A 60948-nucleotide genomic window follows, 5' to 3' on the forward strand; every position below is an offset into this window, starting at 1 on the left:
TGTGTGTGTGTGGTGTGAGAGGCACTGTAACCCAGCGTCCTTACCTCATGTTATTTATAATTTTTCGAGACTTGTGCCATAAGAAGAGCCTCAGGTGGCCTATGAAATTGTCTCTGTTCATATAAGACAGTTGGCTTTTCAGTTTTTTCAGCAATGAATTGCTTTGTTCGGCCAACTGAGAATTTATATCCTGGTGCTGGGGGTAAACATCCAGCTGGTATCCAGCGTTGCAGCCTGTAATAACATTAAAAACAAAAAGGAATTATTTTATGTAGGTTACATAGTTTTAAAAATAGTGTGTAGAATAGTGTGAGTGCTGTGTCATCCAATACCTGAATGATTCCTCCAATGGAAGCGATCTACCAAAAACCAGGTTTTATTAAAAAATTGGGGGTCCCTCCTAATGGCGTAAGTGTGGAGCTGACAGGCATTATCATAAATGACTACCTCCGGACCTACAACACAACAGAAGTGAAATGTGATTTTTTGATGATAACAGTATTTCTGAACCTATAAAACCAACCAAAGCTATGCAGAATCCTTACATTTGGTGAATCTGCTCCGTAAAATGGAGAATGGCACGTTCACCGACTCCACCTGCTCCATGATGGAGAAGCCAAGACATACTCCTGTACAGAAACCACACAGACACAATAGATAGACAGGTCACATGCCAAGTTTATGATTGTTAATACAACATTGCTTATTACCATGTGTAAAGACAATGCTTTCACAAAGCAGATAGACAATCAGGACAAATGAAAATGAAAAATGAACGTACCATGTTTGCAGAACAGTGTGAATATGCCAGGAATTAGGCTTGGGTGCCTGTCAAACGGCCCTGCTCCCTCTCGCCATCTGCTTCAAATAAACCCCGGTCCCGGACAAGGGGAAGACAGGGGAAAAAATCTCCATCCCTCTCCATAGTTGTGAGAGGAGTGTCCAGGGCTGGCTTCATCAGAGCGCCCCTTGCCTTCTGGTGGAGCGCCCGGAAAATGGGCACAGCTACCTCGGGGAATGCTGCCTCCGCCCCAACCAGTTGAAAGAACAAGGGTCTTTAGAAGTTGTGGGTGCCCCTCCACTCCTGTGTAGCCCATGGCTTCAAGGTCCTGAACCATAGCTTCCACCCGTTCACTAGGGTGGAGGAGAGCGCAGGCAGGGGAGTTCTTGGCCACCTCCTGGACTATGCGGCGACATGGTCCAACACAGGTCCTCTCCACCTCCAAGCAGGCCTGGAGCAGAGGCAGCAAGAATGCAGTGCCGCTCTGCTAGCCCTCCATTTCAATAGCCTCTGCAGGTGTCAGGCCGTCATCTACAAATTTGGTGAGCAGCTTGCGGAGGGGTGCACTGCTCACCAGCACCCTTTCAGGATGACTGGTGAATAAAGGATGACTGGTGAATAAAGGATGACTGGTGAATAAAGACAAAAATGTTACTCTACATGGAGAAGATAAATTAAAACCCATAAACTAAACATAAAAATATTGTAACACTGATTAACAGGTCATGAAGAGAATGGGTAATGACCAAACTCTTAAAGAATACTCATCTTCCAGAATTTGCCACTCGGGTACCATACTGCCCATCCCTTTTCAGGGCATATTTCTGCTGGTAGCCCAGGGATGTGCCATCCATGACCACAGCTCTGAGAAGACAAAATCTAATTTGTATATTGAGTTGTAAAGACCATGTAAGGTATAACCACTGTGTGTGTGTGTGTGTGTGTGTGTGTGTGTGTGTGTGTGTAAGATTGAACATACGTGTACTTGTCTTTGCAGACAGGGCATTTAAACCCATCTGCAAAGTCTGCCGTCATCAGATCCATGAAGGACAGGACAGCATCTCGGAACTTCCTGTATGTTATTAGGATGCTCTCGGGAACTGCCCTGTCCAACATCTTGGTGTTGTACACTTCCAAGTAGTTGTACATTGTGGAGCTGGAGATGAAAGAGAGGTGTACCATAAGTGCTTTGAACATTGCTGGTCGGCATGTCCAGATAATGATTGCATGTAATGTCATACCAACCTTGAATTCAGGAAGTGGTAAAAATAGTCCCTAAGGACTTCATGGTGCACTACATATGTGCCCATGTTCAAGAGGAACTCGTCTCCCCCATCAAAATGCTGTTGGTGTCCACATGACTCACATGCCTGTTGATAAACTTTGTGAGAGGGAAGTAGTTTTAATAAGTAAAATAACAAGTGGTTCCCCCCAATGCAATATCAAATACCAAAGTGCCACTTCAAAAGACTACTGCCAAAGTTATTTCAGTTTTACTATTATTTTTACTATTATATTTGTTTTTTGCTTTCTCCCAGTATTTCCATGCACTTCACTGATCTATTATCTATCTGATCTATTATCCATATTTCTAGTAACATTACATGCCCTTTTCATTGTGTAAACAAAAATGCAGTGGTCATAATGAGAGGCCATTTTGTATTGAATTTGGAGAAAACACCTTTTAATTGTGTTGAGGAACATGAATGCATGTGATGCATTTTCAGTGCAGCTGAAAATAAGATAAAAAGGAAATGATACTGCTATACATACGTATCGCTTTTGCCACTGTGGACTGACTGTAAATATACACGTCTTTAGGTGTGGCAGACATGGCATGGCCACAATCACACCTCCCAACATTGCTTTGGAGGAGTATCACCCCCTCTGAGTTCCTCTCCAGCATAACAAAAGAACGGCTGTAATGTATCTGTATTAAACATAATTAGATATGAATACAAGAAAAGGTAAAATTTTCCTGGGTCAGTAGTTTCTTGTAGTCAGTAGTAGAATTGATGCACTCCTGTGTGACATCAAAACGGCTGTAGTCATTAAGAAGTCTTAAGTTTGTTCATGCATCTTGTCATTCATCGACCTCTCTCGATACCTTTTGTGCACTCTGTATTTGTCTGACATGCCATGATAACTTTTATTTGAGTTTTTTTTACATTTATTTCATAGAGGTGACTCGTTTATTTTCTATATGAAGGTAAATGTTTTCATTATGTCATTAATGCAGATACCCTCTTGTCGATGGGGAGGTCAAAGGGGATGGGCTTTGTGGACATTGCCAGCTTCCGGACATCCTGATAGGGCCCTCCTCCTCTCAGAGCTGCTCTCACGGCACTCCCCTCAGCACCTGTTGCTTTTAAACAGTCCTGCAGGACTCGCACATGGCCACATTGTGTGCTGCTTCTGTTGCACGTCTGGCACTTCATAGTGCCAGCATGTGCCTTTACTATACCATGCGCTTTGGTCTTAAGCACCACAAAGTGTGAAGGTGCAAAAGGGATCTGCAGAATCATTGACTGAATGGATTGGGGAAATCATAATAAAAAAATAAACTTAAGGTATATTTATAGATGATAATATAATAGCTATTTGTTGTGTGTACAATTTACTTCCTACCTCATTGTAAAGAGAGCATGCATAATTGTGATCTGTAGACAAGGTAAAATTTGTGTTTTATTACCTTTCAAATGTATTGACAACAAAAATAATAGTCATCTTCTTACTAGCCTGTTATGGATGTTGTGTAGGCATTTAGACACACCAAGTTATAAAGATTTAAGTATTAAGTATTAAATTGTTTGACAACAACTTTAAGTATTAAAGTTGTTGTCAAAGCACATATTTCAATACTTCAATAATTACACTATTAATTTAGCAAAGCAACTGTTATTCACTTTTGAAGTTCAGAGATAGAAGTGCGCATTCAGTAGAGACACTGTAAAGACACGTACAAGTCTACCAAGCTCTGAATGGTTTATTTTATGCAAGTTCACTTGAAAACAATAAACAATGTGAAAATAAACATAACATGACGAAGATCAACACCTGTGACAGTTTATTGGATGCAGTTAAGGTATTTAATCTGATTTCTGCACAAAACATTGTACACAATTACCATTGTTTTGCTCTTAATGCGAAAAGATATTTTAAATGTATTTCAATTAATTTTCAATGTAATCATAAACATTTAAGTAATAAATTGTACTAAACATAATTGCTAGACAAATGCAACTAGTAGAAGGAAGAGAGACAGGAAATGATAGGGCAGCAGTAAACACAGGATAATGATGACAGTTCCTAAGTAAATCTTTTCAAGGTCAACTTCAATGTTGTTCCATATGGAAATTTGGTATGCAGCAATAATACATTGTCAGAAAAAACACAGTACACAACACTGGCAGAGTGTGGCTTACAGTATCTTGGCTACATTTCACACGGTAAACTCTGAGAATTATATTGATGATTCTTTTTGGCATGCAGCAACATAGAATACTGTTACATAGAATACATCAACATACTGATGTACAACGTACATACTGACTGATCCATGATATAGTAAATATAGTCCAAGTACCCTGACTTGAAAAACATTCCCATACAAAGAATTCTTACACTGCCATGCTTCTGTCTTCAAATTGTACTATGGCCTAAATTTGGTAGTGAGGCTTCACCTGACTTAATGTTAATCACCATTAGCCCCAGAAAAAAAGAACATTCCCATAAAGTTTGCAATGCAATTTGCAAGCAAGTGACATCTTCGTTGAAAACAAAAATGTTTGAGGCTATGGCCAGCTTAATCTTCTAACCTCAACTCCCTTGAAAATGGTAGGGGTGACATTGAAAATGCTGTAAATAAAGCAAAACCCCAAGAAAACCCACAGGAAAGTGGTATGAATATGGTTCATCTTGGGCTAAAACACTTGTTTACAAGTGCCAGAAGTTAGTTGGGCTACTTACTACACAGGTACGCAGCAGTTCTCAAAAACAATGGTTTAATACTGATTCAGTAATATAAAAGCCTCCATGCATTGGAAATGTGCAAATATGCTTTCCACCTTATATGCAGAGTGTGTGGCTCAGTGGTCTAAGGGGTTAGGCTGGCAATCGTAAGATGGCTGGTTCGAGTCGCAGATGATAAATTAAAAGTACTAATTAAAAAGGTATATATTGTGTGTGTGGGGGGATTTGGTGTGTGTGTGTGTGTGTGTGGAGGTTATGGGGTCAAAGGGGTGGGGGTCCTTCTAAAGTATATAAAGGAAGAAATTCATGATTATACATACACACAGAATAACAATCACACAGCAGTCCTCTGAACACCCTGGAAAACATCTTGGACACAAAAGCGAGGCGGTTAAGTCCTGAAATCTTGTTAATATTAGGACAGTATAAAGATAAAGGGAACTAAGAAGTCAAGCAATGATCATGTCTTGTTTAGTTCCAACCCTACAGGAAAAAAAATCCTACTACCACCACCAACAACAACACCACCACCACCACCACCGACACCGACACCAACACTGAAACACCGACACCAACAACAACAACAATACCAACACTAACACCAACAAACACTACCACAACAACAACATATGGAACTCGAACAGTGGCCATTCTGTATATCCAAGGTTGCTTAGTGAAGGACTAGGCCTGAAGAAAAGGAACGTTTCTTGTAAATACCACAGGAGGCAGGATGACAGAATTGATATTGAAACAAAGAATATCAAGAAAGAAATTGATGAATTAACATACACACAGACAAACAGTCACAAACCCATTCTCTCACACACCCAAAAGAGTCCTTTGAGAACTTGGAAACAGCCTGGAAAATATCTTGGACAAAGGGGACAGTAAAAAAGCAGCAAGTAGCAGTTAACATGATGTAAGTTGTATTTCAAGGAAGGAAGAACAAAACAAGAGTAAAGTAAAATTAATTGGAAATAATTGGTTGTAATTGAAATTACTTAAAATTATTTAAAATGACATGCATTTAGTTTAAATTAATAAGAATTATATCATGCATTTCTATTGTGTTACTTGCTTTGTTATTTTACTTTACTGTTAGAGATTTATCATGCGGGATAGACAAGGCTTAATGCAAACATAGTTGTGCCTGTTGAGTAATGGCGTAATCATTTATTTTCTAATCTAAGCACCAGCAAAGCACCTATAAACTTTAAGCGATTCTATCAGTTATATTGTATATCAATACTTCTGAAGTAAGGCGTGATAGTAAGTCTGTCTCCCATTTAAAGGAAACAGATTCAGTACAGCTTCATTTTTTTAACTGAGGAGCAGTTACTGGAGTTGAATGAATTAGATTATAAATGGAATTGCATGCTCACCATTAAAAAGCAGTCTTATTTTTTCTCTGTCATAGTTAGTTATACTATATGAAGGGTGTATAAAATAACACCTCCTGTTCTGACCTCTTTCTGTGATACTTGTCCTAAACAAGATCATTAAAATAATCAATTAAATTGTACATATCTATTATCTGAACAACAGACCATCACATCACCATAACTTATTGTACAAGGGATGTACTGATCCAGTATGTTCACCAATATTGTAACACATATTTCTGTAAATAGAATATAAGACACTTACAGATTGCTTGCGCTTTAGCTTTGGGAAGGCATTGAGGTTGTAGTACGACCTTCCAGACCCCTGGCTGAGTGCCACTGAGGCACGTCGTTTTGGAGGACACTCTGTAATATAATCGCATTATGCAAAGGCACATAAAGTCACATCTACACAGGGTCAATACAAATAGCTCTTAAAAGAGAGCTGTTTTTGCTTCTTTCTTTCAGTGTGTGTGTGGAGGGGATTGGTGGATAAGTGTTGTATAAAGATGACGCTAGGCAGTGATCAATCAGGCAAATCTGGAGGGGGGAAAGCAAAATGTAAAGAATCAATGTAAAAATGCATGTAAAAGTTAACCAAGACTGCGTAATAACTCGATAAACCGACAAAAAGGTTCAGTCCCCCGGCTCCCAGACTATGCATGCTTCATGGTAGTCTGCTGAAGAACTTTAAAACAAGACCTCGTTGCTGTCAAACTATTCGTTTTATGACTGACATAAACATGCAACCTTAAGAGTGCACTGTGTTCACACAACGGAAAATGAGTACTTGCCGGTCAATGTGGTATTTTCTCTTAATATTACAGTTTCTAAATTGCAATGACAAAAGGCTGCGACTTACCTCGGCGATTGAAAGGCGTGCAATAAATTACGTAGCCGTAGATTGCGATTCCTTGACCTATTACATTGCATCCCACACACACAGGCACGTAAAATCCACGTTGCTTCCGTGTTCTGAGTGTGGTTGTGGCCCAGTAACCAGGACTGCGTTATACCTTCTAATAAGGGGAGAACCTTCACTCTCGGAACTCTTTCGGTGTGGTACTGCATCTAGGGGCGCTCACGGGCGAGTCCAGAATGAATGGAGGTCTATGGAGCTGTACCGGACGAATGGCACGCCCACCTGACGTCATCTTCGCGACCAACTTACACCGGTACTGACCGGACGTTTTAAAGTTGGAACGGTGTCTCTGTCTCAAAGGGCCTAGGCGCTAGGGCTGACAAAAAATTAGGGAGACGGGAAAATTAATAATAATAAAACTTAAGAAGAACAAATATAACCGCAAGCGGTGATTTACGGGGTCCGAGCAAAACGAACATGAGGTAGCATAGCTTTTTAGTTTTACATATGCTTTGATTGTTTGGGCCCAATTGTTCAAAAGAAAACGGATCGGATTTGGGTTATCGGATTTCAGTTACCGGATTTCGCCATCGGATTGATCAAATCTTGAAAATGGCTTGTTCAAAGGGAAACAAGGATCCTGAAATTGGATTAGATCACATAATCTATTCTTGGTTTTGATCTGGATAAAAACTTCACTTTGTGTTGTTCAAAACTTTTGAGTTGGATTGGAATAAATTTGATGCATACAATTAGGATTACCCTGTGCTGTAACGTTATAGTGTGCTAACCAGGGTGCGATTTGTGTAAAAACCAGAGTGGGGGATGATTTTGAATAAGTTTGTAACCCCCCAAAAAAAAAAAAAAAAAAATGAACTAAGCGATTCATAGCCTAGTAATGTCATGGCTAATAATAGCCTATATTAATTTTGCCACCTTTGTAACATTTTAGTTTTAGTTTACCGTGGTGTATGACTTTAAACAGCGAGTGTGTTTGGTATGATGATCAGCTCCTCTAATGCAGGGTAGGACTACGTTTTGACAAGCATACAAATTCACCTTGTTCTTGCCCCATCTGAAATCACTCCTCTACTTTTGCTGCCTCCATCCTTTCTGTATTTGTTGCAAAAAAAAACGTTGTATATGATGGCACTGAAGTCTTAAGTTAGTGAATTGGCTAACAGTGTTAGTTGGCGAGGGCTACGTGCATTCTCTCTCCTGCTGATTTGCGTTCAGTAGCCAAGTGCGTAATATTGCAAAAGTTGAAAAAATAAATGTGTTTATTGTAGCCTACAGAAAATAAATAGCCTACTATCATACTGTCAGTTAATTGGCTACAGTGCAGTGAAGAGTTTGGAGAGTAAAGTTATAGGGCAACTTGAAGTTTTATGAAAATAATTTACGAACCAGAACATAAAGACCATGAAGCTTCTATTTCTTGTAGCTGTTAAAACACCCGCTAGATAGTTTAAATACCCACCAACATTCGTTTTTGCAGTACAGATTATTTCTGAAAGTTATTTGTCTACTAGGCCTAGCCTAGGCTACTGGCTGATTTATCAAACGAGTGCTTTCTCGTTCGTCCTCTGCAAACTACAGGTGTTTCGATAGAGAGCCATTGAATAAGCGATGCCAAGCAATTTCTGTAACACTTTTTGTGACATTAAGCAAATATCTCCTCATTTAATGTAAGTTCCTTCGGACAATAGGCCTATACGTTCTACTCTACGTACAGTTGTCCTCCATCTCAGTTGCATCGGTTTTCTAATTTTGAAGGTTCTAAAATATGACTATATGCTTCACTGAATCCTTCTCGTATTTTCAACTTTTCCATTGAAACTAGCCATTTATGATGGATTACACACTCGACATTCTGAAATGTCCTGCACGATCAAGGCCAAATTAAGTTATCACGCAGCCACTGTGTCAGCACAGCAGCATGAGTGCTGACGGTGACGGTGCGTTTCTGATGTCAGATTATTATGTAGGCTAGCCTACTAGACTGTTCTCACGTTGCAGCGCTTTACTTATATGAAGTAGCATTAATCAATATGCAGGCCAGAGGGGGATAAATGCTGTCCCCACTGGGGATAAAAATAATTTAGCAGAGGTAAGGATAGGAAAACCAGAGGGGGGGAAATCCTCACCATCCCCCCCTACAAATCGCACCCTGGTGCTAACCTCCACAACCTAATAGTATTTTAACAATACCCTATTCTAGTGTGCTAACCTCCACAACCCAACAGTATTCTAACAGTAGTATTCTAGTGCACTAATCTCCACAACTCAATAGTATTCTAACAATACTCTATTCTACAGGACTATGCATTTGTCATGCATAAGATGAAGGGTCTGATAATGGAAGGCAGTGTTTCCCACAGAATGGAATTGTATTTGTGGTGGTAGGTGAAGGGGGGTGGGGGTGGGTTCTGTGTTGGAGTCAATAAGATGAACAGCCTATAATTATGCAGTTATACTTGCCTTGCACGACAAGTCCTGACAAGTAGCTGTAACGTTATAGTGTGCTAACCTCCACAACCCAACAGTATTCTTAACAGTATTCTATTCTAGTATGCTAACCTCCACAACCCAACTGAAGGAACTGTAGGGGGCGATGTGGGTCGAGGTAGTGTGAGTGTGTGGCGAGCAGGCAGAGCCTCGGTCAGAAGGCTCAATGGTATGGAGTGATAACATGGAGATGGCAGGTTTCGGTGCAACACAAGTGAACTTTATTTCAGTTTCAATTCATCTGTTCTTTTGTTCTTTACTTGTATGTGTGCTGCATCAAAGAGTAAAAATACTTGACATCCCAAGTCAACCAACATCACCTAATCATCTCTCACATGGGACTCCAACACACCAAACCAGACCTTAACTTTACACATGATGGCAGAGCTACTCTACAAACTGATAAACATGACAAAAGTCATAGTGAGGGTCATTAAAGTGATGACTTACGTTAACTCAAAGACGCACACAGAGCAGGACACACTGGAGTGCTGGGTTGAGATGAACAAAAGAGTGAACTGAGGGCGAGCAAACAATTTATCCTGGTCTGAGCCCCTGCTCCGGAGCTACAGGGTTTCCCAGCAGGTAAACTGGGTGTGGTTAGGTGGCAGAGCCAAACAATCCTGCAATTTCTCCACAGCACTTTCACCTCAAGCCCTCCTTACACTGACAGACTTTGGAAAGATTTGCAAAGATTTGGAAAAGATTTTTGAAAGACTACAGTCTCAGACCCTCTCACATCTAAAGACAAGTTTTAAGTCACAGACTATGATTTTGCAATGACTAGGGATCTTGCAGGGTCACTATTTACAAGACTGCAACACGATTCCTTTAATTCATTACCCATCGTGCAATAGATAAACAGAAACTGAAAATTATAGCCTACTAAACTCAAAGTCGTATTTTCGTGTTTCTGCAGCATTGTTTCATGCGTGACATCCTTAACCGATACAGAGTTGTTCTGTCAAGTGGAAGAGCCGACTAAATATGTATAAGAAATGACAAATATTATAAGAATAACAAATAATTATAGGCTACAGCTGTGTCGGAGTCAATAAGATAAACAGCCTATAATTAATGATGGTTTTCTAAACAAAGTTCGGGAGGAGCCTTGGGGATGATTGACAGCAATTAAACTCACCCACTGCCGCCGCAGGGTAGGCCTATTTAAGCCGACCTCCTTTCCTCCTTTCACACGCTCCGACGTTCGCGAAATCAACCAGTCCGCGTATCGTTTGCCAAAGACAAACATGGAACTGGAAATCCACGCCTCTTCCAGCGATCTGGAGGACAACTTCGTCCCGCCAACACCCGACACCCAGGGCCCTCCGCCGGGCGAAAATAATCCTTATCGTTCCCCCAGCCAGCCAGGGAACCCAGGACCAGGGTCGCAGAAGGTGCTCCTCTCCTGCCCCCGTGCGGGGCAGTATTTCCCGCTCAGCAGCCTCAACTCGCGGCAGCACCGATAGCAATGCCGATAGCGACAGCGTCGCTATTCCCCCCCAACCCTCTCTCCCTCCCCGTCCCACATCCCGCGACCCTGTCACAGGTTGCTCCACTTCCGGTCGCGTCAGCGACTGCTCCCTCCCTCCCTCCTTTTCTACCTTCCCATTTCTTCCCCGCCCGCCAGACCAGCCCCAAGAGGTCATCATCAGCACTCAGCGAGTGCAGCCGGACCACGACGTCCCGTTCCGGCTGCATAACTATTCTTTAGCCACAGCACAGGCCCTGCCACCGCCTCCTCAAGCTGCAGCATTCGAACCACCACCCGTCACAGCGTCCACCAGGAACCTCATCTTGTCAGGTGCAGACGTAAACCTTTCTACCATTCTTCCCTGCCTTCCTATTCCCTCTCCTTCCCTCTCATAATCTAGTTTGCGGCGAACTGTTTTTTCTAAAAAAAATTCTGGCCCAGCATCAAAACCCTGTCATTTTCCGAGTTCACCGTAGCTTTTACTAACTACACGGAAGTCATCTGTTTCACGTTCCCCAGCCGACGCAAAGAGCTGAACGACTACCTGGCCATCATCGCCGGTCTAGCCGTATCCTACGGGGGAGCTCATTTCTACACGTATCACCGGCTGTTTTCAGCTAACGCGCTGCCAGAGTCAGCCTCTGGAACCAAAACCCCTACCATGGCTTCGATATGGAGCTCCATAACCGCGTTTTTCTAGGACTTAAGCCATCTTGTCCCTCTGCAATAGCCCCAGTCACGGCGGCCGAAGTGTCCACTAGTCAACCCGACCATCAACTCCCCAGCACCAGCTCCACAGCCCCTAAATCCTCATCCTATGTTCCCCGCATCCCCGATGCTACGGCAGGAGAAGCCAGGGAAGAGGACGAGCGTTCCTGGAAAGGTCGAGAAATCTGCCGAAAATTTAACTTTGCTCAGTGTCGCCAATCCTCCTGCCGTTACCTCCACGTTTGCAGCTACTGCGCAGGCGCCCATGCCAAGTCAGTCTGTTCTGCACTCAAGAACATAAATAAAAAGTTTAAAAAGTACCTCTCTACTCCAATCATTGTTTCTGCTCGCCATTCAGAACTTCAGTCAAATCCAAATAGGGAATTTTGTGACTATTTGACTTTGGGGTTGACGCATGGGTTCCATCCAGGTGTTTTAGCAAGACCTACAGAGTCTTTCGTTTGTAAAAACCTACAATCTGCCGTCAAAGATCCGGAGGTAGTCACCTCACTCCTAAGCAAAGAGGTTGAATCTGGTTTTATGATCGGTCCGTTCACCAAGCCTCCATTCCCAGTCTACAGGATCAACCCCATAGGCATAGCTACGCGCAAATACTCAGGGAAAAAGAGACTTATCATCGACCTCTCAGCTCCGCACAATAGTACCACTCCCAGCATTAACAGTCTGATTCCACTAGAAGAGTTCTCGCTGCACTACCACTCCGTCGACGACGCTATCGCTCTGATCAAAAAGGCAGGTAGACGTTGCTGGCTAGCTAAAGCGGACATCACCTCAGCCTTCAAAGTCATGCCCATTGATCTCGAATTCTGGCACCTCTTCGGAGTCAAATGGCATAGGAGATACTATTTTGCAGTTCGCCTCACCTTCGGCTGCCGCAGCAGTCCCAAAATTTTTGATACGCTATCAGAAGCCCTGTGCTGGATTCTCCTAAATAACTATAAGCTCCCATTTCTCGTTCATCTTCTGGATGACTTTCTAGTAGTTATCCCCCATTCCTACCCACCGGCCCTAGGCATCTCTACGCTAATTGACGTATTCAACAAACTGGGAGTCCCACTCTCAGAAGAGAAGTCGCGGTCCCTTTATCAGACTTCGAATTCCTCGGCATCATTTTAGATACCGAAGAATTCTCTTCATCTCTCCCCAAAGAGAAAAAAGACAGAATCTCTTTACTGTTGAACGAGTTTATAACCTCACCATCTCACACCAAACAAGAAGTTCTCTCCCTTCTAGGCCACCTCAATTTCGCCATGCGAATCATTCCCCAGGGCCGCCCTTTCATCTCGCATCTCCTAAACTGCGCCTCAGCAACCCCATCTCTCGAAGACGTAGTATATCTAGATGCCCAGTGCCTGGCCGATCTCAAACTCTGGAGGATGTTTTTAGACGAATGGAATGGTCTGTGCATGTTCTACGACGACTGCCAATCATCTCCAGAAGACCTCCAGTTGTACACAGACGCAGCCCCCTCAATAGGCTTCGGAGGCTTTTTCAAAGGGCGCTGGTTTGCATCCCCTTGGCCACTAGAGTTCAGAGAGCTAATAACGAAAAACGAATCATCAGCCGTGTTCGAACTCTACCCCGTAGTCATTGCGGCCCTACTCTGGGGGAAGGAGTGGACCTCCAAGAGCGTGCTAATCCACAGTGACAACGAAGCCGTAGTGCACGTCATAAATAACTGGGCTCTCAAAATCGCCTCGCGCTTTCCCCTCTTAGGCGTCTAATCTGGATAGCAGCCAGCTACCAGTTCATTATAAGAGCCGCGCACGTCCCCGGTTGCCACAATGAAATTGCTGACTCTCTTTCTCGTCTTAATTTCCAGAGATTCAGAAGCTTGGCTCCAGAGGCGGACCCGTACCCTACTCCACTCCCCAGCTTTTCGGAGACCATCTTCCTATAAACCACCCCCTCAGCTATCTTCAGCCCATCACGGCCGACCTAGCCCTCCAAGCCCTCGCACCCAGGACCATGCAGTCCTACTGGACTGCTTGGTCGTGCTTCAAACAGTTCCATGCAAAGCACTCACTACCATTTCCCAGTTTCGATGCAGTCACCATATCATCATTTATCACCTCGCCCACACTTCACTTTCGGGATCAAAGTCTCTTCCATTAGAGTCTACCTAGCTGGCATTCATTTAGATCTACAAACTCCTCCACGGCTCGAATGCCCTTCCTTCTCTGACACCAGGATAGGCTTGTTAATCAAAGGTATCCGTAGGCAACAGCCAGTCCCCCAAGACTCCCGCCTTACCATTACCTCAAGCATTCTCGCCACCTGCCTTGCTACCCTTCGCAAAGGGTTCACATCACCACATTCCGATTTCACCATCTCCGTTATGTTTATACTGGCCTTTTTTGGGCTGCTGAGATGTAGCGAGTTTACATGCCCTTCGTCTCTCTTCATTCCCGATGTCCACCCGTGCATTGCAGATCTAGAGCAGCTAGACCAAGACACCATTCGATTTACCATCAAACAGAGTAAAACCGATCAGTTCCGAAAAGGACACTCCATATTCATTTTTAACTCCGCCTCAGATCTTCAGCCTTTCCAATACCTATCTCACTACATCTCATACCGGTCAGCTCAAGCTTCGTCTACTAGCCCGCTCTTCGTGTCAGACGAAGGGCTACCCATCACTCGCCACTGATTCCAGACACTCTTAAAAAACATTCTAGTCGAATCTGGTTTTCCCGCGGATCGCTACTCCGCACACTCCTTCAGGATAGGAGCTGCCACAACAGCTGCGCTCAACGGCTTAGCAACAAATTAAAATACTGGGCCGTTGGCGGCCCGGATGCCTACCAGTCTTACATCTGCTCCAATCTAGCGGATTTGCCAAACACGACTTCGCTCAGCAAGTCACTTATGTAGTTGGTAGCGGCCTTTCTCTGTGATCTTTTAGCCTTGGGGTGCAAGCGGTCATCACGCCCGACGCTCTATCGCGATGTCCTGCTCCAGGCACTCAGGACCACGGACAGCTACCTTGCCAAAACGCACTTCTCCCATACATTCTAGTCTAGCTGAAGCAATCATATAGAAGGGCGAACTAGTGAAATGATGTTTTTCTAAACAAAGTTCGGGAGGAGCCTTGGGGATGATTGACAGCAATTAAACTCACCCACTGCCGCCTTAGAGGGTAGGCCTATTTGCCGACCTCCTTTCCATCGTCAATCCACGCTCCGGCGTTGCCAGCGCGAAATCATCCCCCCTCCTCCCCCTACTCCTCCATTTCACCAACTGCCCTGTTACTCCTTACTCCTCCTTACACGGGGGGTGCAAGCGGTCATCGCTCTATCGCGATGTCCGCTCCAGGCACTCCAGGACCACGGACAGCTACCTTGCCAAACACGCACTTCTCCCATACATTCTAGTCTAGCTGAAGCAATCATATAGAAGGGCGAACTAGTGAATACTTGCCTTGCACTACAAGTCCATATTGACAAGTAGCTGTAATGTTATAGTGTGATAACCTCCACAACCGTACAGCATTCTATTGTAGTATGCTAACATCCACAACCCAACAGTATTCTAACACTAATGCTTCAAGTGGGATTTGAACTCTCGACCTAAGGATCACCAGTACAAGGCATTCCCAGTAAACAAAGTAAAGTCCTGGCGACGTCCCCTAAAGGTCCCCTGGCGAACGTCACCTCCTCGACATTGTGTAGGGTTCCCTTTACGTCCCGCGGACCTCTGTTCGGGAGGTCTAAAAGACGTCCACGAGACTTTGAGAGGACGTCCTGTAATGGTCACCGCGACGTTATGCGCGCGACGTTTATATTTCCGCGCATGGTAAAAAAAAAAAACATTTGTATTGTAACGCGATTTAGTATGGTAGGCTATTACATCCTGTAAGTCAGCGTTGCTAGGAAAGAGGTAGACGGAATATGAACATGCATTAATGACTTGTTCTACAACTACACAATCAACTTCACTCACCTCATATTTTCACGCATGTATGAAATCACGTCCTCCGAATGCATTACACTAATGATGAGTAGACATGGACATTTATACCGGGCTAGGATGTGCTGCTTTCACATCTACGGTGTCATCTTAATAAACTTTCTTAATAAAGTAATACGACGTTTTAATGGGCATATCCCAAAGCATATTGTTCAAAACATCATCAGAGTAGAGATTATTAAAAACTAATAATAGCCAAAAATACTAAATGAATCGCAATGCATGCTGGGAAGCAAAACTCAACATGAAATAAAGTACATGAAACATAACTAGAATGCATTGACATTATATCCACTCGTTTTCTTGGACCTGTCATCAAACAGGGACAGCCTATAAATGTAAGCCTATTTTCCTGGAACATTGCAGATAAAGAAAAATGTATTGTTTTCTCTAGGCTATGAATGCTCTTTGTAGCCAACTTTAAGATGAAATAAATAGATTCCAGATGGTTCTATTCTATATCATTGTTTTATTAATAAACAGTAAGGCTCTGGTGAGGCAGAGAGCTTGCTCCTTGTCAGAAATCTCATCGGATATGGGCACTCTGCTGTTTCCACAAGGAGCTGCTGTAACATCGGGGACAGCTATGCATGACACTTTTAAACGCGAGCATGTGTCAAATAAATTACAATGACATTTAAACAAGTCATGAAGAAGCAGTATCCTTAATTCTTCTGCAATGTAGAGCTAGATCGTTTTGCTTTACAAATTAAGTAGTCACTTCTGTAGACAACCCTAAACAAATGCTAAGAGGTCTGTTTTTAACATTTCTCTAGTTTTATTGCATCGTATTCAGCTCCAAAAGTCGGTTCAGTCCCAATTCGGCCGTGTGTGTGTGTTTCTGAAAATAAAACAGATAATAAGTACGGGACTACGTTAAATAAACCACTGCCTATTTAGAGCATGTTACATGCATCACGTAATGACAGTTATCTGAAGAAATGCGCATTGTAAGCTAAGCTAGAAGCTAAGAACAGCGACTTTGCTAACGTTACACCAAGCATCACATCAGCTAACATGAATTTGATAAAATCCCTTCCCTAGTTTGTAACGTTATGCATTAACGTTAAACTCAAAATGTATGTGCTACATAATTCAGCATGTCTGACATGTTGAATTATGTAGCACATACATTTTGAGTTAAACGTTAACAACCCTTTTCCCAGTTTATGAAGTTGTGCGTCCATGAGCAAAGTAGACGCACAACTTCATAAACTGTATGATATGTTGCCTTAGACTACGGTAGGCTAATGCAGCTACTGCTAGAGACTAGATAGATAGATACTTTAGTCATCCCCAGACGTGTAACGTGAAGTCGTGCATGGATGTGATGTCTCCGTCCTGCAGGCGGTAGCCAGAGCGCTCTCAACTCCGCTGCCATGTGTGAATAAACAAATGTCCCCCCCCATGTCCCCGGTATAACGTTATTGTCGGGTCCTTGGGAGGTATTTGAAATGACCAAATGCAAATGTCATCCGAGGGACCTGACGGTGACGTCCCCAGAAAGTCCTGCACCGGACGTCACGCAATAGCCAAACGATAACTTGCTCCGGACGTCAATAAGGTCACCAGAACGTCCGCTAGAGAACATGACGTTCGGGACCAATCGGGGACGTCGTAAATGTCGGCATAAGGTCCGGGGGACGTCCCGTGTTTGTCGGGTTATCCCACTGAGCCACTTTCAACCCTACATGTTGGCCAGTCACATTCACATAGTAATAATGTGTATTGGTAAACACACAACAAGAAAAACTCCAAGCATACATTTGACAATAAATTGAAGGGCTTCCCTAAAAGAGTACACCTGAAAACTTTTTGAAATTCTGGGGCAATTAGACATTTGTAGAGATGAACACTAATGGATGAAATATAAATATGATAAACGTAATGTTGAAGGAAAAATAGTAAACAAAGAAGTTCCCCTAAATGTAATAGATAGTCCTGGCATTCTGATTCTTGGCAACTGATGAGTGCGAATGTTGATTGGCTGATGTCATTCAGGTGCTGTTCAGTGGTGTGAATCTTAAATGACAAATCCTAAAGCTCTAGCAGGGATTCGAACACTCAACCTAAGAAACACCAGTACAAGGCATTATCCCACTGAGCCACTAACAATCATACACATTGGGCAGTCACATTCACATGGTGAAAATGTGTGTTGGTAAACACACAAGAAAAACTCCAAGCATACATTTGACAATAAAATGAAGGGCTTTCCTGAAAGAGTACACCTGAAATCTTTTTGAAATTCTGGGGCAATTAGACATTTGTAGAGAAGAACACTAATGGATGAAATATAAATATGATAGACTTAATGATGAAGAAAAAATAGTAAACAAAGAAGTTCCCCTAAATGTCAGAGTGTCTCGGCATTCTGATTCTTGGCAACTAATGACTGTGTATGTTGATTGCCTGATGTCATTCAGGTGCTGTTCAATGGTATGAATCTTCAATAACCAATAGTATTTGAGCTAGAGCCTAAAGCACTACCGGGGATTCAAACACTCAACCTAACAAACACCAGCACTAGGCATTATCCCACTGAGCCACTGACAATCCTACATATTTGGCAGTCACATTCACATGGTGAAAATGTGTGTTGGCAAACACACAACATCAAGAAAATTCCTAGCATACATTTGACAATAGAATTAAGGGCTTTATAAAAAAAGAGTACAGATCTGAAAATGTGCACTGTTAATGGTATCCACATAATGATGGTTGTATGGTTGTTCTCCAAGGAAAAAAAATTACTCATATAGGAATATAGGTGATATAGGAGAAATGGGCAGAGTGGTCGAACTTTATTGGTCTATATCTCTGAAATGGAACAACATATCCAAATTCTTTTGATTATTTTGTGAGGCTTTGTCTAAACATTGTCTGTGAGAATTTTGGTGAAGATTTGATCATTTTTGAAGCCTGTGAAACTTTTTATGATGTTTGGCTTTTCTCTGAAATTGTGGCAAAAGTAAACATTTTTAGAGCATAAGACCAGGGTGAAAAAGATGCATCTAAATTTAGAGATTAATATTATGAAAGAATTTTGAGTCTAGGTCAATCTGGTAAGGAGAAATTAGCATAATTAATTTTTTTTTCCAATAGCGCCACCTTTGGGTGCAGTACCCCAAATTTTGGGTTATGGGTAAAGGGGGGTACTGGTAACCATACCTGAAAATTTGAAGAGTTTTGGAGTTACGGTTTAGGCTGCAGTATGACAGAATTTTGGCCAAAAATGAACGGTACAGAAACAATAGGGGTCCGAGCAGCTACCCCTAAATAATAACTAAATAACTTTGCAAGCACACTTACTAAAACTTAAGAAGAATAATAAGTGTGCTGCTTTGCAAGCACACTTAATAAGACGTTCTAAATGGAACGCGATGTAATTAAGCTGTTCAGTTCTTTTCCAAACGTCTTGGAGACGTATGTGTGCTGACTAGGCTATTTCACCAAATGAATAAGTATTTCTGATTGGGGAAACTTTTAGCCTAGTTTTTTTTCCCGTCCGCGGTCCCATACCATCTTGCTGCAAATTATCAGACGTGTGAAGCACCGGGCATAACTTCATTTCGCGGCTGTGTTAATTGTTGAGGAGGCCCATAGTTTGAGAAAAGCTGCAGATCATAGACAGAAAAAGCATAATGCTCTGAGAACAGTAGCAAAAGGTATTTTTACAGAAACAACAAGTGCCTTGGTGCGCGCACCCCCGCTTCCACTTTGACTCCCTGCATTTCTACATTGTGTTTAGTAAACCAATTTTGGTTTACTAAATTAGCATAATGCGGTAACAATTATCATTTCAATTCAACCTGAAATCTGCTCACTGCAGACATTATAATGCAGACCCAAGCAGCAGCACAGCCTTGAAAGACGCACACTTTGAATTTGATCAGAGCGGCTCTGGTTCTTCACTGGCTAACTTGATGTGATTGGCTGGATGACCGTTCAATCAAATCAACAGACCTATTTGTGTCTCTCCCTGTGTGCGTTATGGTAGATACGGTTCCAACTCTTTACGGAAGCGTTTATTTCCATATTTTACTTTCATTTTAATCTGTCAAAAAGTGTGGGGGATAGAATCGTGTTCCAGCAAAAGTGTGTACGTTATAACACCCACATCCCCCACGCTTGCTACGTGCTGACGCGGGGTCATCTCACAGTTTGCGACCTGGAGCAGGTGCAATGGTCTTATCCTCAATACATCCAAAACCAAGGAGATGATAGTGGACTTTGGGAGGCGTAAGACACATCATCTACCTGTGGTAATTGAGGGGGAGGGCATTGAGGTGGTCCAGACCAGTCTATGGTCCAGACGTACAAATACCTGGGAGTCCACCTGGACCATAAACTGGACTGGTCAGTGCATGTAAATGCAGCATACAGGAAAGGTCAGAGCAGGCTCTTTTTTCTCAGGAAGCTAAAATCCTTCCAAGTCTGTAATGAGATGCTGTACCTTTTTTATCAGTCGGTTGTGGCCAGTGCAGTGTTCTTTGCTGTGGTGTGCTGGGGCAGCTGTATGACAGCCAGGGAGGGGAACCGACTTGGTCAGGAAGTGTGTGTTAGGAGATTTGGTGGATGAAAGAATGAGGAGCATGATGAAATCCATCCTCAGTAACAGGAGCCACCCGCTGCATGACACTGTGGTTGTCCAGCAAAGCAGCCGCAGTGACCAACTCCTCTCCATGAGCTGCAGGACTGAGAGGTTCAGGAGGTCATTTGTACCGGCCGCCATAAGACTACATAACGGACCTGTTTGAAGTGCATTAATTATTTACTACTAATGACAGCTTGTTTTGGGACTCTTTTTATGTTATTTTATTATCTGTTGTTGTCAGGGTTTTTATGAGTGTATTGCAGTGAGAATGCTTGTTGGTAGACAACAAGGCTGCTGGACATCTGAATTTCCCCTGCGGGGATGAATAAAAGTATCTATCTATCAAAGGGAACTTTGTCAGGATGTATAGTAGGTCTAACCTGACTCTCGCCAGATGAATTTCGTTCCGCTTAGCTCCGCCTAGCTCCACTCACATCCATCTGGGATCGCTTCCGTTGAGAGTGATTTCTGCACCAGATTTTATGGTAGAGCCAATTTAGGACGCAGGGCGGGAGTTTCATAGATGTGACGTAGCGTAGAAGCGACTGTGAGACTGTTCTCAGTGTCACGAGTTGGCTTTGATGTGAGTGGTTGAAGTAGCACGTCAATGACGGACAAGTGGCTTATCCAATCATATGTAAGGATTTTTGATAAGGCCCAGCCTTCTGAAGCACCACTCCAATGGATCGATCCCAGATGGATGAGTGGAGCTAGGGGGAACGAAATTCTGGCGAGAGTCGGGTTATAGTAGGCCTACCCTGGATCCATGAAATAACTGGCTTTTAAAAATAAAAATCTGCCAGCCTCTATGGGAATTCAACATACAGTGGGTTTAACATAGGGGTATGAATACTTATGCACCCTGTATTTTAAGAAAGGACATTTATTTATTTACGATACATTATCCATTCACAAAGAAAATTGGTGTCCTAGCAGTGGTTCTCAAAGAGGGTCCAGGGGTCCGCAAAATAATTTGCTTGAAATGATATAGTTGAGTTTTATCATTTTAAAAATGTATATCTATAGATGATGCCCCTTTTCACCCATAAAACTTAGGTAATGAAGAACAATTCCTACTACTGCTTAGCTTGGCTTATTTGTTAGCCAGCTAGCTGATGAATGTGTAGAAATGTTTAAGTCAGTCCATGTTGTCAAGTGATACAAAATCCAAAACTGACAAAAGACGAAGTTGCACATCTGCCAAATAAACATGGGATAGTGGACCTGTCCACAACTTCAGAGAATTCAAATGACATGCTTAATTGCTATGGTTATGAGGGGTTCCTCTGAATATTTTCTCCCCCAAAAAGGGGTCCTTGGAACCAAAAACATTGAGAACCCCTCATTTTTTGAATTAAGGCATTAAGATCCATTTCCAAAAGATGATTTGTTTTAGTCCTCTTTTTAGTCAACTTTAGCATGGGGCTGAAGACTTTTTAGGCACTGTAATTACTGCTCTGGCAACATTGTAAAACTTAGTCATGCCATGTAGACGGGCTCTGGTCATGCCAATAAAGCTAAATCTGCATTGATGCTCCACACCCCAAACACTTGATGGCGGTATTGCACCAAGTCGATATGCCAACCGCCAGCCAAATTTAAAGAAGAAGAAGACATTGCCTGATTCAGCAACGCTCATTCTCATTGGAAGCGAGTCATCACCTCATAACCACTCCAGAGACCGTTTACGTTTATTAGACATTCTCTCAGCCACTCCTTCCAATAGAGGACAGGGTCAACATGGCGTCTCTGAGGTGCTTTCTTCGCTCTGGGAAGGTAAGTACTAAGAATATATTTTATAGCAACAAACAACTGTCCGTTGACAAAGAACCGACCTATATATAATGTTATATTTTGTTATATTTTTTATGTGATTCAGAATGCTGTGTCGCTGGTCTTACGAAGAGAGATCCACAGGACGGCGCCGGCCTCTTTGCAGGTTTGGCAATGCGATGCTCTAACCTTCAGCAGAGCAGCTGATGAAGCTGTTTCAAATGACGTTAACGTCACTGCTTTAGTTAATGTTTGGATGAAAATCGTACTTGTTCTGATCACGCTTTTGTCATCTTGTCTTTCTGTTTTTCCTTGATTTTGAAACTGAAAATGAGTTATCGTTACCCTCCCAAAGCTACTTAACTTGTATGCTAACGTATGAGCTCCCTGTTAATTTACACCAGAGAGGGTTAAAGCGGGTCAGTAATCAGTCTTTGTTTACACTGTGACGTGTTGTCTTTCCCAAATAATTACTGAAGCCAACTTGAATCAGACTGTTTGTTTTAACAGCTTCCGAAAATAAAGCTAAGCTTCCCTGGGTTGGTCCTGTGCTGATGTGCAGGCTAGCTCTCTATTTAATTAGAAAATCCAATGACATAGTTTATGTCTTAACCATTATGTCATTATACTTTACTCCAGCTAACGTAAAGTGATATTCCTTAGGTAACTGTCCGAGATGCTCTCAATCAAGCCATGGATGAGGAGCTTGAGAGAGATGAAAAGGTGTTCTTGCTGGGTGAAGAAGTGGCACAGTATGATGGTGCTTACAAGGTCAGTGAACTCTGCATAATTGAGAGGCTATAATTCATCATGTCACCTATTGCACCCCTCTCATTCTCTGTACTTATAATGGAAGAATTTTAATTAGTGATGTCCAATTGTTTATTAAACTTTTGGCTCCCAGCTGAAAGGGAACACCAGTTATTTTAAGTGATTTCTAATCTCTAACACTTTGTTACATTCAGTGAATTCATATCTCCTCACAATCTGCTATCGCACCATTCTGTGAGTACACCGTAGGGTACTAACAATGAAAAAAAGGTCTTCGTACACATCCCTGGCTCCATAAATTGGAAACAAAGTAGAGCAATCCTGTCCCCCAAACTATAGCAAAACTGCTCCATCCAATCACCAAAGGGGTGGGGGAATGGTTTTGTGTTTGGTTTAAATATCAACAAATGTGTCATTATCCAGAATTACTTGCAACATCTTAAAGAAGCGATTTGTAGGATTGTTACTGAACGTTCTGTAGGCCAAAATCAAAACACTGGTGAACGTTCTCAAGACTACCAGACGCGAGCCTCTTCTGGGTTGCCAGATGTAGTGAAGACTTAGCTAACGTTAGTTGACCTGCAGCTGCTTTAACGTTTTTCCAACCATGACCCAGCTACACATTACGGAAACAGTGAAAACAAAAAAATACCTCTCTAACCAATGTAACATATTTAGCTGAAGTAGGGCTGGGCGATAAAACGATAGCGATATGTATCGCAATAGACATGTAATCGATATCAATAAAAATGTGTTCGATAGAACATTCGATAATTAAAAGCAACACACACCTCCCGCCTTACGTTGTCCATAAATAAATAGGCTAAATATATCTTGCATTGTAGCTAGTATGTGCAACTCTACCAGCGTAGACGATAGAAGTAGGCCTACCTCAACACAGACTCTAAATGAGTCCTTGCCCCGTTCTCTCTCTCTCTCTCTCTCTCTCTCTCTCTCTCTCTCTCTCTCTCTCTCTCTCTCTCTCTCTCTCTCTCTCTCTCTCTCTCTCAGGCGCATCCCTCCTCAGCATGCACATGTAATCCAAACATTCACAATCGTGCAAGACGACTGGCTAAATTGCTATTAAATCCGGTTAGCATCATTAGCACGCTGCACGAATTTGTTCAAAACTGTTGCATTCAAATTGACTGCTAAATTCTAATCATCTCAATCCCAATGCAAATGGAAAAGTATTTTCCAAGACTCAAACGGGCCTGTCCCAAGGAGAAAAAGTATTCATTTGAAACTTAAACACACGTGGGGAAACTGAACAGTCTAACCCAGTGGTCCCCAAACTTTTTCTTCCGAGGGCCAGCTCACTATGCCTGGCTCTAAGAGGGGGCCAGAGACTCGGAGTATATCAGTAACCATAAATAGCTTAGTGCTGTGAACAACAACCTTAGTTGAATATTCCATTACATTTAATCATTGGCTACTGCAATATTGCAACTAAGGTAGACTGTTGTAATACCATTGTTAGCTGTGTTTATATTGCCATTATACCATGTAAAATGTTCCTCTATAATCACTACTGTTCAAAACACACTCAATTAAAATTGATAAAAAATATAACTTTATAGATCATAGATTTTCATGCTGCCTCAAACATTCAAAATTCTGAGCAGCTGTGGATGCTGTGGATGATCTTGCTAGGCCATCTGAAACAAAGTTTGTAGCTGGTACCTTGATGCCTGCTAAGGCAAGTGACTCGTTAGATAGATAAGCCGCTGCTTTCCCTTTCGAACAGACCCATAGTGTAGACATTGTTATTGTTGCAACTGACTTACAATTACAGCTGGAAACAGCTGATTTTGGATGGAATATCTACATAGGTGTAAAAGGCCCATTTAAGTACCCTTAAGTTTAGGCTCAATGTTTTGTATTTTATACAGTGAATAATGAATGAACTTATTGTATTGTTTTATTTCATTTGTTGGGCTATTTTAGGTAAGTAGAGGTCTTTGGAAGAAATATGGCGATAAACGCATCATTGACACACCTATTACTGAGGTAAGGTTTCTCTCTTTTAGATATATTAGTGATTATCAAGAATTTATTAGATGTAACTGTAACATTTATTATATGTAACAACTAAGTACAATATCTATGCTATTTACACAGATGGGATTTGCCGGTATTGCTGTTGGTGCCGCAATGGTGAGTCCTTTTTGTTCTGTGTGGGAGTGCGCGGACTGAATAACAATAATGAAAACAATAATGACTTTCAGCATTCTGTTTGGGTTTTAGACACAAGACACTTTAAAGAGTTGGGAGAATATAAAGATAGTTTTTTTCTGAGAATTGTTTTGGTTATGTGAATACCAACTTAAATCTAACTATTTATCCAGGCTGGTCTCAGACCCATCTGCGAGTTCATGACCTTCAATTTCTCCATGCAAGCCATCGACCAAGTAATCAACTCTGCTGCCAAAACCTACTACATGTCTGCAGGACTGCAGCCTGTCCCAATTGTGTTCAGAGGCCCCAACGGTGCCTCAGCAGGTGTGGCAGCTCAGCACTCCCAGTGCTTTGCAGCCTGGTACGGTCATTGCCCTGGGTTGAAGGTGGTTAGCCCATGGAACTCGGAAGACGCCAAAGGCCTTCTCAAAGCAGCTATCCGAGATGATAACCCAGGTTGGAGGCTTGTATAACTGATGATACCATTTCTGTGAATCTCCCATGTTCTGTGAATCTCCCTAGCTGTGCTTGAACCTTTTAATGGTAGAAGCAGCTATGGTGGTAACAAACAAGCAGTAGCCATAGTATTTTTGCTCTTTTTTAATCAGCATTGGAAATAGCCTCTGTTTAATAGACATTATTTTATCTTGTAGTGGTGTTCCTTGAGAATGAGCTCATGTACGGTGTGGCTTTTGAAATGTCAGAAGATACCCTGTCCAAGGATTTCACTGTACCTATTGGAAAGGCCAAAGTTGAAAGACAAGGTAGGTGCCCTAAACAGAATCCAGAAATAAGACGTAATGCACCACTCGGATAGCCTGACGAGCCAGACCCACATTAAAATGTAGGGTCTGGGCACTCACCGTTCGCAGTTCTCAGTCCGAGTGGTGGGGTAATCAGTTGTCTTTCAAATTCCCTCTGCACTCAATAGGACAGCGGCAGCGCTATGAGTCCCATGCGTTTCCCACCAGCGGAGCTAGTTGGCTAGTTCAAACGTTTGCCAACTTAATAAAAGCTTAACTCGTGTCACACTGTTCGCCAACGGCAACATCCATCTTATTTGTTTTCAAGTAGCAGGGAATTCAAGCCAAACCGTTGCAACTCTGCCATCAATCATTATGTTAAGCCCACCTAACTACTCTATACACGATTTCATTGGCCTGATTGAGTTTCGATTTCTGGAGCTCACAAGCCAACGGAGAGTTGCTAGACTAGCCCTGCCAGCAAATGTAATTTGCTGCCGCTAGATTTCTAGGCTACCACTCGGACATGTGCGTTAGAAAACATTGACAGGCACCAGACATTACAATTTGTGGTTGAATATGTAATTGCATAGAATTTGGAGAATTAGTTAAACTCAAAATGCAGTGTATTAATGTGACAACACTTACTACTTTTTCTGATCTGAAAATCCTCTCCTCAAACATAAAATCCACTTGCAAAGCCGCTGCTGTAAAAAACATCTGCAAAAAATCTGAACTCTGCTTATACAAAGCAGATCTGACATTGACATCTGACATCATAACCTGAACAGAAAAAGCCCCCAATTTAGAGGGATGTAATGCTCGAAACTAACGTTTTGAAGCGGTATCAAGCTTTCAGAGCGCAAATGTTTCAGAACACTGCTCCGAAATGCAGTTCAAAATACCCATGTGCAGTCATAGTCATGGTGGTGTACTGGTTAGCGCAACTGTGTGATTTTAGTGACAGTCTTTGCCCCCTTGTAATATGTTCATATGTTGTTTTGCACAGGTAATCACATCACTCTTGTGTCACATTCCCGTATGGTTGGCCATTGTCTTGATGCTGCAGCAGTCTTGGCAAAAGAGGGTGTTGAGTGCGAGGTGAGCCTTTTGTATGTAATTAGTAACATTATGAGATAAGGAACATTTGCACCAAGTTACATGTCAGAAACTATATATATTTTTGCTGTGTATAACAAAGTTGAGTATGAAAAGAAATGCAGCTAGAAAAAGGAATCTGAACTTGCTCAATGCACTGTTGTATGTTGACATGACACCAAAATTATGACTTCAATACAATACCATGCCTAAATATCTCAATACCAACACTAAAACAATGCCACAGAAAAAACTGTAAAGGCAATACGGCAAGTTTTTGCGGTCTACTCCAGTCGGATAAGAGGATACTTACAACCAGGGCTTGAAATTAGCACCCGCCAAGCGCCAATGGCGAGTATATTTTTGTGTTGGCAGCTGAATTATGGCAGGTACTGTGCCACTTTGGCGTGTGGAAAATGGCTGCTTATCAACTGCAAGAATAGGCTAAATTGGTTTGCCATATCAACTCCGCTTTGCATCTGTGTTCTGTTCGCCCAATGTTGACATGGTCAAAGTTTTATTGGTTTTTGCCTGCGTAATTTTATTGGTTTGCATCTGCATCTGCTGAGAAAACAATAGAATAATTGAAGATGTTGCATAGAAATGTAGCATATTACTTGCTTACTTTCACTTTCAATGATGGCGAAAGAACTACTTACGAATGATACGAAAGACTGACCAAGATAGAGCAATACATAATTTGTTTGCTTCGCTTCAATTAATGCATCTAATTATAGGCTACAAAATGATTGGACCCCCGAACATTGGGAAGGCCTGTTCATTTAAATGGAACTTGCAGCGGAAAAGTCTATTTTGTCACTTTTGGGAGCCACAGACTAACTGGTGTAACCCACTTACAGTGAATGATGCTAAGCTAGGCTAACAGTGGGGGTGTCGGAATGGGTTATTGCATGCACAGAGAAGAGAAGGGTGTGTATCTGCTTATCTAACTCTGGGATAGATGGAAAATGAGCCAATTTTCTAAAAAGTAAAAATAAATTCACCCTAGATGTCAATTTTTCAAAAAGCTCTGCGATTCATTTCAGTGACTTTGTTTTCTGTGCTTTACCGGTCATGAATCATGCCCCCAGGTCATAAATCTGCGTACCATCAGACCCCTGGATGTGGAGACCATTGAAGCCAGTGTGATGAAAACAAATCACCTTGTGACTGTTGAGGGTGGCTGGCCCCAATTTGGTGTTGGTGCGGAGATTTGTGCCAGAGTCATGGAGGGTGAGTATTTTGTGCTGCCTGGTTTTTCGAGAGGAAAAACATGCTTGGCACAAAATGTTATGACACCCCTCTGAATTATAGTAATTTGTATCGCTTTTCTCATGGCTTCCAGGTCCAGCTTTCAACTATTTGGATGCCCCAGCTGTGAGAGTAACAGGGGTTGATATCCCCATGCCCTATGCCAAAATTTTGGAAGACAATAGTGTACCTCAGATTAAGGACATCATTTTTTCTGTCAAGAAGACATTAAATGTTTAATTTCTCAGATGTCATTCACACTCTGTAGCTCACCTGGACCCTAATCCCTTGTCTACAAACTTACATTTGAATACATGAGTAGCAGCCGTGAACATCCCAGAGAGACTCCTAGTCTAGTGCTCCACAGTTCCAGCCTGTTACATTATTCAGTCTTTCTATGGGTATGTTTTTCCTTTATCAACTGATAAGAATCTGGGAATCAATTTCTGGGAAGAGGGAATATTTATTATGGTTGTCAAAAAAGTAAATTGTGTACTATGATGCTGTAAATTCCATTGTAATCAATAATAAACAAAATTAAATGAGATCCTTTCATTATCTAAGGTCTGTTTGTCTTGACAGCTGAATGATATTTAACCATTTGGACATGCATTGATGTATTGGCGCAGTGGTTCTCAACCTTTTTTGAGCAAATGCCCCCTGACCTTATTTTGATCCCACACACACACACACACAATTTTAAAAAAAATCACCCCTGGGTGGGCTATAGGCCACTCACACTCATGCTATATTGCTTAAATAAAAAAACGAGCCCATTTCTGTGCTGTTTTGGTTTCTTCTGGAATTATAAGAAAATGTCCCTAAGCAGATTTGGCCCACTGTTAGAAGCAATAGGAGACTGGTTGGGTAAAAAAAAAAAAAACACTACCACATCAGCATTGGAATCAATAGGAACATTAAATGTAGGCAACAAGACGTGTCCTTTTATCATGGACAAAAATCAAGTGCACATCACGTGAACAACATATGCACCGTAACAATCCCAGGGTACCCGCAGAGTCTTAGAAGTATTAAAAAGTATTACATTTAATTTTCCTAAATTAAGGCCTTAAAGGTGCCATGTGTAAGAATTGAGGTAAAAATATCCAAAAAATGAGCTACACGCATCAAAAGAATGAGAAGAAATAAGGGTGATGTCATTAAAAAAATGGCAAGGTATAGTGCTGCAGAGATATCAACCAGAATTAGCATGCTAAATTACTAGCCACAGCCCGACAGGTGTCATAATACCAGCCGCCATGGGAGGCGGTATCACGGGCAACATAACCGCCAGCCAAACTGCAATACACGTTTCTCGGTTGTTACTCTAGGGTAGACCAACTCACTTTCTGGAGGTATACTGTCTCTATCTTTTATGGAATGTGGAGTATGAATTAATTTTTTGGCGGATATTACACATGGCACCTTTAAAAAGTATTGAATTTCACCTCAAAGTCTGGATTTTTTTCACGGAGGTCTTAATTTTTCAAATGATCAATAGATTTAGTCTAATATCCTCACGTAGCGTAAATCAGACTCAAGGATTAAAGGTCTCCGTCGTACCACGGATTCCCGTCAATTTGATTTTAGAAATGTCATATTTGAGATCGATGCAGATCCGGTGAAAAAAAAAATAGGAGGTGGGGGTCTATCACCTTTTCTTTTCCTTTTTTTAAGGCAACTACAAATATTAGGTCCGATGAATGAATGTGTGTGATGGTAAATGTTTAAAGACCTATATGTGTTCTTGAGATCTTTGTGTCTCAATCAGAGACCGCTCAAGAAGATGCGTCAGCCATGAGTTTCGCTTTATTTATGTTGTAGCTACACGCTTGTCTCATGGGCCTGGGGCGGTTGCTTAAAAAAAAGAACACGTCTGGAGGACGGTCTAAAAATTGGATTATAGTGACACAATCGAGACAGCTGATGAGGTTGCCCAATCAGTTTAACTTTTTTGGATATGATATTGTGAGCTCTATGTGCGAATTCGGAGGCTGTGTTCTTTCCGTGCATCATGTAGACAATTTTCTACTATCGCGAACTCTTGTCAGGGGAGGTCATTCATTTTGGGTGTCACCTATGACTTGAACAGATAGCCTGCTATGCCACCCGATGAACTATTATTGTTACAGTTTTTAATCAATGCAACATTATGTGCAAAGCGACGCAATATAAACCGTAGCCTAATATGCCTATCCCGTCTGACATGTACAACAATGTTGTTCACAATTTGCGACGGAAGGTGAGCGTGTTAACATAAGTAAGGGATAATCTATAGAACGCCGGTCATTGTCGGGAGAAAGGTCCCGACAGGGCGAACCGGACCCCGACGCGCAGCGGAGGGGTCTTGTTCCGCCCTGAAGGGACCTATCTCCCGACAATGACCGGCGTTCTATACATTATCCCGCTTATTACTAGCCTGGTTAGCGCCACCACTTCTCAATGAGACGTGGTCTGGGAACCAAACGTTCATTTTCTTATTTGAAAAAATGCCCAGATCCGTTTATTGGGTGCCACGGATGTCTATCAAATGCGTCTGTGCATAGCTCATCATCGTCTTGCTTTCCCACCTGTTCTGTGATTGGTTCCCTATCTCAGGTGAAAATTTGCTCCATGGTCTCCAGGCTGCCTTAGCAGCGTGAATCAAATCGCGCGCAAGGCAGCATGGGAACACCCAGGCTAGCTTATTACACGGCTACTTACCAAAACGACACAATAAACTCCCCACGATATGACTCTTTAGCCTACATAGCCTAGGCTATAGCCTATTTGTTACCGTTTCATCATGGCTTTTGCTGATAAACAAATAGTTCGCAACAACACACGCTGAACTTGAATCAAACATTCTTTAGAACATAGCTGATCAACCGTCTGCTTTCACTTTTGAATGAAGTTACAATCCTTGCGTAGTGATATGAAAGAATTGACTTAGAAGCACAAAGCCCATTTTCCTTGACAGCGGTCTGTTATACTTAGCAACGGTCTGTTATTCAGAATTATTACACGGCTCTTCAGAGTGCTGCAGAACGTTCCATTCACATGAATGGGCCTTCCCAACGTTCGGGCCTATGTTAAATCTACATAAATCACCGGCAAAGCATTTAATCACCGCTGTCAATGGCAACGGGTTTTGTGCTTCTGATTAATGTCTTTCATATCACTACGCAAGGACTGGAACTTCATTCAAACGTGAAAGCAGACGGTTGATCAGCAGCTGTGTTCTAAAGAATGTTTGATTCAAGTTCAGCAGCGTGTGTTGCGAACTAGGCCTATTTGTTTCTCAGCAAATGCCACGATGAACGGTAACAAATAGGCTAGGTTATGTAGGCTAAAGTCATATCCTGGGGAGTTTATTATTTCGTTTTGGCAAGTAGCCGTATAATAAGCGGGATAATGTATAGAACGCCGGTCCCTCCGCTGCGCGTCGGGGTCCGGTTCGCCCTGTCGGGACTTATTTTCCCAGTAATGACCGGCGTTCTATACATTATCCCTTACTTAGCAGACCGCCGAACGTTGACAAGGCCCATTCAAGTGAATGGAGCATTCTGCAGCACTATGAAGAGCCGTGTAATAAAATAATAATATCGCGAACTGTTGAGTAAGGGGGTCAGTCGTGTTTGTGACGCACAGACAGCCTTGTAGCCAGTGTTCGAATTATACCGTGAGCTTTGGGGGGTACCGCTATTTCAACTGGTGACGTCACTCTACATTTTATATAGGCTTACTGTGACGGCCTGTTGCACTTCTTTGAAGGGGGGCGAGAGGTTGGTTGGATAATTTGGATTTGTTTTGCTCGGTTATTGGCTGAATTTGTCGGAGGTAAATGGCCTTTTGGCTTATGTTGGTCCTAGCCTTCGTAGTTTTGTCTTGTGCCGTTGCTTAAAAACCATTGTTTGCCACTTTAATTTGCAATGCTCTGTTTTCCCTGTTAGGCTTTAGTGGCGTTTCCCCTTTGGGTTGCGTCAGGGGGGGTAGTGTTGTGGCAATGCGGTTCGTGTCAAATCATCTTTGGTTGCCTATTGGGTTGGGTTGCCTATTGCAGGTCGCTTTGCAAACCCGCTGGTTTAAGGTGCACAACAACCCGCCGCAAATCCTCATGAAGACCATAGGTAAGTTTAGCTAGCTTTGGGGCAACATAGTTAGTGGGAAAACTTCTGGGGTTAGTTTTGCCTCATGCCAGCTAAAGTGGTAAACGCCTGCCTACTTTCTTTTTATAATTTGTTAGTTTTGTCTTGGATTTGCTCTACATTTGAACTGTCCGTGTGTTTTTTGATTTGTTGAGCAAGGGCACATAATTCAATTCGGACCAAGAGTTTGAATTTGCAGAGCATTAGAATGCCACTGATTGTCTGCTTGTTCTTGACATCTCCCTTTTACTTTTTCCCAGGGTAAGCTGGAGTGCCGAGATACATTTTAATAATTGCATATTGTAATTTAATGTAAATTTTCCATATTGGATGTTTTTTGGACCCGATTGATTTAAAATTCAGAAACCTATGGTTTCTGTTTTATGGGGGAGGGTGTGACGGCCTGTTAGGCCTTCTGCTCGTTAGGCTGTTTTCTTTCTACTTGTTTTCAGGTGTGTTCAGGACCTAACAAGCTGATGAGCTGTACCTGTGTGCAGGTGTGCAGATAAGAGGACCGCTTCCTCTCCCCTTGAGAGGGGCCATTCTTACTTTGGGTTTTGGACATGCAACACTGCACTCAGACACATTGCAAACACACAACACCCTTGCATTACTGATGACTGACTTTGACCCGCCTCACACTGTTTGTTTGTTATTTGGTTAGTTTGGTTAATAAATCCATATTTTAGATAAAGGTCCAACCTCTCGACTCCCTCTTTTGTTGTGGCCTTAACCCTAGGTCATAACATTACACACAGGATTTCACACTTGTGCTTCACAGTCAAATTTCCTTCGAAATATAGGCCATATGACCGTGGCTGGCTGGCCGACAAGTTAAAAGAAACTAATCATACTAGCAAGCACAATTTACCTTACACGTTATGGGAAGGGTTGGATTTGGGTAAACACTGTTTCAAGGTGTTTGTGCAGCAATACGCTTTTAAGAAAGGCTGATCTCTAATAATGGCAACGATGAAAGACATTTCACGTCCAATTGATTATTATCTGTTCACGTAGCGTTTCAAACAAACTGCAGGTAACGCTGCAATTATGGGTGTATGGGCATTTACGTAAAAAAGGTTGAGAACCACTAATTTACATGCGAAATACCCTGAATATTAGTACAAATTCCCTCTTGTTAAGACATTAAGAATGAAATTGCACAAAATGATAAATCGCCCCTCTCCCCGTGTCAGTATATCTATGGAACTTCTCCTATGGTGTGTGATTGTAGGCCTGATTTTTAAGCTAAGCAGCAGCGATGGTCGTGTCCGCTGAGTGGAAGGGAGACCTACGGTTAAACCATAGCGATCTTGCTACTCAATGTTTTTCTAAGGTTGGCTATCACTATGTTACAAAGGCAGTGAAATATTAGACAAATGTATGGCCAGTTGGCCACCGTTTGTTAACCCAAGTATGAGGCTTTTGCAGCCTACATTGTGCAGTTGTTTTAATTCGTCAGTATTATATCATAGCAAACAACACAGTCTGAACGTACCAGAGAAATGGTACAGCCCAATAGGGGTGAGGGTTTGAAAATCGTATTTCATTAGATTATATCCTGAATTGTTGGTATGTGATGGTAATACATTTAATTACATGCAATGTTGGATAACATTAAATTGTATTACATTTTGTCAGTACCCCCCAAACTATTATTTTCATCCCTTTTGGGGGGGTCCAAGTCTCATCTAGGGGGGTCGGGCCCCCCCAATACCCCCCGTAATTCGAACCATGGTTGACAAGAGGTTGCGATATGGTGAGGGATACAAGGAAGTTTATTGTCACATGCATATAGTTACTGGAAGTAAGAAATGCAGTGAAATTATGTCTGGTGTCAGCCTATTTGTGCATTTATGGGGGGGAGGTAAAAAGTGCAGTAGAAGGGTTTAGTAGATTAAGTGGCAAGAGCTGCATAAGAAAGGTGGGGGAGGATTGGGATTGGGCGGGGGGCACCAACAAGGAGCACCCAAGAGCAACAGGGGCAAGGAAAAACTCTCGGCTCAAGGGGCTAACCCAACTGCCAGGGGTCTTGGTGTGTGTGTTGGGGGGATGACAGGGGAGATGGCAGTGTGCAATATGTGTGTTGGAGAAGCTTCCTCATGAAATAATGTGCTGTGTATGTAGGGGAGAGGTCGTGTTGCACTATGAAAGAACATGCGTAGCCTACTTTCTGAGCGCAAAAACGGTCAACCATAGATAAACGTATACCTACCTCATACCTGTCAACACTCCCGTTTTTCCCGGGTTTCTCCCGTATTTCAAGGTCATCTCCCAGCACCCTCCCATTTTGTTATTTCTCCCGGAAAACTCCCGTAATTTGCATGGCCATCAAACTTCATTTTAAAATCATTGTTCCATTCAGGTTGCCAGGTTGTGTATGAAATACACCCTACACTTACACGATCACTTAGTTTCAACTGGTTTGTCATAGGCTAAACCCTGGCGACCCAAAACCCAAATAAGGAAGCGGGTGCCAACTGCTGAGTCTCGTCGTAAGCAAGCAGGCTAGTTGAATGGCCTACTCCAGAACTAGCTGTTGTGAAATTGTTGGGAATTTAATTGATTAACACATCACATAAACTGTTATTGAGTGTTGTTGATACACTGAACTGACAGCAAGCAGCTTTGGAGTTTTAGAAGTAGGCTGCAGGCAGGCAGCTGGTGGATACATAACTGGCATGCGTAAGGTAATGGTAAGGTAAAAGCAACGACCGAAATGCAGTGTTGAAACACGCGGTATGAAACGTATTAAATATGCAAACACAGATCCGGTATAAACACTGACACTGGCATGGGTTTATCATAAACTTTATTGTTAATTAGGCCATGACCCATCACTGAATTATGCTAATATTTTGCTGGTGCTAGCTAAACTCAAAATGACTTTCACAGTGACAGCCATACAATTTTTTTTATGCCAGAGAGGCAGCTAAGTCAGTCATGACAAACGGGAGGATGCTAACGTTAAATATATTACACTTTCATGTTTTTATTTTGTCATTTTCTTACATCGTCACTTACATCAAAACATGGTGGATGCACATCAATACTATCTCATCTAATGAGAAAAGACGCCGACGCTTGTTAGAAGCCATAACTCCAGAGGCACCGTAAGTCCTCAGCCGGTCAGTTAACAGGCTAAACTCAAAAATACCGGAGAAATGTCAATAGCGACCTAGCCATTTAAGTGTGTCAAAATAAAAATGTTTATGTATCCACTAACGCTGTATTATTTCATGTATGAAGGTTATAGCAGATGTCTCTTTAAGAATTGCGGCCGGCCGCGGCCGTTACAGGAGAATATAGAACGGTCGTCGACTGCCGCTATGGGGTATTAAGGTTTTGCACCTACGTCATAATGTCATGTGACCGTTTGTTTACAACTAGAGTGGTAGGCAAGAATGGTAGGCAAGGCACTGCAGAGAGTGGTAGGCAAGCCTACAACAGTCGGGTTGCATAGGCTACACATAGTTACAAATAGCTTCAAATATTGACTGGGATGCCGACCACTTGTGTAGGCCCTAACAGTTGGTTTTACAATAAGAAGCAAAAAGGCGACGAACGACCGTTTAGCCTACCTATCCTCGTGGTTGTGGAGGATAATCGTTAGCAGCTGTGAAGTCTTTTATTCTCAAGATGGCCTAATGGTGTAGCCTACCCAGACAGCAAAATATATTTTTATTAGCATTTGGCGCAGATCCTCTAAACGGACCTGCCCCGGGGTCATTTCTTCCAACGGGCCAATACCGGAACAGGTTGGAATTACGGATCAGAGACAGATCTGGGCCAGAACTGGCCCAGTACAGTTAATATTGCCATGGCATTTGGTGCGGATCTGGCCCAGACTCATGCCCTGGTCTGTGATTCATAAGCTATCAGAGAATTAAGACCCACACAATTTGTAATTTTCAAAATAGTTTTTTTATTTTAGAAAAGGCAAAAGAGAACACTGTGTCCGCTAGCCTAAGCTTAGGCCTAGGCCTACAACATAACACAAATATGTGAAATATAAGGCTTATGTTGATAAACAAACTCCGCTAAACGCACTGAAAGAAAATGTCATGTTAACATAGTCCGTTGCATCTAACCGGCTGATGTCCCGATGATGATGACGACTAGGCCTGTCAAACTCGATTCCTTTTAAGGATCCGGGTTATTCTGAGTCACTTGAGTCACTTGAGTCAGTATTGCTAAATCGCAAAGAAATTCAGTCCTATGTTCAAGCAACGCTTCATTTCGTTAAGTGCCTTCTCATGTTGGATGTGGATCCTCCATGATTTGAAACCAGGTTTTTGCAGCACTTGCATTTAGCCTTTAGAGTTTTGCTCTCCTGGTCAAAGTGCATCCACACATTGTTCATCTTTTTGGTGCTCATGTTCAGAAACTTTGATGTTATTGACAGAGAGGGTAGCCTATATTATAATAATTAATTATTTGTTGTTGTTTTGTTAACAATAGAAAAGTTTGCCTAGGTCTAATGCTACTCTGCTACAATGTTTATTACCACTACTACTAATAGTAGGCTACTAGGAATCTATTCTAATAAGTATTATAGGCTGCTAATAGTAGGCTATTATTAATTAATATTACTATTAATCATGGCTATACTGTTAGGTAGCCTAATATAATATAATATAATATAAAATAGCCTAATATAATAGCATCAAAACCTCCACCCACTCACGGGAAAGAAAGCAGTTTGAGCCAGACTGTTTATTTACTGTCTTAACCTAGCCTAAGCAATTGACTTTCAATGTAGACATAGATACAGGAACGTAGAAATGCCCTGCAGTGAATAAATTATTATTATTGTTATTATTATTATTATTATTACTACTACTACTACTATTCTCATTAGGCCTATTATTATTATCACCTTGACACGAGTAGAAACTAGGCTACTCGCTCATCTACAGATCCACTCATGTAGCCGGCTGATTCGACTGACTCGCACTCATAACAACATAACGTAACCGGTCCGCCCGGCTGATCCAAATGACCCAGGTAGGCTAGCCTACTCAAGCAACTCCATACAGAGCTTGCAATGTTTCGGACTGTCTTCGCGACCTAATTGCATTTTAAAGTAGGCTATGCGTGCAGAATATATGTTATTTCAGAAGTGAACGCATGGCTTTTGTTGTGGATTTTCTTTTAACCTTGACGAGGAGTTACTCGCTCCTCTAAAGATCCACTCATGACAATGTAGCCGGCTGATTCGGCTGACTCGCACTCATAACAACAACGTAACCGGCCCGCCTGGCTGATCCGACTGACCCAGGTAGGCTAGCCTACTCTCCATACAAAGCTTGCAATGTTTCGGACTGTCTTCGCGACCTAATTGCATTTTAAAGTAGGCTATCGTGCAGAACATATGTTATTTCAGAAGTGAAAGCATGGCTTTTTGTTGTGGATTTGCTTTTTCACCTTGACGAGGAGTTACTCGCCCCTCTAAAGATCCACTCATGACAACGAAATGTGGGCTAATTCGCTGACTCGCACTCATAACAAGATAACGTAACCTAGGGCTGGGGTGATCCGACTGACTCAGGTAGCCTACTCAAGCAACTCCATACAGAGCTTGCAATGTTTCGGACTGTCTTTGCGACCTAATTGCATTTTATAGTAGGCTATGCGTGCAGAACATATGTTATTTCAGAAGTGAAAGCATGGCTTTTGTTGTGGATTTGTTTTTCACCTTGACGAGGAGTTAGGCTACTCGCTGTTCCAAAGATCCACTCATGACAACGTAGCCGGCTGATTCGGCTGACTCGCACTCATAACAACGTAACCGACCGCCCGGCTGATTCGACTGACCCAGGTAGATACTCAAGCAGCTCCATGAGCGTGCAGTTCGGACTGTCTGCACGACCTAATTGCATTTTAATATGCTACATCTATACACCAAATCTAATTATGTCTAGGCTACATGCAGAACATTGAATGTTATTTCAGAAGTGGAAAAAAATGGCTTTTGTTGTGGAATTGCTTTTTTCACCTCGAGGAGGAGCTACTCGCTCTCGCAGATCCACTCATGACAACGTAGCCGGCTGATTCGACTGACTCGTACTCAACGTAGCCTAACCGGCCGGCTGATCCGACTAGCCCGGATTGCTACTCAGCCGCTCCAATCTGAGTCTCATGGTCTGTGAGTCTGCAATGTTTCCGGCTCTGCGGGAAGTTAACCAGTTATCTCGGACTGCCTGCTCACTCAGTCACTTGAGTTAATTTGTGGAGTTGTGGTTGCCTACGAAATTGTTAAATTTTTGGCAGCTACGATGGCTAGGGCTAGGAGGCTAGTTAATGTTGCAAGAGGTTTGTGTATGGCGCTGTTTATCGTTTTAGATTGAATTGTAGTAGGACTCAACTGATCCGAGTTAATGATACTAGAGACTCGCGACTCATGGGTTAATTTAAAGACACGGGTGAAAGATCCGAGTGAATCATGACTTAAACACCTTTAATGACGACAGCGCTCAGCTGTGTCGGAGGAAGATTACTGGCAGTCTGGAGCACTGAAAGCACAGAACAGTTGGGCGATCCTGCAGATCAGCAGGTCGGTGGACTTTGACAGCGACAGTTTGTTGTTTCGTGAGAGTTCTTCGACGTTAGCTAGACTACTCAATCCAGACTGCAGGGCAGGCTGCTATCATGGCAGCTCGCAGGTCAGCAGCAGTTCCTTGGTCGCGGCAGCGGCAGATCTCTCGCAGAGGCTAGTAGCGGTCCTGAGAAACATTTTCGAGCAGACGGTGAATAGCAGCGCCGTTCACGGATGGATGTCAGAGGACCAGGGCAAAAACTAGCCCAATGGACTAACGTTAAAGTTAGGCATCAACCTGCGATTCTTCCTCACTGCTCCTGTGAGACGTACAAAAAGCACACAAAGCAAAGAAACAAAGAGTAAATATTAGATTCAACATCCAAAGATTATTTATTTTATAACAGTATAGTATGCCAGCAACGCATTGCATCCCAAACCGGATAAACTGGAGGACAGCGACAATTCTTGTGGATCTTCGATAAAAAGCCTAGTGTTTACAGCCAAGTTTTTCCACTCTAAATCCATTTTAAACAGGCTTAAAAAACGCTGGCCGTCTATGCAATACCTGCAGTGCTACTAGCAGCAAGGCTAGCTACAGACAAAGTGGGTAACGTTAGCGCTAATGGCTATGAATTTGCAGCTAACACACAATGGACACGATATTAAGCGATTATGGTGAATAATAAGCAAAGCTCACCAATTTAGCCTTAAAGCTCATGTTCACATAGTTGTGGATGCATGTTTAAAAGAACCTAGACTACAAGCTAACCGTAGCTACTACCCAGCTTGTCTGGCACGTTTCAGGTTGTCAGAATTTCAGAGTAAACTAAGTTTGTAAACTTTCATGTTTAATACAGGCCTAAATATTTAGCAGACTAAAATGACATCAACACCAGTTTACATTTAAAATGATACTTGTATAATGTACCTACCAATAATTACAAAGACGTGCAGCCTGTAGTCTTCCACTCTGCATAATCACATAACGCAGAGTTGCAGGTTTATGTGGGGGGAAAGTGTTCCGTTAGTTGTGGCGCGTCAGGTCTGCACAGCTCCTGCGGATCTGGCCCACACCGGCCGGGCGGACTCAATTCAGTTGTGGCGCATCTGGTCTCTGGCTGCCCCGGATAGGCGCCGCACCGCCCTGGATGGACTGTCACAGTCAGAAGCTACAGACAAGTCTGGCGCAAAGTTGGTGCAGATCTGCATAGTGAGTGCGACTGCTGCGCGAATCTGCTGATTCAAAAACGGATCTGGCACAGATGTAAATGCTGTCTGGGTATTGTCTACGAAGACGTAGGCTAAAATACAACTATCTACAGTCATCCAAAAATTAATTGCCAGAGATAGGCTATGAAGGGAAAAAGTGCAGCATTTTAAACATGGCAAGATTATTTTTACCGGAACAGTTTGTTCTAATTTGTCTCGTCAAATTCGTGCTTGTGGACATCAATCACCTACAGCAGGGGTCTCAAACACCCGGCCCGCGGGCCTAATCCGGCCCGCGACGTATGACAAAATAATAATGTAATCCGGCCCTTGAGGCTATTAATTGCGACAAACAACGATACTGATTAAAATAGACGATAGATCCAGGTACGGTGACAAATCTCATTTGTAGGCCTACTCTGCTCCACTATGTGCAAGACATCCAGAGCTTGATTCAAACCCAAAATCGCTGCAAAGTTTTCGGGAAATACTTGTATTACACGAGAAACACAAAGGCGTGCATATGTAATGACGCCGGAAGCGATGCAGGCCATAGTGTTGCAGAAATTGAAGCAGAAATAGGCCTACACCAAATGTTGAAAAACGTTCACGTGTGATGAAGTCTTAGGTAAGCTTTGTTATTCACCTATTCTAATTCTGAAGGAGAATATCCTTTTGGAGATTATGATCGATCGTCTATGACAGTGATAGTGACGGTGCGTCTGTGAATGGTGCGTGTATAGGCTACAACGGTGTCCACTAAGCATACCATGCTTGTTTCGACCCTCAGCCCAACATAGCTTGGAGGTTGCAGTGGTAATCGTGATGATGGTGTCCGTAATGGATGTGGTACAGACAGCAGGGCTAGTAGAAATAGGGCTTTAAAGAACTACAAAGTCACCCGTAATATGATCGCGAACTTCTGGGTACTGCAGATTACCCCGATAGGAACTGTTTGACCAGAATGTTTTTTATTGTAGGCCTATATTGTAGTAATCTATTACTAAACCACAACATCTTAGGTGTTTTCCTGTTAATTTGTTATGTGGGTAATATGAAAAAAGGAAAGTAAACCTGCTTAAATATGTTCATCCAGTATAAAGGTGCATAATTTGAGGTGCTTGCCATCCAGTGACAAATTACATGGGTAAATTTACCCCCTTCATAAACTTTTGTTTTACTCAAAGATTTTTACATTTACAGTAGGACTTTATCTCTGACCACTTTCAAGCCATGGCCTTTTGACATTTTGATATAAAAATCCAATGGTGTTGGCAATGGCTTTCTTAACCCTGATGCCTAGTTTGCCAGGTTTAAAAAAGTTATGAGAGGAAATATTTTTATTTGGTGTGAAAAACACACACATACCTGTTTTATGTTTTCATTTATTTTATAATTTGTATTAATATTTATTTTATCATTATTTTATTTATAAGCTAAGGTTGCTAGCACAGGTGTCTAAAACTAGATAAAAACACTTGCACTTTCTGTTTGCAGTTTTGTGTGGTATTTGAAAAAAAGAACATTGCATTTTCAGAAATAGCCGGCCCTCCAATCAGATGACATTGGCAGAATTGGCCCCCAGCTCATTTGAGTTTGAGACCCCTGACCTACAGTATCTTCTGTCCTTCTATTTCAAGTTATCATGAGTGTCATTTGATTATATAATCACAAAATAAATTAAAACAGAATATGTGCTATAGCCTACAGCTCAGTTAGGCTAACTCCCGTATGTCAAAATAAACTGATTTTTGAGCTGAACTTAACACAGCAACCTCAAACACCACTGTTGAACCTAGGCTACTGCTTCAGTCATGTAAGAAATAAGCAGTTTATGAATTATCTTTACCCGTTTAATCAAGTCCACATGACTAAAATAACAGCATATTTAAAGGCTGAGCTAGCGTAACAGCCTAATATAGCCGGTGCTGCAATGAACTACTAAAAAAAGTTTCATACAATAATGAACTTTATCACTCACATTCAGCTCACCGAGTTTTTCTGGGTGGTTATATATCCATGCAGATCGTCTTCGAATGAGTCATCGCTGTTACATGTTATAATATGTTACAGGATTCATGACTTTAACGACATTAATGTTACATGATGCTGACTGACGCTATGTAGGCTACCATTTTAACGTCTGCTGAGTCTACTGCCTACCAAAACCTGTCGCTGTTCAGTTCAAGTTAAATGATCAAATATTGTTTGATTTTGTGTCAACTTTCAGAGGGAAGACATGTTCCTCTCTGGCCAAATTTCACAGCTTCTAAGAAAGTCTATTGTCTTCATGTAAACCGAGTTTTGAACAGAGAAAAAAAGTTAGGCTACCATAGGCTACATGCAGGTTCTCCCATAACGTTATCGATAAAGATCAATGCACCAAATCAGGGCGATTTTAGCGAAATGACGTTCCTGTGACAGGCTATCAAATATTGAACAATGGGATAACGTTTCATCATCACCTTTATTGATGCCTGAAATGTTGACATTGCTGAAATACAGAGATGTAGCCTACTGAGAGGCAACTGCAGACAACGATGTTCAATGGGTTCAACTTGTCCCTTGCCTACCAGGTGTATGTAAACAAAGCTATAGAACCTAGAATACGTCACATGAAAAACGTTAATAGAGGGTTAATTTGAGAAAAAATAATTGATAAAAAAAAATAACGCAGATTAATCAATGCAAAGAAAGTGTTGACATTGAGGGGAGTGTTAATTTATTTTTATTGTGTCCCCTAGGTTATATCTGTGGCCTGAAATGCCTTGTATGTGAAAAAAAAACTTCTTCCCGAACCAATTTTGAATTTATTTCCTCAGCATATTAGGTCATATCATAGATTATTATGGCCATTATTTGAACAGTGAAAATAATAATAAAAGAGTTTTTGAACTTTAATGTCACTAATGCTGATTATTCAATGATTCATTTGAGTTTAAATATTTAAAATACTTTCACAGCAAAAATTATATATGTGATTAATTTAGATTAATTAATCACAGAGTATGTAATTAATTTGATTATTTTTTTAAATCGATTGACAGCCCTAATATATTTATATATTTAAACAAACACATGCACTTACGTAGCCCCCCTGCCCCTGCTGAAGTTCAGACAATTTCCCTATCCAGCCCTGTCGTTCTTTGCCGTCCATTTCCTGTCAATCTTCACTGTTCTACTGAAATAAAATATATATAAAAAAAAACATGCACTTACTTAGCCCCCCTGCTGAAGTTCAGTTTAAAGGGACACCAGGCAACGTTTTCGTGTTAATTAATCATCTTCGTAAGTCGGTATATGGTTAAATGACTCATTACAGGCCGAATGAAGACTCTCTCGCCCGCCCCTATTGCCTGTAGGCAGAATATCCCGCTTGCAAGTATCGTACCCGGCGACCGAAGCAGGATCAGTTTACAGCACAGAGGCAGGCTAACGAAACGCTAGCATTTGTTGCAAACGTGTGTATAATGGCAGAGCCGGCGAAGAAGCAGCGAAAACCCTTGATGGAAGATGCAAAGAAAAGGAAAAGAGCTTCAGACCGAGCGAGGGGGAGTTTTGTAGAGAAAAAGCATCAGGCTTGCCTGGTGTCTCTTTTAACTGACGGGATCCAGCCCTGTCTGTCTTTCCTATACACTATTGCATTGAAATTATATATATATATATATAATCATTTCAACATGCACTTACTGCACTTACTTAGCCCCCCTGCCTCCGCTGAAGTAACCTAACCAACATATGTTTTATTAACAAAAAAAACATTTAATTATGCTAAAATTAGTATTGAAATGTGCTATTTTCCCTATTAATTGCGTCTACCTTCACAATTTAACACATTCTTCAAATTTTATTGTAGAATTGGAAAGTCCAGACCCTTTTACCTATATTTAGATATCAAGATCATCAAAATGTGATTATCCAATCCCAATCCCAGTCAAAACCAAGTATAATGGCGGCCATCTTGGAAAAAATGGCGTATTGGATTTTTTACGTGGCTAATGTGGTTTTTGGATAAAGTGGGTCCCAAAGAATATTTGTGCCAAGTTTGATGCTTGTATCACAAATTGAACGAATGTTTCACTAATCTGCCGCACTACAGAGGGGGCATTGGCTCACCTCTGGGCCACTTATTGGCTCATTGAGCTATTAAAGCGGCTTAGGTGGGTAATGGCAGGTAGCGCTTAGGGTTGCAAAGGGGCGGAAAATTTCCGGAAACTTTTCGGAAACTTACCATGGGAAGTTAAGATGGGGGAATTTTGGAAATATTCCAAATTGGAAACTTTCATGGAATTAAAGGAAATTATGGGAATTAATGGGAATTTACGGGAATTAACTGGGAATTTTGGGTAATTCATACAAACTGTTTCATATACAAACATTAACGTTTTGTTTCGTAATAAGCAATATGAATTGTGTGTTCGTATTTCGCTTAGCTTAGCATGCAAAGCTAGTTAGCATGCTAGCGGGAATCCCATTCTCTGCCTATGGTTTACTAGCGTGCTAAACTAGCCACACTGAACTGCCCAAGATACACAACACCACTCAACAACAAAATCTGATTGGTTGGAACATTTTTTCCTCATGCATATGAACACACCATAGGTTTCTAGCAGCCTATGCCGATTGCTGTGTGCATGTGATTGACATATGTGCAGGGTAGAAATTCGACTGAAATTGCATTAAATCAGGTTGTTTTAATGAATATTAGACTGCAAGATGGGGTTTTGTCCACTACATTTAAGTTCCCTGTTATAGACTAACTTGCCATATTAAAAATTCCCAGTTTATTCCCATTAATTCCCGTTTATTCCTGTTATTTCCCATATATTCCTGTTAATTCCCATGGAAAGTTTCAAACTTTGAAAATTCCCGGAATTTTGCAACCCTAGTAGCGCTATTGTTTTTTGCAACCCTAGTAGAGCTATTGTTTGAATGGAGTGTTTGTCGTCGCTGGAAGAGGAGTGAGTCTCTGGGATTTTCGCCTTTGGACTTTGCCACGACAAGGACTCTTTTAGGACATTTGGGATTGTAGGACTGGGCTACATCGACTGACCCTCTTCTGTAAACTCCGACATACGGAGCACCCTCGCGATTAGTCTCCTACACACTGACTAACACAACCTTACACTTAGGTTAGGGACCCATGGCAGGTAGTATTGTAATTATTTAGTTTCCCCTAGACAGTGCATTGTTGTGTTCGGAATCTGCTGCCGCAGTGGGCATCCCCCAACAATTAGGAGGCTCGACCGGGTTTGGATTGTTCGTTTGTGTAGCTTTGGTTGTTTTTGCAAACTAAGTGATTTGGGTTTAGCGGTTTGGCTAGTAGTGGTGGATAAAGCCATAATGGGTAGTCATGGGTGTTGAGTTGTGAAAACAGTGATGTGGTGACCATATTCAGCCAGGGCCTGTATTAACGGTGTTCTGTTAGTCAAACTGAAGGCTGATATTGGGATTCGCGTAGTATTCGCCTTATTCACCCAGCGGCCAGAGTGAGGCTACAGGGTACACTTGCCATTACACCTAAGTCCAGCAGATGGTGGAGATAATGCACTCCGTTTGCAAACTGCCAAAAAAACTCATTGAAGAAGAACAGGCCAGCGAACCGTTCTTCTTTTTCAGTGAGCTTTTTTTTTTTGGCAGTTTGCAAACGTAGTGCATTACCACCATCTGCTGCACTGAGGTGTAATGGCAAGTGTACCCTGTAGCCGACATTAAATATATACCTCAGGTGGCTTTTTACTCTGATTAAGTGGCCAGTAGCTGCTAGCCGCTAGAACTTTAAAGCTGCAGTTGGCAAGTCTGACATATTGAGGGGATGTTTTGAATGTTTACAACTCTCATGCCCCTCTCCCACTACCACCAAGCGCCCTCTCATCAAGTTTGTGCTCATCAGTGCGCACCAGACTGTGATTGACAGTCAGATCTCACACAGCCCTGCTCTGATTGGACCAGAAGGACCGGGAGCTGTGGATTTTTGCAATACAAATAACAGGCTCTAGGTGGAGATAGAAGTGCAGGTTTTTTTTCTAAAACCGGCTGATTTATGTTGTTCTGTCGGAGCATTGAGAAAACACTGTGAGAATAGTAGGGATTTGTGTCACTCTTAATGTAAGCATGTTAACTAAACTAGACTTCAGCTTAATTAACGTTAGCACTACTGGTTACACTAGTGTCACTACATGGTTGCTACATTCTTCCGATCAGTGGCCACTTTTTGATTCATTTGCTTCAGTCTTCTGTAGATTACAAGAGAACAAAATAAGCAATGCAGCGCTGTAGGCCACACAATCCTAGACAAATTAACACTTTTGTTTATTGTTAGTTATGTTTTTACATTGTAAAACATGTATTTGTCATTAGTCTACAGCCTTGATGTTTTGATGTGTCTAAAACAAAATGTATTTAGGAGAGAGAAAATCAGTATGAATGCATCAATACACCACTGACTGAAGTCTCCAGTCATCGTATCCAACTGACCTAATATTTAATATCAAATCCGTTAAATAGGATGACTAGAGACTCCAGCCAGTGGTGCATCAACAATGGGACTGTGGTGATGGCACACTGCACGTGCATGGCCGGACTGGGAGAGGTGTGCGCTCATGCAGCAGCACTAATGGACACACTATTAGCTGCTGTTGAGCACAAAGGACAGGCATGTACAAGTGAACCATGTTCATGGGCAGAACAAAGCCAATCGGATATAAAATACAATGAATTAGCAAACACGAAGACATGGGCCCCCCATGAACGAAAGTTCACAAAACTTGGCATGCATTCGGAGGGTGTCATAATGATCCTACACTTTCAATTTCGTGCAGTTTTGACCATGTCAGCCAGAGATATTGTGATGAAAACACCTAATTTTTTGCTTTTTCATTTTTAACTAGGTGGCGCTATACATGAAATAAGTGGTAATGGGATGGGTTGACATGTCTCCTTAAGACCAACATACAAAAAAAAGTTGGACCTCCTAGGCCAGACATGTCAAAGTCAAGGCCCGCGAATGAATTATCTACGGCCCCGGATGATATTTGATTAGTATTAGAACCAGCCCGCAGGCCACAGCCGCCGGCTGCTGTTTTGCACGCACCAATACTCCATTTCCCACCATGCAACGGTAGCCCACGAACTCACTGCGGCGCCGCAAGTGGGCCTCGGCTTCATTATTCATCAGTATTCAGTCAGGGCAGATGTCAACTTTCAGCTACCCCCCTCCCCAGTGTTGTGCCTGAACACGTTCATTGAACGAAAGTTAATGAACTCGTTCATATTTTGAGCGAACGAACTGAACGTACTGTATTAGCCTACTACTGATGAACGTTACTGAACTCGTTCATTCTGGTGTCTGTGAACGGCCCGCTCTTTCAGTTTAACTTCGTTGAATAGGGTGTCCAATTTCTACAGAGCCTTCCACGCGAAAACCCGGCTAAAACACACCGTAAAAAGGCCTTAATATGGCAGCATGCAGGTCACCATTTGTCAAACTATGGGCCGCGGTCCGCAATGTGGACAATGGTCTGCAGAGAAATTATTCCCGGGCCATCGTCTGATAATTTGCTACGCAATTGATCAAGGAGCCGCGGACAGAAAAAGAAAACAAACATTTCTCCAATTAGTAGGAAATACTTGTTTGGTGTCATCAAACATATAGAGGCATAGAATTAAGTCGTGGTATGGGCGTTTATTCAATGCATGCGTGTGCACGTTGGTAGCAAAGCTAAGCTTCAACCTATTGGAAGGCTATTTAATTATGAAACGACATTTAATAGAACGACGTGGATTTATGCAACTTCCATAAAAAACAGAGCACAGACTATATAAAACACTGTTTGGCATTAAGTATTAAAGTCAGCCAAAAGCTATTAATTAGTCTTAGTTAAAGATAGTTAAAGATCTCCAGATCAGTGATTTACGCATGATCTGATCCGCCATTTACCATTCACAAAAGCTGGTATTGTGTTTCCTGAATCCTTACATTCAGGCATTCAAATGAAATGTAATCAGTGTATGAAATGTAATCAGTGTATGATGCTTGCATGAGGGAAACCCACCCATATAACTGCTGTTGTTTTGAGAAGTATTTCTCATGCAAGCATCATGCAACAATGCAAAAACAATGAAACTATTGTAGGCCTAATTATATTTTACATTAGCAAAGCAGTACTCTGATGTGCATGTTTTCACAAACTTTTGTGAACAATCTTAGCACTTTAAACATTGACTGTTTTGAAGTGCATGTATAGCAATATAGTATAAAAATAATAATAATTGTGATATCATTATGATAATTTGATGGGGGGTGGGGAGGAGGGGTGGGTTCATGTAGGTGTGCCCTATGACCCCAAAGTATGCCTTGACTGGGCCTCAGGTCAAAGAAGTTTGAGAAAGGCTGATGTAGACGACAAAGCAGCAAGGAGGCATCGTATGATCATTTAAACAAGTTTTATGACAAAGTCGGTGAGGATGGGAAAAATCGTACATTTCTGTGCAAACTTTGCCCGCACTTCAGTCACAGTCATTATTCATTTAATCATTAAATAAAATACAGTACACGCCTTGGTTCAATAGGTTACGTGCAGTCATTTTAATATGTTTTAATAAACATTGAACCAGTCCGGCCCTCGGCTTGTAGCAAATTTGTTTTTTTGGCCCTCTAATGTATGTGACTTTGACATCCCTGTCCTAGGCCCTACGGTTCTCGAGATATTCACAGAAAACTGTCTCCGGCCACCTACAGGCCAGTTGGTGTATAGTAACATAAATGAATTTATTGTGTGGCCCCCCATGAGCGGAATTCCACGAAACTTGGCATGCATTCAGAGGGTGTCATAATGATCCTACACTTCCAATTTCGTGCAGTTTTGACTATGTTAGGTCACAGATACCTGCGATTACAACACCTCATTTTTACTTTTTTGTGTTTAACTAGGTGGCGCTATACATGAAATGAGTGGTTATGGAATGGGTTACATACAAATGACATAGCCCCTTGAGATCAACATACAAAAAAAATGGTCCTCCTAAACCCTACGGTTCTCGAGATATTATACAGAAAATTGTGTCTGCCCTACCCTCCTTTCGGGGGGTCCAGTCCAGCGGGGGGGGGGGGCTACAGATTAAAACGAAAAATGATGGTTCCATGCTATCCATGTGGGGTTACATGCCCACCAAGTTTCGTGTACCCCGGTCTTACAATGTCCCGGGAATCCTTGACGGAAATTTGGACATGCGAAAAAAATTGCGCGGCGGTCATAATAATATGACATGAAGCAAGCTCCATAATAAATTAACAGAAATATGAATTGGGTGTATCAATACTCAATGTAATGTGCATGGGTAACAAAATGAGGGGCAGGATTGGGCATGTTTTCAAATATTTCTAAAGTGTGTTACTACACCTTTATAAACACATTAGCAATGAAATTCCTTGGTAAGGGCTTACTGGGTATGGGTGAAATATATTCTATAAAGTGTAACTCTGGTGTAAATTGACCCATAGGCCTGTTGTTCACCACATGCAGCTCATAGGAAAAAGAATGAGAGAATTTGGGGCAACGTAGGCCAAGTTATGGACAGCCATGCCCTCATGGGTCTGCTTTAAGCTGCCTGTCCATAACTTGGCCTACATTTGTCCCAAACTGTCTCATTCTTTTTCCTATGGGCCGCATGCTTATAAAACAGAGCTCTGACTATTCTGACTTATGTTTCCATCAGATGGGGGTCTGCAAAATGAAGACACTGCGAGGGAGTCATACTGGAAGGCCATGCAAGATCTCCATGTAGACTTTCACATTACAGCATCAGGACTCATGATCAACCCTGACCTACCGTGGATTGGAGCATCGCCAGATGGTGTGGTGACATGTAAGTGCCATCCGATGGGCGTGCTTGAAATAAAATGCCCGTTCACTGCTAATGGAACTCTAATGGCGCACTCTTAACTCATTGAGTGCCAAAAACGTAATATTACGTTTTTCCTTCCCATGCGTTGAGTGCCAAAAACTTAATATTACGTTTTTAGCTTTTTTTTTACGAAAGTAGACACTCTAACACACCTTATATGTGATTTTGGGAACTCTGTGATGAATGGAAATGAAATATATGACGATCGAAAACTCATGAAAACGCACAATCTGGACATTTTATCTGGACATTTAATCTTAAAACTCTGCTTTTGATTCAATTCAATTAAAAAAAACTTTATCCCCGAGGGGCAATTTTCTCTATGCAGGCATAGTGACATATAACATATAACACAACATATAAGACAGGACAGACAAAGAAAGAATAGGACAGACAGGACTGTAAGGGGGGGGGGTTAGTCCCAGGAGATGGAGGAGGAGGGGGCTTGGATTCAAGTTCAAAAGGCGAATGGTTGCCGCTTTGGGTTGAATCAGTGACACATGCACGTCAGGTCAAAACCAGGCCATTTTCGTGGGTTTATCACTAGGTGGCAGTCTCGCCAGGTCTCGCTAGGTCACTTCCCGGAAACTTTACAGGCAACACTTCATATTTCATCAAAGACGCTACATCTCCATTTCTATAAATAAAACAGGGATTTTGATGAAAACTAGCCACTGTTTAGTTTGGGATTTCTTAGGAATAAACGGTTTGTACCCACTAAGAGCTTAAAGTCTTTCAAACAAGTTTGTATGTATATAGTATGTGTCCATAGCTATCACATAGAATACACTGTGGCTCTACAAAAATCGTCAACAATGATCAAGATTGCTGGCACTCTGGGCCAAAGCTTCTGAAAACAGCGCGGCATTCAGTGAGTTAAGGAATGTGCCGGAGACCCACGCTTCTGTCTTACTGAGATTGCAGAAGGTACAATGACCCTCGGGCAAGATCACAGTTACATGTATCAAGTGCAGGCCCAAATGTGTGTAGCCGAGGTCATGTACGCTGATTTCGAACTGTTCACACAGCGAATCTTGTTTGATGAAACTTTTTTTTGATAAGGCACTTGAGTGTGGAGGAATTCATCAGAACAGACATACTGCCTGAACTGTTAGATAAATGGTTCACAGTGCCACGGATCTCCTCAACTGCTACTCATACCTGTCAACATTTAGCTTTCCAAAAACGGGAGATATTTTTTTTGGGTGTCAGTGTTTATACCGGATCTGTGTTTGCATATTTAATACGTTTCATACACGTGTTTCAACTCTGCATTTCGGTCGTTGCTTTTACCTTACCATTGCCTTACGCATGCCAGTTATGTATCCACCAGCTGCCTGCCTGCAGCCTACTTCTAAAACTCCAAAGCTGCTTGCTGTCAGTTCAGTGTATCAACAACACTCAATAACAGTTTATGTGATGTGATAATTAATTAAATTCCCAACAATTTCACAACAGCTAGTTCTGGAGTAGGCCATTCAACTAGCCTGCTTGCTTACGACGAGACTCAGCAGTTGGCACCCGCTTCCTTATTTGGGTTTTGGGTCGCCAGGGTTTAGCCTATGACAAAAAAGTTGAAATTGAAACTAAGTGATCGTGTATGTGTAGGGTGTATTTCACACACAACCTGGCAACCTGAATGGAACAATGATTTTAAAATGAAGTTTGATGGCCATGCAAATTACGGGAGTTTTCCGGGAGAAATAACAAAACGGGAGGGTGCTGGGAGATGACCTTGAAATACGGGAGAAACCCGGGAAAAACGGGAGTGTTGACAGGTATGCTGCTACTGCTGACCTGGCACCAGAGGGGTGCTATTGTGGAAAGCCAATTGATAATGCAGACATCCTCTCATGCGTGGCTAAGACTTGCAAACGAAAACACTTCCATAGGTTGTGTTTGAAGCTTACCAGGGTGCCAAAGTGTTGGATGTGTGTGGAGTGCAAAAAACAAACAAAAAAGAAATTAAATGAAATGAAATTTGTACTTGTCATTTACAAATGTAAGTCGATTATTTGTTATTTATCTATTACATCATTTTCATTGCCCATCATTTTCTGACTGTGATGTGTGTATTTGTGGTCATGTAACAAATTATCTATTACTTACATCCCTAAATGCAAATTAGAACACCAAGAGTAATTGCGTAATTACTAACAGAACTAAGAAGACCAACCAAATGTAGGGGTAGAATTTTTTTTTCTATTATGTGGGAACAACAGCTGGACAAGCATTGCAAAGAGCACAGCATACAGTGACTATCTTTTCCAGAGAGGTAGACTGTCCTTGAGCTGCTTGGCAGAGGGTCAGGGGGATGTTGGACTGTAAGATGGTATATTTGTTCCTCACCAGGCCAATCACCCTCTCCACATGTATGCGCACTGAAGCAAGTCCCCTTGTGGATTCGAGCTCCAGTGGGTGCATCTGTTTTTTGCCGTTTGTAAAAGCAGGAAGTTTTAATTGGGCATGAGACAGGCCAAAAGGGTCCTTCACATTGAAACCTCTATCAGCAAGGACAAGATCACCAAAAGACAGTTCCTCAAGGTAGCCACAATTTTCAGTGATGTGCTTGTCACTTGTCCCCCAGCCCTTTGACACAAAGGAGATAACACCGTGGTGTGATTGAAATGAGATACTTTGCTGTGTTGTGGTGTTTGTACTTAGAGTACGTCTGTGCCCTACTTTTCAAGTTAGTTGGCTTCTCTATGAATATCTCAAAACAATCTACAACGTTTAAAACGTTCTCTGAAACACATTGGTAGGCTCATCTGAATTTGGTCGCTTTTTGGCCATAAGATAAGTGGGGACAGTCTAACATCTAATTAAAAATTCTCGCAACAGTTGACTTGGATACACCAAACAAATAAACAAAGAAGAATAGGGGTAAATTAAGTTTCAATCTCATAAGGGTCAAAACAAAACACTGAAAAGGAGACATCTTTGGTCCAGCATTCAAAAATCCCACCAGGAAGTTGAACACCACAAATAATTTTGCAAAGCTGGGAAAGCCAGTAAGTTCTTGCACCATACCGTCATACCATACCCCCCAGGAGATGTCATTGCAAGATTGTTTTTGTATATCAAGATAATATACGCTCGTTTTACTGAATTATGCACTTATTTTACTAAGAACGCATTTGTAAATTGCCACTCCAAGCGCTCTGAGCCAACTCTGAAACTTTTAACCGTTCGTAACTTTGGACCGTGGGTGGAATTATCGTTCGTTTATTCAAAGTGTCACTCTCAGAGCATCCAGAGCGTACTCTGCAGGGCTGCCAACTTTTCAAAAAACCTTGAAGTGAGATTTGGTGGGGCCAACCAAAATTTTGCTGCGGAAATTTTTGTTTGGCTCATTCAGCATTATACCGTACAGTAAAAAAAAAAACGTACATCAGTGGTTCTCAGGTGTAGGGACCAGGCATGGACGGATTATGAACTTTCGGGCCACTGGGCCCACATGTATTAAGGGCTCCCCACTAATTGTCGCATATGTGGAAGGGGGGTTTGGGGGTCCTCCCCCAGAATTTTTTTCATTATTTTGATGTGATTTCCTGTATTCTGGTGCATTTTGGTAGCTTAGAAATCTAGACACACCCTAGCGGCAGCAAATTACATTTGCTTCCAGGGCTAGTCTAGCAACTCTCCGTTGGCTTGTGAGCTCGAAAAATTAAACTTCTATGAGGCTAATCAAATCATTGATAGAGTCGTTAGGGGGGCATAACATAATGAATAATTGATGGCAGAGTTGCAACGGTTTGGCTTGAATTCCCTGCTACTTGAAAACAAAGATGGATATTGCTGTTGGCCAACAGTGTGACCCCAGATAGCAATTTCCTTTGGGCCGGATCCGCATAAAAGCCATTAGATCCGCCTGTAGCGGACATACGGTATCTGACTGTGGGCCAGGTCTGCTCCTGATACAGGTTTCAGCTCTGCTAGCAATGCTGTTTTATCACCGGTTTACAGATTTGTCCCAGGTCCAATTTCCGCAACTCAACTGGAAGTCAGGAGATGCGTTTAAAATACAAAACACCGATTTGGCCCAAACCTGTGATACGGATATGAGCCGAAGGACCATTTTTTCACAGCAGACCCAGGTGGTAATGATATTAATTAAGGTGCTGATTCTGCTAAATTGACCTTTCCCTACTTCATTGTCAACTGGCTGCTAAAGAAAAAAAAAAGGTATTTTGAATGGCACAGATTTAGAAACCATGGGGTGCACTATGTTCCCATGGCCACTTCATTTCTACAGTAAGGCTGGAAAAGAAGATATAGTTGGCTCAATATTGATCATATGCTCGTTTCATTATTTGTATTATTACCTAGCAGTGGTTAAAGTAGTCAATTGTTGTTTGTGTCAGATCAAACAGTGCTATGAGACAACCCCATATTCTTGCCACGCATGCAGAAGTCCAAGCAGTAACGTTAATCAAGGATCTTTGGTTTGCTCACTGTCAATCTTTTGACATGATTTGCCAGCCTGGACTAGGACAGCCCAACTTTTCAAGGTAGGCTCTGCTTTTCTGCTTTTTATCTCTGTTGGTTTATTCAGAGACAACAATAAGCAAACGAAGCTGATTGATAACTTTACTGTAAGGTTATACTATTATTTTCCAGCGATATAGGCTAGGCTACTAGCTTAGCTTGAGCAAAACAGCCATCACAATAACTAGCCTATTTTGGTAACAGCTAACGCCAACAGGATCACTGATGATAAAAAAACGAGTGTAATTGTGACTTAACCTATTTTCAAAAAAGGAATAAATGGCTCATGTTTATTTTTTTGTTGTTTCAGATTGACCATGGAGATGACTGAGGAAGACAGCCTGAATATCGATGGGGAACAGTGGAATTAACACGACTTAAAAGTTTGTCTGGGATTGCACTTCTACAGCCAGGTTGTTGAATAAAAAAAATAATAAGACACTTATGTGTAAAGTTTTTTTTACCCCCCTTGTAGCCTAGCTTATGTTTATCAGTTGAGCTGTTGGGAAAACGTTACTAACTTTAGCCTGGGTGAACCTATAACGAACCTGTTAGCAAATGTGTAGCAAACAGATTTTTCAGGATAATTAGCCCTAATTACCAATCACATTTCACATGTCAAATAAAGCCGGCTGATGTCTGATAAACGGCTCCATTACCACACACAATAAGCGGACCCATTATTGCATATGATAAACAGATCTGGAACACGTCAGTAACAGTAACAGACTACCATACGGAACTGGGCCAGTCTTAGCCCTTATTGGTACCAGATCCGTCAAACGGATCCAGACCAATTTTGGACCGATGTGCGTTTGGACGCCGGATCAGGTCCATTATGCAGATCCGTGCCGGACGTTGTGGTAGGTGTGGCCCAGTTCCGTCCCAGTGTATGTTTGCTATCTGGGACACGAGTTAAGCTTGTTTTGGAGATGGCAAAAGTTTGAACTAGCCAACTAGCTCCGCTGGTGGGAAAACGCATGGGACTCAGTGCAGTCCTATTGCGTGCAGAGGAAATTTGAAAGACAACCGATTATCCCGCCCCTCGGACTGAGCACTGCAAACGGTAAGTGCCCAGACCCTACATTTTAAGGCGAGACACTACAGGTGAATAGGGTAAAAATTTTAACAAGCAGATATCACTATGAAACTTCCCCAGTTGATTACTTACATTAATATGAGAAAAAAAATGTATTACAAGTTTGCTGTAATTTAATGTTTACATATGCAAATTAGGCATTATCTAATTAAATATGCGCTAATTTGCATACATTTTAAGGCACCTAAAACCTGAGCATTGGATACAGCCAAGTTCAAAATTATGTTTTCATTGTGTTCAGATATTAGATGGGAAAACATTTACAGAGGGATTTATGAAAATCTACTTTTATCCTGTAAATCAGAAAATTATGTCACTAGCCCTAAAAAAAAATTCGCTTTTTTCCATGTTTTTAGGCATAAAATGTCATGTAAGTCAGGCTAGGAATAATATATCAACAAACCCCTCTGTAGAAATCTTCGACATATAGTTAGGCATAAGTCAAGAAAGTTTGGTGTATGTACGTGCTTCTGAAGTGGAGTTTGAGCTCAGAGTGTGAGCGGAAACTCATTTTGAGAAAACAGCCTTGAAAGACAGCCAATGAGATATCGTTCTCAGCCTAGACTCGCCTTTGAACTTTCGCGATTGGTTGCTGATACAAAGGAAGTGTCCATATATGGATCACATAGTGTGATACAGGATAAACAGAGCTTTCCAACAGTAGTACACATGTTATGTTTTGGACCACAGTCGCGGGAGTGCATGCAAGGTTAGAATGCTAACTTTTGCTGAATTTAGGAGAAATATACAGGAGCGAGTAGACACAATATAATGAAATAAACACCTAAATGTGTAAATCTGACTTTTTTGTTGTAGTAGTGTGATATATGCTAAGGTAACATACTAGCTCAAAATCTCAAAATTGACCAGTGCATGAAAAAACGATGTTTTCACCTGCCGTGTCTCGCCTTAATGTGGGTCTGGCTCGTCAGGCTAGCATTTTGGGGATGGCTAATACTAAATTCAAATCAGATTCATAGCCTACATCCTGATGCGTTGATATTGAGGCAATGATTCCATGCAAAGGCTTGGGCTTCAGGGCCCCGACACCTTGGGCCCCTGGGTCTGGGCCCGGAAGGCCCGTGCAGTCACCGTTGCAAGGGCTTGACCCAAACGTAGGGCAAAGTACGGCAAGGCAATCTTCAGAGTTGCAAGAATCTTTATTTTAAACATAAACCACATAGACTAATAACCGACAAGGACGGAGCGGAGACATTTACATACACAATGGGTAACAGGGAACAGGTGGACAATGATCAAAGTAAAATGAGACAGGTGGAAACCAATATTAAACTAACAGACCAATTAACAGAAAGACAGAGGACTGGACGAGACCAACAAGACAATAACGGGGGAACAGGTGTGGAAACAGAGGGAAAACTAACAAGACAGGAAGCACAGACCAAATAAGGAGATGGGGCAGAGACAAAGACAGGTGACAGGCAGGTAAACACAAAGCACATGGGGAACAAACAAAGGAGCACGGACAGGACCCTTACATTACCCCCCCTCCAAGGGCCGGATTCCAGACGGCCCAAACAAAAAAAAAGGTCCAAACAGGGTGGGCGGAGGGGGCTAACGGCAGGAAGGTCAGGCGGGCGGCCGGCCAGGTGGATGGCCGGACAGGGACAGAGGGTCAGGCGGACGGCCGGTCAGAGATTGAGGGTCAGGTGGACGACCTGTTGGACGGCCGGTCAGAGACGGAGGGTCAGGCGGACGGTTGGCCAGGGACGGAGGATCAGGTGGACGCCCGGTCAGGCCTGTCCGGTCAGGCGGGCGGCCGGACAGGGACAGAGGGTCAGGCGGACGGCCGGTCAGAGACTGAGGGTCAGGCGGACGACCCGTTGGGCGGCCGATCAGAGATGGAGGGTCAGGCGGACGGCCGGTCGGAGACGGCGGGTCAGGCGGACGGCCCGATGGATGACCGGTCAGAGCTGAAGCCCGAGTCGGCGCTGGATCGGGAGCCCGAGTCGGAGCTGGATCGGGAGCTGGAGCCAGATCCGGAGCAGGAGTCGAAACCGCGACTGGAGCCGGAGTCGGGACTGGAGCCGGAGGTGTAGGAGTCTGACTCGGGGCCGGAGTCAGAGCAGGATCAGGAGCCGGCACAGGAGCCTCACTCGGGGCTGGAGAGCGAGCTGGAGCCGGAATCAGGACTGGAGCCGGAATCGGGGCTGGAGCTGGAGCCAGAATAGGGACTGGAGCTGGAGCCGGCGCAGAAGTCTGACTGGAGAGGGAGCTGGAGCCGGAATAGAGACTGGAGCTGGAGCCAGAATAGGGACTGGGGCCGGAATAGGGACTGGAGCTCGAGCTACTGGAAGAACTGCAGGCCCAGGGCGTTGGGGAGCTGGGACTGGAGAGGGACCTGGTCCATCCTCCTCAGAGGACCAGTCGTCCTCAGTGGTTTCCCCCTCCTCTTCATCCTCCCAGAACAGCTCCCAGGGCATTAGGTGCAGTGGCAAGTCGGAATTAAAATAAAAAAAACTTGCCTTCTTCCATGTTTGTGGGTCGGTTATTCTGTCATGGTTGCAAGGGCTTGACTCAAACGTAGGGCAAAGTACGGCAAGGCAATCTTCAGAGTTGCAAGAATCTTTATTTTAAACACAGACTAATAACCGACAAGGACGGAGAGGAGACAGAGGGTTTACATACACAATGGGTAACAGGGAACAGGTGGACAATGATCAAGGTAAAACAAGAGACAGGTGGAAACCAATATTAAACTAACAGACTAATTAACAGAAAGACAGAGGACTGGACGAGACCAACAAGACAACAACGGGGAACAGGTGTGGAAACAGAAACGGAGGGAAAACTAACAAGACAGGAAGCACAGACCAAATAAGGAGATGGGGCGGAGACAAAGACAGGTGACAGGCAGGTAAACACAAAGCACATGGGGAACAAACAAAGGAGCACGGACAGGACCCTTACACGTGCAGTAATCCATCCCTGGGACCAGGGTCCCAGAGTTAAATGAACATTGGTATCAAAGGGATCTAGCCTACAACTAGGACCATGGGCGTCGGAGGCATTGGGAAATTGGAAGGGAGATTTCAAAGGGGGGGTATGGGGGTCCTACCCCAGAACATTTTTTTTGGACTAGATGCAATTTCCTGAATTCTGGTACATTTTAACAGGTTATTTAGATACATCTATATAACAAAATAAAGCCAGCGTTCGAAATTAATAAAAAGTAAATCATGCATAATATAAAAATAACTCAATAGGCTACTTGGCTACGCAATAAGGTTTCCATTACAGCACCGCAGACGTTCAATGAAAGCGGATGGTTTGTTTGAAATCCCGACACTCTTTCACCTACATGGAACGTAATAGTGATCATCAAATACCTCCCCAGATTTCAGTGCCCATCAGTCCCAACATTTAACAATATAATCAAACAGTCGAAAAGTAAATTAAATATCAAATTAAACCGAAAATGTCATGCTTTTGAAGGCCTACCAGTATGCCGCTCCAAGAAACGCATATCTCAAAATAAAACTCGCATAAGAAATAAAGGGCTGTCTCGAATACAATCCTGCCCCTAAAGGCCTGTACTGTAAGACCGTAAGACCCCCGGCCATAATTTGAGGATTTACAGTATCTAAGTAGACAAACTGGCTTCAGATATCCAACAGAGTGAATAGAGATTGTGCACTCTTAGCTGTGGTTAGTGACGTGATGCTGTAAATGGGGAGTTTTACATAGCCTAGCGTAAACCTATAGGTTATTAATTTATTTGGCGTACCTATAAGGCTTTTTACCTTATCAAAAGTGAGGGGGCGGATGACTGATCTCTTCAACACTACGGGTGATTTGGCGCTTGTCACTGTGTGTGTGACAGAAGAGGAATGGGAGAATGTGTAACAAAAAAAAAGGTTTATGAGCGATTTACGCGCAAATGGGAGAATCCAATGAAAATGACAATGAAGCACTAAACAGATGCTGAAAACAGCACTGGTGTTTCACACGGCAAAAGTGTGGGGGTCCAAACTAACAATTTTAAAAAGTGGGTGGGTGTTTTGTAAGAATTTAAGAAATGTTTGTATATTTTAACTTTTGAATGCATCAATCAGGTGCACTTTCAAAATAAATTCAGAGGTCAGACTTGCTTATTTTTATGGAAATATTTGTGCTGTAGCCTAAGCTATTTTGCACTTCAGAATTATAACCATGCACACACAGGTGGTTATGGTGATATTGCAATAAGTTCACAACCACAAAAACGTATGCTACATTTCAGAAATGTTCAAAAATGTGTGTACATTTCAGCACTCCATGAAATTATGCAGAAGTGGTCACCTGTGTTATTTAGCTAGTTTATTTAAGATAATATATTGGTCATTGTAATGGCCATAGCCTATAGCCTATATGCTATTCCTTTTTCAGGATGTACCCATATCTGCATGATGTGAATGTTTGCATATGGCTTATGTCAGGCTTTATATCAAAATTTGTGTCTCGTTATTTGATTTTCTTCATATTTTTGCATTAATGTCACTAGGAAGCATGCCAATATAAATATATTCATTTATCTGTAATAGGATTGGCTGGAACCTGACAATATAAGAACCATGATAGTGGGATAATCTATGGCTGAGCAATTTACAAAAATGTATGTAGGCCTACTGACAAATAGTTTACATTAGAATACATTATAATTTCGCCCCAATGAGGCTATGTAGAAATGCCGGATTAGGAACCACTTATTGCACAGAGGCATGCTTTATATCCTCGTATTCGGTACGGTTTGCTGTTTATTGTAATATTGGGTTTGCCAAGTGTTGTGTGAAGGGTTAGTGAAATATTAAACCGAGAGTAATGGGTGTGCACTGTGTGCAAAATGCAAATATGATTAGCCTAAATTGCACGTTGGTTCAATGTTAATTTTCTCGCGAACCATTTATCACAGCAACTTGGCGCTAATATCATTGGAAAGCTTAGATTCCGCACATTCACCTGATGTGTGATATCATATCTATATGTTTAGTTTAGTTGAACCTCATCTGCCAGGTATTTGACCTACCAGGTTGACACTTCAGCGTGAAAATACTCAATAATACTCAAAGCATACCTGAAGCCGGGGAAATGCGGGGGGAATGTGCCTAGGACGGCTTCTGAAGTAGCATCGCAAATGAGAGAAAATTTAGAAAATTCCACAGACAGGGGTGCTCTTGAACCCTCTCACCCAGAGCTGAGAGAGTTCCGACAACTGTGTTTAGAACGTGTCTAAATTCGTGGGATTGGTCACTTGGTCTTTGTCTTCATTATTGTATGAGGATTATAGAGGATATATTCCTCTCTTGTAAGAGGACAAGAGAGGAATATATATCTGTGATATCATTACTTTTCGAAAGAAAATACCGTGTTGTGCTGCCTATGGTTGCTGTGTACAGCCCGGACGTGGTAAATGTTTGCATTATACCCCTCGGGACCCTACTAGGAGGAAATTGTGGGAACAGAGGGTCAGAAGGATGAACGAAGCCGAAT

At 42.2% G+C, this 60948-nt stretch overlaps 1 protein-coding gene and 2 long non-coding RNA genes across 3 annotated transcripts; 2 read left to right on the forward strand and 1 right to left on the reverse strand.

Moving 5' to 3' along the window:
• Nucleotides 1–408: 408 nt before the first annotated feature.
• On the reverse strand, nucleotides 409–831 carry LOC125301567. The gene is made up of 3 exons (XR_007194763.1): nucleotides 782–831; nucleotides 546–629; nucleotides 409–455 (listed from the first exon to the last, which is right to left on the reverse strand). It is a non-coding gene; the product is annotated as an uncharacterized LOC125301567 (long non-coding RNA).
• A 21084-nt stretch (nucleotides 832–21915) lies between these two features.
• On the forward strand, nucleotides 21916–28635 carry pdhb (pyruvate dehydrogenase E1 subunit beta). The gene is made up of 10 exons (XM_048255995.1): nucleotides 21916–22050; nucleotides 22154–22213; nucleotides 22711–22818; nucleotides 24766–24828; nucleotides 24940–24975; nucleotides 25167–25452; nucleotides 25650–25760; nucleotides 26749–26840; nucleotides 27929–28070; nucleotides 28183–28635. The coding sequence occupies exons 1-10, from the start codon at nucleotides 22015–22017 to the stop codon at nucleotides 28326–28328; spliced, it is 1080 nt and encodes a 359-aa protein (XP_048111952.1). The 5' UTR covers nucleotides 21916–22014; the 3' UTR covers nucleotides 28329–28635.
• Nucleotides 28636–38610: 9975 nt separating this feature from the next.
• On the forward strand, nucleotides 38611–54706 carry LOC125302109. The gene is made up of 3 exons (XR_007194845.1): nucleotides 38611–38771; nucleotides 49683–49832; nucleotides 54670–54706. It is a non-coding gene; the product is annotated as an uncharacterized LOC125302109 (long non-coding RNA).
• The last annotated feature ends 6242 nt before the right edge of the window (nucleotides 54707–60948 follow it).

The sequence above is a fragment of the Alosa alosa genome, chromosome 10, assembly GCF_017589495.1.
Source record: "Alosa alosa isolate M-15738 ecotype Scorff River chromosome 10, AALO_Geno_1.1, whole genome shotgun sequence".
NCBI classification, from domain to species: domain Eukaryota; kingdom Metazoa; phylum Chordata; class Actinopteri; order Clupeiformes; family Clupeidae; genus Alosa; species Alosa alosa.

Bases quoted from the DNA above. Each gene is read 5' to 3' on its own strand.
- pdhb (XM_048255995.1), top strand. From the start codon at position 22,015: ATGGCGTCTCTGAGGTGCTTTCTTCGCTCTGGGAAG. The intron at 24,976-25,166 runs GTGAGTCCTTTT...CTATTTATCCAG, and splicing joins TTGCTGTTGGTGCCGCAATG to GCTGGTCTCAGACCCATCTG. The intron at 26,841-27,928 runs GTGAGCCTTTTG...TCATGCCCCCAG, and splicing joins AAGAGGGTGTTGAGTGCGAG to GTCATAAATCTGCGTACCAT.